Source organism: Henckelia pumila, chromosome 1 (genome assembly GCF_033568475.1).
Source record: "Henckelia pumila isolate YLH828 chromosome 1, ASM3356847v2, whole genome shotgun sequence".
NCBI classification, from domain to species: Eukaryota; Viridiplantae; Streptophyta; class Magnoliopsida; order Lamiales; family Gesneriaceae; genus Henckelia; species Henckelia pumila.
Window position 1 is genome coordinate 97,318,173 of NC_133120.1, and position 60,948 is coordinate 97,379,120.

Here is a 60,948-nt window from a genome sequence, read left to right on the forward strand (position 1 = left end):
GATTATTATTTTACATTATTTTTTTATACGAATTGTTGATTTCGATTAGGAATTAGATGCTTTTGATAGATTCATGCTTGTGGGTGAAGATTCGAGGATGACAAGTTGATGTTTCCCCACTTTTTGACATTTAGTTGCTATTTGAAATTTGGAAACAAACACGAGTATATCATATATTTTTTCTTGCGTCTCAAAAAAAATATATTAGCGATCAAAAAATATATATTGAAGTGTGAATAAATACATAATACATATATATGTTTTTTTATATAGCAATAAGCTTTTAAAAGTTTTCGAGGCCATAAAAATTTGTCAATATTAACGAAATCAAATTTTAACTTAATAAAAATCTTACATCTTTTTGGTTCATTTTACATTTTATTTTAAAATTTAATTTAAAACCCACAAAGTATTTTTATTTTGTTAATTTTGTACATCTTAAAAAAAAATATAAGTGAAGATAATTTTTTTTAAAAAAAATTAGTTTTTGATTTATGTAAATTATCCACATGTAAAGTTAATAAAAAAATTTCAATCGAAAATTTTAAAATAAATAAAAATTTAATTTAAAAACAAAATTAGATACCCAATTTTTTGAGATCAAAGGAAATAAGTATTGAGACAACAAGAAATTTAAAAACAAATAAAAATTTAACTTAAAACAAAACTATAGAAACCCAATTTTTTGAGACCAATGGAAATAAGTATTGAGACAGCCGGAAATTTAAAAATAATAAATAAAAATTAATTTAAAAACAAAATTAGAAATGAATGCTGTAGAAACTAGAGCTGTGATATCGAACCAAAATACCGACTTTTTGAGATATCGTATCGAAATTTTTTCGATATATAAACATTTTTTTGGTATATCGAATTTTTTTTCGATATTTGTACGGTATCAATATGAATTTTTTCCATATCAAAATTTTGAAATTTGGATATCGGTATTTGCATGAATTTTTTTCTTACCAATATTTTAGATACGGTATACCGAAAACCCACCCCTAATAGAAACTCGAACCCTTATTTATCTTCGAAAGAAAAAAGGGTCTAACCAACCTCGGCTGCATATGCATGTAATAGTTTGGTAAAATCTTATATATTAATATAATACTTAAAATTTTTTTTTTATATATATATATAAAATAGTAAAACTTATAAAAATTTTCGGAAGAGCCCGAGTCACACTGTAGGATCGCCCCTACTTGCCCCTACTATCGAGCCAAAGTGCCCAGTACTGCCCACCAATCATTCACCATTTACTGCATTGGAAAGGGTCACCGGCCATTTTTTGTTTTTTCATTTGGATTTAGTTAGTTTTAAACTTGTCTATAGTTAATTTTTTTTTTTTGAGCCATCTATAGTTAATTTCTTGTTGCCATAAAAGTTGTAAAACTTTTTTCTCCTTTAACTATTTTAGTTTTTGAAATTTTAAGATATTTTTCCTCTCAACATTTTAAATGAGAATTTGTATGATTTAAATTATATATTTATACACTTATAAGTTTTTTTTTTGCTTTCTACTTTTTAAATGAGAATTTATATGGCTTAAATAGTTTATTAAATGAAAAAAAATAAAATTAATCACAAATACAAATAAAAGGGAAAAGAAAAATTAAAAACCACTCGATTGAAAAAAAATATATAATTATTTTATATAATATTTATCCAAATATATTATTAATTATTTTTTACTTTAAAAGTTTTCTTCTAAAATAGTTTTCCAAACACATTTTTAACAATAAAAAAGTTTTTTTTATAAAATTGTTGTCAATCACATATTTATTCTTAAAACAAATTCTAAAATCTTTTATATTTTTTTAAAAAAACACTTTTATTAAAACCTTTTTGATGTACCCATCCAAATTGGGGGCATTTAAAAAAATGACCTTAGTTGGTCTTTCATTTTGGTCAAATGACCTTAAAGATTTTTTTTAAGTCAATGACCTCCATTTTGATTAAAAAAAACCATTTATCTTAATTTACACTTAACTAATCATTCTACTTTTTGAAAAATAAAATAATTATATATTCTAAATAACGTGATTGGTCAAATTCATACTTTGACTCTCTCTTATATATTTTCTCCCAGTTTCTCTTCTTCACTTCGATTTCTTCTTCTCTTCTCATTTTCATTCACTCAGCTAGGTATGTAGATTTTGTGATGGTCTTATTTTCTTCTTGTGTGATTTTTTTCTCCATTCACAAGGTAGGTATTCATATTTTGCCCTACTTGTCTTTTTGTAAGCTTGTATGCAGATTTTGTGATGGTCTTTTTGTTTATAATGTTGGTCTCTCATGGTTGTCGTGGATGGTCTTCGTAGTTTATAATGGTCTCTCATAGTTATATGATGGTCTCCTAGCCTTGTTGTGGATGGTCTATGTAGTTTTATAATGGTCTCTCGTAGTTATATGATGGTCTCTCGTAGTTATATGATGGTCTCCTAGCCTTGTCATATATGGTCTCTATAGTTTTATAATGGTCTCTCATAGTTATATGATGGTCTCTTAGCCTATAAATATTTTTGCTCTTGTAGTTATATATTATCTCCAAGCCTTGCCATGGATGGTCTCTGCAATTTTATATGATGGTATTTGTAGTTTTATAATGGTCTCTCATAGTTATATGATGGTCTCCTAGTCTATAATATTGTTGCTCACATAGTTATATGATGGTCTCCTAACCTTGTCGTGATGGTCTCTCATAGTTATATGATGGTCTCTTAACCTTGTCGTGATGATCTCTTATAGTTATATAATGGTCTCCTAGCTTATAATTGTTTTGCCAAAAAAAAATTGAAATGTTAAGGATTTTTTTGTTAATGCAGGATGCCCACGATAAATATTCCTTCTGTTGGGGAGTTTGGTAGACGTAAATGAAATGAGGTTGTCGTTATGATAGATCGGTCTGTGTGATGATATATTGCTTTGATGGTCTCTTGATGGTCTCATGATGGTCTTACTGGCTTCACGATGGTCTCTCATGGTCTTTATCCAATGGTCGCCCAACATATGGTTGCATGGTCTCTAATGGTCTATGATGGTCTTCTTAGTCGTCTAATGGTCGTTCGACATTGCAATGGTCATCTTAGTTTTGCATGGTTGTTGGTAGTCATTAATGATCACCTTAGTTTTTCATGGTCTTTGATAGTCTCTAATGATCACCAAAGTTGTGTGGTGGTTGTCCAAAATTGTTATGGATTCATATATTATTTGACTTATTTCAACTCAACATATATAATATTTATTAAGTCATGTTATATCTATATCTCTACATATATAATATATGTCATGAATGTCATATTATATCTCTATAAGTTATGATATATATTTATTATATCTACAATATATAATAATTTGTTGTACATGGTATACCTACGTAAATTATGATATATATATATTTATGACGCATCTCAATATATATATCATACATAAAAAGATTTAGTCTAACAAAACATATCACATGTTTATGACATATAGCTACAATATTTTACATTACAACACAATATATCGTGGTATATCTATATCTCTATGTATCATACATATTTCATGTATGTAAATGATATATTTATATGTTACGATGTTGTGCATCACAATATATCATAATATACATAAATATACATATGTAAGTTATGATATATGGATTTATGATATGTATGTTACAATTTGTTGTACATCACATTATGTCATAATATACCTATGTAAATTATGATATATATATATATATATATATATATATATATATATATATTTATGAAGCATCTCAATATATATTATATCATACATAAAAAAAAATAGTCTAACAAAATATATTACATGTTTATGACATATAGCTACAATATGTTACATTACAACACAATATATCGTGGTATATCTATATCTCTATATATCATATCATATTTCATGTATGTAAATGATATATTTATATATCATGATGTTGTGCATCACAATATGTCATAATATACATAAATATACATATGTAAGTTACGATATATGGATTTATGATATGTATGTTACGATCTGTTGTACATCACAATATGTCATATTATAACTATGTAAATTACGATATATATTTATGATGCATCTCAATATATATTATATCATACATAAAAAGATTTAGTCTAACAAAATATATCACATGTTTATGACATATAACTACAATATGTTACATTACAACACAATATATCGTGGTATATCTATATCTCTATATATCATACCATATTTCATGTATGTAAATGATATATTTATATGTTATGATGTTGTGCATCACGATATGTCATAATATACATAAATATACATATGTAAGTTACAATATATGAATTTATGATATGTATGTTACGATTTGTTGTACATCACAATATGTCATAGTATACATATGTATATTATGATATATATATTTATGACGAATCTCAATATATATTATATCACACATAAAAACATTTAGTCTAACAAAATATATCACATGTTGATGACATATAGCTATAATATGTTACATTACAGCATAATATATTGTGGTATATCTATATCTCTATATATCGTACCATATTTCATGTATGTAAATGATATATCTATATGTTATGATGTCGTGCATCACAATATTTCATAATCATACATAAATATACATATGTAAGTTATGATATGTATGTTACGATTTGTTGTACATCACAATATGCCATAGTATACCTATGTAAATATATATATATATATATATATATATATATATTTATGATTATATATATTTATGACGCATCTCAATATATATATCATACATAAAATGATTTAGTCTAATAAAATATATCACATGTTTATGACAAATAGCTACAATATGTTACATTGCATCACAATATATATCATGGTATACAGAAGACCATTGAGAAACTGTGCTACGAGACCATGCCACTTTACCGTGCTAAAAGATCATGATACTTTATCAAAGACATTACGAGACATTGCCACTTGACAGAATACCATTGCAGAACGATGATTACAGATGACGGAGAACATGAAACCTTAACAAAGACCATTGTAGAATGATCATTACAGATGACCGGGACCATTTAACCTTAGCAAAGACCATTAGACGACCTTCAATAAGACCATTAGTGATCGGAGACCATGCAAAGACCATTATACGACCTTCAATAAGACCATTAGTGACCAGAGACCATGCAAATACCATTAGACGACCTTCAATAAGACCATTAGTGACCGGAGACCATGAAACCTTAGCAAAGACCATTAGTGACCTTCAATGAGACCATTAGACATTCAACACCTAAACATGCATATTTTTCCAATGCAAGCCATCATATGATCCACAACAATATTAAAAATTAACACTTCAATTCAACAAGATCAACAAAGTTCTAACATAACAAAATATATAATATGTCTATTTTCCACTCAATGTCCAAAGCCAGTTCCAAATAGATAAAGTACAATACTTTCTAATATCAGCAACTATATATATCATCATTGAGTGTTAATACATTTGTGTCACATAAATCCAAAGCAGCTTTCGTGATGACACATACTCCACATTCTCCACTATAATATGAAAAAATATACTAATTAATACTAAGATATATAATAAAAATAAATAAATTTATTTTAGTAAGGTGTAATATAGCTATAGGGGCTGTAATGTATGACTAACCTTAATTGTTGCTGGGAAAAGATCTAGGTCGACCTACATTCCACTTTTTGTTATTTGTAGTTATTCTCAAATTCATCATCAACTGAACAATCATTGCTCCAATTGGCCTCATGAACATAAGTATTTCACGTCTATTGTAACAACTCTGGTCCGAATCATAAACAAGTATTTCTTTTTCCTTCACATCCACCATCAAAAGTATCAAATGATTTGATAATCAGTACATTCTTGGATTGGTGAAAAAGTCTCGCTGCAATCCAGTCCTGTTATCAGATAATATTCATAAAATGAAAACCGATTTGGTCTTTTACAAACTATTAACCATAGTTCATCCTCGTTTTTCGTGGAACCCATCCTCACCATAAGATACCATAAAATTTGACTCCATGCTTTGTAATATTTTGAACAAATGATTAAATTTACAAATTGTGTGTTGTTTAATTACCATGAATTTCATCTCTTCTGGATTTAGACTATTCATTATTATCTCCAATATTTCTTTGTAACGTGCTTGAACTGTTAGTTTGCACTTGAAAGCCTTTTTTTTTGGGAGATAATTGAGTATCTAAGTGTACCTGTGTTCGTAAGACAAAATAATATTAAAATGATATCAAATTTAAGATTAAATGGTAGAAAAAAATAATTACCGCCTCAACCTATTCGTAATCAAAAGATGGTCTCCACTCGTTATAAAAATGGTCTCCAAAAACCATCCAATGGTCTCTTTAGCAAAAAAAACAATGCACATAAAAAAAATGGTCTCCAAGATACCTTTTTTTCCCTCCTTTTTCTCCTTCGTTTCAAATAAAAAATGAAATGGTCTTCGTAGACCATCTAATAGTCTCCAAAAACCATCCAATGGTCTCCTTAGCAAAAAAAAGTGCACATAAAAAAATCAACAGATAGTCCCCACACGTTATAAAAATTGTCTTCGTAGACCATCTAATGGTCTCCAAAACCATCCAATGGTCTCCTTAGCAAAAAAAAAAAGTCCACATAAAAAAAATCAGAAGATGGTCTCCACATGTTATAAAAATGGTTTTTGTAGACCATCTAATGGTCTCCAAAATCCATACAATGGTCTCCTTAGCAAAAAATAAAATGGTCTTCGTAGACCTTCTAATGGTCTCCAAAAACAATCCAATGGTCTCCTTAGCCAAAAAAAAAAAAAAATTGCACATAAAAATAATGGTCTACATAAAATTTCTTCAAACATTTCTTCTATTTTCGATCTGTTCCCGGCCCCTCCCCTCCCTTGGAAGCCCTAAATTCACAATGTTCAAATATATTTGCATCTCTGTCAAACTACTCGTCGCTAATCTAGGGCATGTCACATATGTTTCAAATTGATCTATGAAAAATCATATATATTTTCAAATCGTACAAAACATTACAACCCAGAAACTAATACAAAGAAATTTTACAATTTTTTTTTGCAAAATAGGTAAACAAACTTACAAGAACTATTTCATTAGACATTGGATTGGAAGTAGCAATGGTCGTGTGATGGTGAAGAAGATGGGCTCTCAAAAAAGATGGTTGTGGGAGGAAGAAGATGTTCACTTGAGTGCGAAATATATTTTCTAGAGAAAGATATGATAGAATGGAGGAAGAAGATGGTCACATGAGGAATGAAGATGCACTCTAAGAAAAACTCTCATTAACAACACTCAAACGACAACAGTTTTATTCTAAAACAGTTGTCTTTTACCCTATAACAACATTTTTAGGTAAAAATGTTGTCTTTAGGCGTTTTTCCAATTAAAAAGACAACAATTTTTTAAAACAATGTTGTCTTTTTAAAAAAAACTGTTGTCTTTGAACGTATTTTTGAGAGGATACGGCAACATTTTTTGTCAACTGTTGTGTAATAATGTTGTTAAAATGCAAAAGACAACTATTTTGAAAATTGTTGTCTTTAAGCGGGTTTTGGATCTTAAAATTGTTGTCTTTTATTTTTATTTTTTAAATTAATGATACGCTTGTGAGAAAAAAGATAAAGATCAAAAAACCTTTCCTCACTCTCGTTTTCGCCTCCCTCAGACCCTCACACTTTAAAGATTTATATCTCCTCCGTCCGGCGCCGGAATTTCGAATGGTTTGAGGGGTTTTGTTCCACAACATCAGTAGCCATGAATCGTTGTTTTTATGATTATTTCTCACGTCTGGAGGCTCTTGGAGATCGTCTCCTGAACAGAATCTAAGAGGAACTAAATCCACCAGAACGCCACCGCAGTGCCGCCACGTGATGGAGATTTTCAGTCACCAGAGGCTCCTCCGCTGGCGATACAATATGTTGGCGCCCATTCCGAAGCTCTTGGATTTCTACTAGTTCTTCTCGTTCTCTCACCTATCTCCTCCCAAACTTTGTCAGTTTACTTTTTTAATGAAACCAACGCTGATTCGATATTGATTTGTCTTGCTATTTCTTTTTGCACGCATGCCTTTTTTTGAATGTAACTGATCAGTTGATATGTGAATTACAAATGGGAGATCAAATGAACCAGTCATAATGGTGGGGCTTTGTCCGATCTTAAGAAGGCATTTTCAGGTCTAGTTCTTCTAGTCATCTATCATGGATGATGCCCTCCATTCAGATACGTATTCACAAATTAAAATAAAAGACAAAAACACATAAGATTACCCGTAGAAAATGAAAATTTGAAGTAACAAATTCATGTAATTTCAGGTAACCCTGCAATATCCTTTGTTCCCAACTGAAGAAGCCATATGCCAAAAATAATAACGATTCTTAGCAAATTTCCTCATTTTAGTAGTTGGGTCTAACCATATTGGAATTTTTAAAATTCCACCTTTCAAGATAAATGAATATGATTTATGCATGACATTCCACGAGACTAAGTGCCGAAGGTCATGTTGTTAAAAATCTTGCTCAAAGACAATAGTTTTAAAATGTTGTCTTTGAGCATGACTTTTAACAACATGGTCTTCAACAACAGTTTTAAACCCCCTATGACAACAAGTAAAAAATGTTATCTTTAAGAGTTTTTCTTGTAGTGATGGTTTCTGGAGACAATCGGGGTTTACGTTTACGAGATGTGTTCTGAGGTAAGGAGTTTACAGACTAATTTTAAATTTTAATGGTTGGATTTATGAATAAAGATGTTTTAATAATTTATTTAACGAGGATATTTTTGTAATATAACAAATCAAGATTATTTTTCAAAAGTTGTATATGGAGAAGGTCATATTTCTAAATCTTCCTCCAAATTGAGCATGTATTATGATTTATGTCCAAAGTGATTATTTTTGAGAAGGGGAGCCTTAAGCGAGCCTAAACTCAAAATATGGAATCATGTATTGATTTTTCTTATCGTAAATCGTAATGTAAATTAAGTAGTTTATATACAGTTATATTCCTGCTGAAATATTGTTGGGGTATGCTATGGGGGTTGAGCCATGTTGCTCATTCCTTCAGGTCTCTGTCGCTCGTGCACATTCATCGATTTAACCTCCGCATGAGCCAATGAGCCTCTAACTCATGTGGAATGAGGTCCCTTTTGGGGTCAACCCTTTTAAAATGAAAACATGAAAGTTATAATTAACCTCCGTGTGAAGCATATTTCCTGCTGAAATATTGTGGGGATATGCTCTGGGGGTTAGGTCATGTTGCTCCCTCCTTCAGGTCTCTGCCGCTTGTGCAAATCCCTCGATATAACCTTCGTATGAGCCAATGAGCCTCTGACTCACGTGGAATGGGATCTCCTTCGGGGTCAACCCCTTTTTTTAAATGAAAGTTATAATTAATTAACATCACATTATATGCTGCAATAATGAAAAAAATTTGCAGCATAAATGCATAATTAATAGCCCTAAACATAATTTTTACTCCATACCAGTAGTACTCGTACACGCGTTGCATGCTTGTAAAGTTCATTTTTTTATAAAAAAAAATAAAAAAATAAATCGTAAAATTGATATAAAAAATATATCGTTTTCATAAAAAATAGTCATTAAAACGCAACAAATACATAAATTTTACAGGCGTGTGGAATTTTCATTAAAAAAAAAGACACTTAATGTATCAAAGTTAATGTCGTTTTGGTAAATAAGAAAAAATCTAATGACTAAAAAAAGACAAAGTCATATTAAATGATTAATTTGTCTATTAATTTTTATTTTTTTTGTTAATTAAGTTAGGATATAATAGTGAAATTATCTCAAATTTCATCAATATTTAATTTAAAATTAATTAATTAAAAGATCTTTACCATAATAAAGTAATTAAGATATTGTGAGACCATGCTCGTCAATTCTGCCGGGGCCCCAAGACTAGGTTTGGCCATATATCGGCTGAGATATTCGTTTCCAAGTTTGACTGATCAAATGATGTAGCATATGGTGAATTAGTGAATGAATAATGACGAAATACATTATTAGGTATATAGTTGACAAATTGAAAGTGAGTTCCTCGATGGCTTTCTTTATTAGGGTTAGCCAAGTGATTAATATTTCAGGTCTAAGTTGAACTTAAAAAGTTGGGCCCCAATTAAGACAATAAAGTATGATAATTTTTTTTCTTCATGTTTTTTATTAAAGAGGGGATTTCAAAGCTAATTAAACTTACGAAGTGTATAGGCTCAATTACGAAAATAATTAATGTTTTAGTGCATGGCATTGTTAGCCGATATATTTAAAAAATGTTATATATAAAGTATCTTGTAACTAATTTTTTTTGGGCCCTCTGTTATACTTGGACTTGAAAAGCTATATATGGACTCAATATCAGCTGGTGCGAGTATGCCAAAATCATCAAATCAATTAAGATTGTTTCAGTAAATTCATACTTCAATAATTATAATGATACTTTTCCCGAAAAATAAATTTTAGTTAATAATTATAATGATACTTTTCCCGAAAAATAAAATTTAGTTAATAAAATTTGCGAACTAAAACTATGAACGAAAAGTATGTTTCAATAAGATTAAGGTAGTGTTTAATTGGGATTGCTTCTAGCTAGGAAGTATTTTTGAATTTTTCCTTAACAAAAGTACTTTTGTAAAGATAAAAAAAAAACTCAAAAGTGCTTCCTAAAAACAATCCGTACTTTTGTGAAAGAAAACCTAAAAGTCAATCTCAAACACTACATAAATATCTTGTAGGTAGATCTTGTATTTTTCAGAAATACGCATTTGTTCTCACTAATAATATAAATAAACTTTATAGACTCACGGTAGAAAAATTTCAATCTTTTAGGGGTCCAAGTTACAATATTGAAGGAATTGGAAGATTAAACCAGGTTTCATTTTATGCACAATGGGAAAGGCTAACGTACGTCGCATGCATTTTTTTAGGAACTGAAGTTATAAGTTGGTTGATTAATATTCATATGGAGTAGCTAGCTAGGATCACCATGAGAGAGTAGTTTTTAGATTAACAAACATGATTTTGCTTTTTGATCCTTATTCTCGTCATAACTAAAGCGAAATATACTAAATGATAAATTGTAGAGAAGAGTGTTGCTCATCCTTTCTTCTTGATTTCCTCAATAATTTTTATCACTTTGAATATAATTGATGGGTAAGACTGTAACATATTTTAGCCCCCTCAACTTTTGTCATTATAGTTTCACCTTAATCAAGAATCTTATTTTGATATTGTTCATGATGTTGTTAAATTCCGGTTTATGAGTAAGATATTTCGCAGGCATGGAAATACTGGCGTCAAGGAACAATTCAAGATATGATGGATCTTGTATTGTGAGCTGGTTTGGGTTCCTGACATGATATGTTCTGTTGCATTCACATCATTCACATACGTCTGTTATGCGTGCAAGAATCAAGATATCTATAATCCAACATATAGACCAACAATGACTTCAATCATTCTGATGCTTAGCAGTTACATTTTGGCGTATTTTGCCGATCGATATATACCTTCAGAGCCAACATTTCTTACAACTAGTTATTCATAATTAAAAACTTCATTTTTTTAATACTAGAAAACTGAGAAAATTGCAAATTTAGTCCTGTATATTTGTCACTTTGCAATTTTGGTCCTCTATGTTTTCACATTTCAGTTTTAGTCCGCTATCTTTATTTTTTTGACAATTTTAGTCCTTTTTCCGATGTGGCGCTGACGTGGCACCAATTCAGTGCTGATGTGGAGCTGACGTGTACAGTGCCACGTAAGCATTTTTGAATAAAAAGGACCGAAATTGCCAAAAATCAGAACATGCAGGACTAAAACTGAAATGTGAAAACATAGAGGACCAAAATCGCAAAGTGACACATGACTAAATTTGCAATTTTCACCTAGAAAACTTGCACGTGGGTTGAACGTGGATCGATAACATACATAAAATAATTCAATTTCAAAACAAAACAAAAACAAAAACTCCACTAAGACAGTCTTACAATCAACTTTGTGAGATTGATTTTTTATTTAGGTCACTCATGAAAAATTATTAATTTTATGTCAAAAATATTATTTTTTATTTAATTTGAAATTTTGAGCGAGATTAACATGTGTCAAGGATAAAGATCTGTGATACTGTCATACAAGAGACCTAAATTAAAATTAATTAACTCAACAAAAGATAACAACAATAGTATTAAATTTCAACAATTCATGTTAATTATTCATAGTAAGTTATTATCCAATTTGAAAAAAAATATATGTTCTTTTTTTAATTTTTTTAAAGATTTGAACTACTAAACTCTTTCAGATATCTGTTTTTATCGTATTTTTTTTTATCATATTCTTATCGTAATGATTTTTCATATTTTATTAAAGTAATTTATAAATGTAAATCACAAGAAAATATTGGTTGGAAAAATTATTACAAACTAAAAAAATTAGAAACTCTAAAAAAATTATATGAATGATCTTTTATTGTGTTTTATTTACGTAATTTATAAATAAAAATCACAACAAAATTTTGGTTGCAAAAAAATTAAATTTAAATACATAACTTAAAATAGACGTGAGATTTTCATGACTAAGTGCATGCAACAGATCAGTTTTCTGAGTTATTCAGTCTATATTTGAGTGTTTCTAGACATATTATCGAGGGCCAGCAAGGATCAGTGTGCTACTGAGGTCATAAAAAATTTGTGCTTTGTTGCGAGGCTCTCGACTTCTACGGACTAAAAACATATAAAAGATAGTCTCGAATACTTAATAGTTATTGGGAGTATCTATTGGATTAATAAAGATTTTTAGATTAGAAAAAAATTAATTATATGATGTTCACTTATATTTAGGCCGAGACTTTATAGACTCTGTGCTAGTAAACCAATTTTTTAGAGATACGTAAGTATTGATTGAGATATCCAGATAATTATGCATTTTTATATGTTGCAGTATTATATGTCATATGTTGCATGATTATCTTGTAGTATATGTATGAACATGCGCTAATCACGTTGAGCTTGATATCCCCTGAGATTGTCAGTTAACGTTGACTAGGGTCGCTCAGCTCTTGTTTCTTGTAACCGTGTGACACACACTGAATCTATAGAATAACATGTGCGGTTATTCAGGACAGTGTATGTCCAAAAGTGCATGATCTTAATTTTTAAATAAATTAGATAATTCAAGAGTCATATATAAATAAATAATTGTTAAAAAACACATTAATTATGTAATAATGGAGAAAGGGTAGTCATGTAAATTCATAAATAAATTCATATATTTATATATGTAATAGATGCATTTTTATATGTTGCAGTATTATCTGTCATATGATACATGATTATCTTGTAATATATGTACGTATGATCGAACATGTGCTAATCATGTTGAGCCTGATATCCCTTGAGATTGTCAGTTGAGTAGGGTCGCTCAGCCCTTGTTTCTTGTAACCATGTGACACACATTGAATCTATAGAATAACATGAGCGGTTATCCGGTACAGTGTATGTCCAAGAGTGCATGATAGAATTTTTAAATAAATTAGTTAATTCAAGAGTCATATATAAATAAATAATTGGAAAAAAAATACCTTAATTATGTAATAATGGAGAAATGATAGTCATGTAAATTCATAAATAAACTCGCATATTTATATATGTAATAGAAATATATAATTGATATAAAATAACATGTGCGGTTATTTAGATTCTAGGGCATTATATGTCCAAGAGTGTATTATAGAATTTTTAAATAAATTAGTTAGTTCAAGAGTCATATATAAATAAATAATTGAAAAAAACACATTAATTATGTAATAATAGAAAAAAGATAGTCATGTAAATTAATCACGAATGAACTCATATATATATATATATATATATTTATATATTTAATATCATAATGCAAATAATAGATTGCAACCTTGCATCTTTATGTTGATAACTAGATCGATTAATACAATTTTTTTTAAAGAACGCCCTCCAACGCTGGCAAGTTGATTTGCATTTGACTTTAGTCAGCATAATCGAATTAACTCTCATTAACTAGGTTCTCTTGAAAATTCACTGCTAAAATAAAATATACAAATGGATGTGAGATAAATAAAATGTTCGAATGTTTTGGTGAAACGTGAATTATAGAAAACAATTTTGTTTTAGAAACAAAAAATAAAATAAAATAAAAAATAGCAAGGCTTTTGTTTACTTGGAGTGCCCATGATTTGAATATTTGAGAAACGAGATGTCACCATGTTAAGATTTGAACTTGAACCTAACTTAACCATAAACGCTAGTTTGTAGTAGAGTTGAGATATCGTACCAGAATACCGAATTATCGGAATATCGTACTGAAATTTTTTCGATATACATATATACATTTTTTTGATATACCAATTTTTTTTGGTATTTGTATTATACGGTATCAGTTTTTTTCATATCAAATTTCGGAATTTAGGTATTAGTATCAGTATGATTTTTTTTATACCGATATTTTTGTTATGGTATACCGAAAATCCAGCCCTAGTTTGGAGACGATTGCCCAAGTCTATTTATAACTCTCAGGAACTCTATCCAAACCGATGTTGAACATCTCAAAAATTCAAAAATAGGTTTTAGTGCAATAACTTAGTTTTTTTTTTAGAAAATGGTATTTTTGGTCAATAACTTGTTTATTTTTTGGTTTGATCCATTAATTTTTCAAAGTTTGGTACACAAACTTTTAATTTTTGGTTATTTTAGTCTAATTGCTGAGGTGACATCGAAAAATGATGACGTGACTTTGAAAAATTTTGGCTTGTCAACATGTCACGTAAGTAATTGGGCAAAAACAACCGAAAATTAAAATTTAATGTACTAAACCAAATTTTAAAAACTTAGTAGACCAAAAACCCAAAATTGAACAACTTAGTGGACAAAAACACCATATGTTTTCCCTTTTTTTGAGCAATTTAAACATACGTACAATAGCTCAAACATCATGCAACATTTAAAAATTGGAATCCATTAATAGACAAACAATTTTGCAGCACCAAACAACATAGTCAGTTTTGTTGGAACACGTGTTCCCTGATCACACGGATGTGATACCCGGAGCAGCGAAAGTTTAAAAATTTTATTTTTTGATATGGAACGATTCCATATCGTGGGTATCAAATCCAAACGATTAAAATCTTGCAAGTAAAAATATAAATTCACAATTAAATATTTTTACCTCTTCAAGCTAAGGCTTGATTATGGACTCCAACAGAATTTAATCTGCTCTTCTTGTAAATCCCAGGAACCGATGACTTGCTCTATCAATCTCCGGAATTAGGTCCACGAACAGAAAAACTAAAACCTTCTGATTGATTGTACTAGAAATCAATCAGATGTTTATCGAAGAGAATAAACAGATTTGATCTGTCAATTCAGAATGTAATTTTTCACAAAATCACAGCCTGAATTATCTCAAAAAGGAGAAGAGAATTTCGAAAATTCCCTTAGAATATTATAAGTGATTTTCGAAAATTTCAAGGATGGAATACTTCTAATTTTCGAACACTACACCTATATTTATAGATAATTTCTAGACTAGATTAAGTTATAATTATATTAGGACTCTAACTCCTTAGGGCCCATAATCCATAACTTAAGCCCAACAAGTCAAACCTGTTATTATAGAAATTAATATAAAATTCATCATGACTCCGATTGATAAAATGATTTCACCAATGTGCACAGAAACCATTTCTGCATCTTTTAAAGTCAAGATAATTTTTCTGAATCCGAATTCAGTGATTTCCAAAAATGCTCATCCATATGTCATTTTAGGAAATTCCACTCCCTTTAGTTAAGAAGTCCAACTTCTCTTTCATTAAATTTAACTCTTTAAATTTAATTATCTCAACGGGGTTTAGTAATCCATTACTTGTGTGACCCTCAATGGTTCAGGGATACAGCTAGCCATGGGCTCACAACTCTTTGTGACTCGGAACAACAATTTTTGACTTACCCATCGAATCATGGTAAGAGCGCCTAGCAACATCGCCCCATGATTCCCTAGGTATCACTGATAGTGCCTGCAAGAACCAGTAGATTTTGGTTAGCGTACAGTACGGTCCCTTCATCCATATATCCCGATCGAATCAACAACCATTGGTGCATCGAGAGTCGTTCGAGATTCGATAACTATGTAATGCATCTTGAAGATCAAATAGTGACATCGCATGTTCTACTAGGAAACCGAGTAAACTAAAACACATCATGTACTATGGCCAGAGATTCGTCACACTAATATCTCCTCAGATCGCATAGGATATCCACACTCTCAAGTATGTGGTGAATCCTTGACAACAAAGGATCGACTCCTATATGTGTCGTAACTGTACCCAATCCCGACACCTGATGACCCCAATATAGTCGGTAAATGAGTCAAAGTACAGTACTAGCATATAGAGTCTCAATGATGTTTCAAGTAGTAAGGACTAATGGTGTACAACCAAAACCGCGGACTTATCCACTCAAATAATAATAACCACTTGGAAAGTTCGAATAGTGTGGGGACCTCAGGTTGCTAATCTCATCTTAGGGCAATAAACGATTAATAAACAATTAATCATAGACTAAAATAATATTCAAACCAAGAGCTACAAATTTTTTTTTTTTTTTAAAAAAAAGCCCCTCGCTCGATCGGTTAAACTTACCCGATCGAGCGAGCCAAAAATATCCTGCTCTCGGGTCTGAACATATTTGGCCTCGCTCGATCGGTGAACTTCACCCGATCGAGCGAGCCCAAAAGCTCGTTTCTCTGTTTTGATCAAACACAGGCCGCGCTCGATCCGTAGAATTTTCCCGATCGGGCGGGCTCCAAAATTATGGAAATTCTGCTGCAACATATAGCTGTCAATTGAGGAATAAAAAGACATATAGGCTTATACAAGCTACCAAATAAGATACATGCATTGACAAATAAATCCTAACTCATAAATACATCAATTCATGAATATAAACTAGGATTTACCAAATAACAACATGTACAAGATTCCTTGTTTTCTAACATGTTTGCATACAATATATTTCATCTGCTTAAAACCCGAGTCCTCACATGCTAAAACTCTTCTTGATGCTATCCAAGCCAACTCTAGCTTGATCATGCCCCCAACCTGATGCAATGCACACATACAAACAAAGCAACAGCCGGATAGCTCCAGTGAGAATAAATCTCAGTATGAATAACATGCATATACATCATTTAAACATATAAACTAATTCACATCTTGAATATTATATACGAACAGAACATGCTAGCATTTATAAACGCATAATCTAAACCATAGAAGTCTCTAGGTTAATGCATAAATGCAATGCATGTGCCAAAGAATAGACTAGCAAAGCTGATATCAATAAAGCTTGGTTCTTTGGGATCCCGAGGAATAAAATAACTATCAAACCACCGACCCTCCCAATCGAGGCGGCATCCAGTATTTTAGTCCTCTGACTTTAGTGCAATTATAGAGAGTCTTCTGGCTCTGAAAGCGAAGGCTGCAATCCATGCCACTCAACTATAATTCACCAAACGTCATATGCACTCTAGGCTTTTAACCCTCTGTGCTTTTAAGGCTGGAGTTCAAGATGAATGCAACATAAGCTGTATGCATTAAAAGCTGCAAAACACCTTGAACACTTACTCAAATAAACCAACTAAGCAAAGCAAAGCATCTAATCACATAAGTATATCGATAAATCTGTAAGCATCTCATAACACATGTAAAACATATTCAATACAGAAAATACTACAAATCAACTTAAACAGGTAAACATTTACATAAATGTTCTGGGACTTCAAGAAAATAGCTATCTTGAATAATCTATCCCATTTATGTAAACGTAAACCATAACATATATAAAAATAGGCAAGTATGTGATTTTAGGCAACTCGATAAGCAAAACAATCTCGAGTTATTCTGCCCATCTTATTAATGTCTATTCATACCTGCATTTCTGATTCACATGGCTGACACTCTGTCAATTCTTGATCAACTACAAACTGTCCAAATCTGTCATCAAATTCTTCTTATTTCAATCAGTGCTACTTGAAGGTATTCTTGATTCAACTTCAAACACTTCAAGTCATTAGAACTCGAACTCGTCGATTCAATTTCGATAATCTTCAATTCAAATCTGAAATATATTATAACATATCTAAACATCAATTTCCCATCTGAATCGATGTTTCTTTAAAACTGATACAGTTCAAATCTAACTAACACAATCGGAATTCAAACTGACGTCACAACTATTCGAGTTCGATAAATCTTTCGATTCAAATATCATTATACCTTCATTCTAAATATAACCACATATTCAATTCATCCACTAAACACTTGAATATGAGCTCTAGACATATAGAATGAATAACAATTCAAAATCTTGAACCGGCGGCGTAACGATACGATTTCGATCGTTCCAAAAGCTTAAACATCAATATTGTCATCTATACAATATATTATCATCACCAATTCCAACAAAAAAGTCACGTGAATATAAACCCCAATATTCAGATTTTGAATAAATCTTTCAAAAATCGGAAACATGTTCAAACGACGATCTTTTCTTGATCCGTCTTAGATATGCTATTCGTATATGCGAGAACATGTAAACTTACGTCAAAACGTAGCACTCGGAGCTGTGATCGCAAATATATGCTTAATCGAAAATTCTACCGGGCGGATTGAATTTAATCGGGGCTTGAAAGAGCAAAAATTGGCTTGGAACCCTTTTCTGCCCCCTTATCTCGTTCTTGCTGGAAATCTGATCACTTTGTCACGTTTTTATGGCCAAGTTGCAAGGAATTTGCAATTTGGTCCCTACACTTTGGCCTAATTGCAATTTAGTCCCCGGACAAGCAATTTAATTCAATTTCAATCCTAAATAATTTAAGAATATTAGAATTTAATTCTAAACTCTAAATATTTTCAAATTAAATATTTTCGGATTAAAATTAAATCATTTTGGACCTTATCGCATTTTAGTCCTTGAACTGGTCAATATTTGCAAATGGGTCCTTGCTCGGATTTCATCCTCAAATTAAATTCTTGATATTTATCATCTTGGAATTCACATCTTAAATTCCATAAATATCAATTCAAATATGTTTCATCTTTTAATTTAAGAATTCCGGATATTAAAATCTTAAAATCCGAAAATCCTCAAATTAAATATTTCTTACCCGAAATTGAAATCTCTAATTTTCATAAATTCTTAAATTCATCTTTTCTCTTTTATTCGGAATTTAAATCTTAAATCCCGTAATTAAGAACTTAATATTTTCGGGCCTTACAAATAGGGTTGTTCGATCATTATTCATATGAATATCCATTTTCATGCTTTGAACATCTCCATGTCCATTACCAATGAAACGTGGTACTTGGCATCACAAATGTTAGTCTCAATCTCGAGCGATTCTTATCCTTATTAGCGGACGGCTCAATTGACTAGGAACTGTTTAGAATATACAGTGACTATAAGATGTGTTTCATAATAGTGATCTCTCTTTATTCACTATCTCATCTTACTTACACTATAGTATATTCAAGGTCTTTATCAAAACAACAATAGTATATCACAATATAACAATATGAAGAAAGACAAAGAAAATGCCATTAATGAATGTAAATTATATTAAACAAAGATTATTTATACATAGAGTCATAAAAGCCCTTAGCCACAAGTTGGCTAACCGGGTACCCACTCTTTCAATCTCCCACTTGCCCTAAAGCCAACTAGTCATACTACGTAATCACATTGCTTCGCGATGTTTGTCAAACAATGGTCCTGGCAAGGGCTTAGTAAGTGGATCAACGATATTGTCTGTAGAGGTCACTCTCTCGACAGTGAAGTCTCCTCTTTCCACAATCTCCCGGATGATGTGGTATTTCCTCAGTATGTGTTTGGATCTTTGATGAGACCTTGGTTCCTTTGCCTGAGCAATGACACCAGTGTTGTCGCAGTACACCGGAATGGGACCAACAGCTTCAGGAATTACGCCCAACTCTTGAACAAAATTCCTTATCCAAATGGCCTCTTTAGCAGCAGCTGATGCTGCAATGTATTCTGCCTCAGTGGTGGAATCCGATGTGGTGTCCTGCTTAGAACTCTTCCAAGAGACAGCACCGCCATTGAGCATGAATACAAATCCAGTGGTTGACTTCGAGTCATCCACGTCGCTTTGGAAGCTAGAGTCGGTATAGCCTTCCAATTTCAATTCTCTTCCTCCATAAACCATGGATATATTCTTAGTCCTTCTCAAGTACTTAAGAATATCCTTCACGGCTTTCCAATGCATTTGACCGGGGTTGGCCTGATATCTGCTCGTGACACTCAGAGCAAAGGCTACATCCGGTCTGGTAGATATCATCCCATACATAATACTACTATGGCTGACGCATATGGTATGTGTGTAATTTTCTCTATCTCTTCATCAGTCTTGGGACACATAGACTTGGATAAAAAAACTCCATGACACATAGGTAGATGTCCTCTCTTGGACTCATCCATAGAAAAACTTTTCAATATGGTGTCGATGTAGGTTGCTTGAGTGAGTCCTATCATTCTCTTATATCTATCTCTATAGATCTGTATCCCTAGAATATAGGAGGCCTCACCCAAATCCTTCATCAAGAATCTACCTGATAACCATATCTTTGTTCAACATCCCTACGTCATTCCCAATGAGTAGGATGTCATCAACATAAAGCACTAAGAATGTCACCGCATCCTTAACTACTTTCTTGTACACGCACGGTTCCTCCAGGTTTTTGATGAAACCAAAGTTCTTTATTGTTTCATCAAATTTCTGGTTCCAACTTCTTGATGCTTGTTTGAGACCATAAATTGATCTCTGAAGCTTGCATACCTTATGCTCGCTTCCCATGGATGTGAATCCCTCGGGCTGCATCATATAGATTTTTTTCTTAATGTTTCCATTAAAAAATGCAGTCTTCACATCCATTTGCCATATCTCATAGTCATACCATGCTGCTATGACAATAAGGATTCTTATGGACTTGAACATTGCGACTGGTGAAAAGGTTTCATCATAGTCAACTCCTTGTCTTTGAGTATAACCTTTTGCTACCAATCGTGCCTTGTAGGTTAGTACCTTGTCATCAGGCCCAAGTTTTCTCTTGTAGATCCATTTACACCTTATTGGAACAATTCAATCGGGAGGATCTACTAAAGACCAAACTTGGTTTGTATGCATTGAGTCTATTTCCGACTACATAGCATCAAGCCATAAATTCGAATCCGCATCAGAAATTGCTTCCTTGAAGTTTCTTGGATCACATCCAATGTCGGGTTCACTTTGATACCCTTCAAGAAGAAGACCATATCGAATAGGAGGTCTAGAAGTCCTCTCGGATCTCCTAGATGTAGGCGTGTCCACTGAAGGTTCTTGAGGTGTGGGATCGTTATTTTGTATCTCAGGTTTTTCTCGAATTTCTTCGAGTTCCATCATCTTGCCTTTCTTATCAAGTAAGAACTCCTTCTCCATGAAGGTGGCATTCCTCGAAACAAACACTTTTGTTTCATTAGGATGATAAAAATAATATCCGATTGAATTCTTCGGATATCCTACAAAATAACATAAGGTGGAACGACTATCCAACTTATCTCCCACTATCTGCTTCACGTAAGCAGGACATCCCCAAATCCTTAAGTACGAATACTTAGAAGCTTTGCCATTCCATAACTCGTATGGAGTTTTATCCACTGCTTTAGTGTGGACATTATTCAACAACAATACCGCCGTTTCAAGCGCATAGCCCCAAAACGAAGGTGGGATCTCAGTGAAGCTCATCATGGATCGAACCATGTCAAACAAAATTCGATTGCGACGCTCCGAGACACCATTCAGCTGAGGTGTCATAGGAGGAGTCCACTGAGAGAGAATCCCATTCTCTTTTTGTAACGCCCGAAATTATTTAATTTTGATCCGAGAATATTTAATTTGGGAATATTTGGAGTTTTGATTTAAATTCTAATATTCTTAAATTATTTAGGATTGAAATTGAATGAAAAGAGAAATTGAGGACTGAATTGTAATTATTGAAGTCTTGAGGGGCCAAAATGCAAATAGTTGAAAATGAGCTGGAAACTTGTTATATTTTTTATTATTCACGTGTAATATCAGTATTTTCCATCAAATCTTCAGCAAAAGAATCGAGAGAAAGAACAGGGGAAAACTTCACAATTTTCTTCATCTTCCAATTCACATATCTTGAGTTCCGGATATCCGATTTCGATTCAGAAAGATGTTCTGGAATCCTTGCAACGAGACCTTCGATTTGATGTAAGTTTTCTCTTAGTTCATCATGATTTGAGAATTCGAATTGACAGAGATCAGAACTTTGTATGGAATTGTTGTTGATGAGCTTCTATACTTTGTTATGTTGAAGTTGGGTTGAAGAATGGATTGTTGGATTAGTTCTTATGATTTTCCAGCTATGATTTGACTTATATGTTTGCTGATATGTTGAGTTTGGATTGATATACAGCTGATATGATTATAGAATTGTTATAGTTGCGTTCGGGATTGCCGAGTTTATACCGATATGCCGTCGAACTTTTGATTTGAGGTGTTTTACTATCTTATGCTTGAGCTGCTATTGAGATGGGCTTAAGCTGATGTTCTTTGGCAATGATGTTGTGGTTTCAGCTTATAAACAAGAGCCATCGAGCTTGAGAACATCCACTTCGAACCGGTAGAGAATTGAAGCAAGGTTTGAAGCTATTCTACAATAGAGTTGTATGGTTTTGAGCAGATTTTGAGTCAAGGCTTATATTGGTTTATTGTACAGCTTTGGACAGTTAGAAGACACCATAAACATCACATTTGAAAGGTAAAAGTGGACTACTACTTGAATGGAATTATAACTCGAGATGGTTTGTATCGAGTTCCCTAAATCACATACTTATTTGCTTATTTGCTTTTATATGTTTCCTATGAATGTTTGAATAAGTCTTGATGTTAATGAATGTGGTTTGATTGATATATATTGCATTCATCTTGAAAGACTTGTTCTTTGATTTCGAAATGAACGAAAATGTTCGATTAGATGATTTGAGGGATTGTATATGTATGGCCTGGGTGGTTGTTTTAGCCTAGCGTCTGATTTACATATATAATGGCTTCAAAGTCTAGAGAAGCAAGATAAGTAGTCTCACCTCGATTGGGAGAGTCGGTGGTTAGTTATGATATCTTCTTCTCGGGATCCCAACCGACGAGATAAGAGATGAACCTTGTTTTAAAACATGCATGGAAGTTATGATCTTTTATATCATGAGTTTGATATATGTTTTATATGTATGTTTAGTTGCTTTTACTGGGAAATCTATTTTTCACCGGAGTTATCCGGCTATTTGTTGTGTTGTATGTGTCATGGCAATAGGCGGGAGTGGAACCGGGCAAAAGCGAACTTGAAGAACAAGGGATGGAAAGAATAGCGTGATGATCCGAGTTTAGATGGTTTGTGTGAGCTGTCAATGATAGTGTTGAGTTTCATAAACATGAACATGTTAGAGCTATTTGTACCAAGACTTGTTGGTGATTAAGTTGTTGTCTTGTTGATGTATATAGGATTTGAGATGATGTGTAAATCCTTGAGACAACATGTTGTTGTAGCTTAATGCCTTTTCTATAACAATGAATCTTGTATGTTATATGAGTTTATATTGAGATGATTTTAAGGCCTTGTGATGACCTATTCCTATCAACTTTATTATGTTTAAGAATGCATGCTAGCTTATAGTGTGGAATAGGCTTTGTATAAGTTGATAGTAGATGAAAAAGGCATGGAAGAACACATTTTGACAGCAAAAGTTTCTGTTCCTTTTTCTGGAAATGTGCTCGCTCGATCGGTGAAATATCACGGATCGAGCGAGGCCATCGTTGCAGGGACAGAAAGCTTGGAGATTGTGGCTCGCTCGATCGGTGAAATATTGCAGATCGAGCGAGGCCACATATTGATTGCACCCGAGAGTTGGGCCAAGGTGCTCGCTCGATCGGCAGCTTTTCACCGATCGAGCGAGGTGCTCAAATTTTAAAATTTTTTATTTTTATTTTGTTTAGACTTTGATTCTTGTCTATTAATTATGATGATTTGATTGAATGAGAGATTAGAACTCGGGTCGTCACAACAGGTGGTATCAGAGCAAGAAAATTCTGGACTAAGATAGATAGCGAGTGGGGTAGATCGAGTCTTCTTCCTTGCTTACTTATTTATTATGCTATGATTTATTACATGCTTGACTTACATGTTATAAATGCTAGCATGTTTTATTTTCAAGTATTTTATTACAGGATGTTGTATTTATTTTATTTGAAAGTAGGATTTATGATGATTAAAGACGCATGCTTATTGCACTATCTGACATGATAAAAGCATGTGATCTGTTGTTTACGACATGCTACCTGATTATTTGAGTTGATTGGAAGCATGTGCTATCTGAATACCTCGATTATTTATTTACGAGTGAATCAGAACCGAGTCTTGATCAGAGGTAAGATGATCAGAGGAGGACTGAAATAGATTTGATGATTCTGGTATCCTAACCCTTTTGATAAATCAGATATGTCTCGACGACCAGGCTGACCTCCTCTCAGACCACAGGTTCCTACTCCTAGGCCAGAGCAGACAGTGCATCCTCTGCCTGAACAAACAGTGGTACCTCCGACAGTGCCAAAGGAGCAGAAGCTGGTTTGATACAACAGCGAGGATCTTTGTATTCTGTTCAACCTCCGAGACAGCCACAATCTTCAGCTCCAATTTCACAACAACCTCCTCGGTTTGAAAGCGGTGGCAGTAGCAGTGGCAAGAAGAAATTTTGGAAAGCTCGAGGAGAGCAGTTTAAGAGGTCTGGGAGCAGTTCTTCGAGTTTGAGTGGGTCAAAACCGAAGTCTGGCATGGTTTGTAACAGTTGTGGTGGAAGTCATCCGACTGATCAGTGCCGAGGCGTATTTGGGAGTTGCCATATATGCCATCAGCCGGGACATTTTGCGAGAGTGTGCCCTCAAAGGGGTTCTGGACAGTCACGAGGTACAGAGTCATCACGATCAGTGGATCAACCTGCGAGGCAAGCCTCATCTGTCCATTCCTTCCAACCACCACACCCACAGCAACAACCAAGGCCAGGAGGGAGTCAGACAGGTAGCCAGCCTTCGAGACAACAGGCTCATGTCTTTGCACTGACAGAGGAACAGGCACAGGGAGCACCGGATGATGTTATTGCAGGTAACTGTTCTCTTTATGGTTATCCTGCCTATGTATTGATAGATATAGGTGCATCCCATACATTTATCTCTGAACGGTTTGTGTCATTACATGCTTTGCCTGCTGAATCTTTACCTATTGTTGTATCTGTCTCTTCTCCTTTGGGGAGAGGTCTTATATCAATTCAGACAGTTAAGAATTGTTTATTACAGTATGACGACAGTGAAATAGAGATAGATTTTATTGTGCTTGGTTTGTCTGATTTTGACTGCATTATCGGAATTGATATGCTAACCAAGTACAGAGCTACCGTAGACTGTTTTCAGAAAGTGGTGAGGTTCAGACCTTAGATGGCTGGAGAATGGAAGTTTTATGGTAAGGGTTCTCGTGCTAAGATTCCTCTGATTTCTGTATTATCTATGACCCGACTTTTGCAGAAAGGAGCGGAGGGATTTATTGTTTATACAGTTGATGTTTTAAAAGCTAGCCCGAATCTGGCTGATTTGCCAGTGGTTAGTGAATTTGCGGATGTTTTCCCTGATGAGATTCCAGGACTACCTCCGTACCGTGAGATTGATTTCAACATAGAACTGATGCCAGGTACTGCACCGATTTCTAAAGCACCTTATCGAATGGCACCAGTTGAATTGAAGGAGTTGAAAGATCAGTTGGAAGATTTACTGACCAAGGGATACATTCGACCTAGTGTTTCTCCTTGGGGAGCTCCAGTACTGTTTGTCAGAAAGAAAGACGGTTCAATGAGATTGTGTATCGACTACCGGCAACTGAACAAGGCAACGATAAAGAACAAATACCCTTTGCCTCGTATTGATGATTTATTTGACCAGTTGCAGGGTTCTTCGGTGTATTCCAAGATCGATCTGAGATCTGGGTACCATCAGCTGAGAGTTAGAGATTCTGATATTCCGAAAACTGCTTTCAGAACCAGGTATGGCCAATATGAGTTTATAGTTATGCCGTTTGGTCTGAAAAATGCTCCAGCTGTGTTTATGGCTTTGATGAACCGTGTGTTTCAGAAATATCTGGATGACTTCGTTATCATTTTTATTGATGATATTCTGATATATTCGAGGAATTTGATTGATCATTCTGAGCATTTGAGAACCGTGTTGAAGACTTTAAGAGCTGAGAAACTATATCCTAAACTGTCGAAATGTGAGTTTTGGCTGAAACAGGTTGTTTTTCTTGGACATATCATATCCGGACATGGTATAGCTGTTGATCCAAGTAAAGTCGAGGCAGTGATCAATTGGTCGAGACCAACATCTGTTCCTGAGATACGTAGTTTCATGGGGTTGGCTGGGTATTATCGTCGGTTCATTAAAGATTTTTCCAGTATTGCAAAGCCGATTACTCAGTTGACTCAGAAAAATGCTCCATTTATCTGGTTTGAAGCTTGTGAATCCAGTTTTCTTGAGTTGAAAAAACGACTGACCAGTGCACCAGTCTTGACGATTCCTTCAGGTACTGGTGGTTTCACTATTTATTGTTATGCATCTCATCGAGGTTTGGGATGTGTATTGATGCAGCGAGGGCATGTGATTGCTTATGCCTCACGACAGTTGAAGCCTCACGAGACCAGATATCCGATTCATGATCTTGAATTGGCCGCCATTGTATTTGCTTTGAAGATTTGGCGACATTATCTGTACGGGGAACAGTTTGAAATCTATTCTGATCGCAAGAGTCTGAAATATTTGTTTTCACAGTCAGAACTGAATATGAGACAGCGGAGATGGCTTGATTTGCTGAAAGATTTTGATTGTGAGATTAGATACTATCCGGGGAAATCGAATGCAGCAGCTGATGCATTGAGTCAAAAGGTATGTTCTTTATCTCTATCGACGATTGGTGTATCTCATTTGATTGAAGACTGTTGTTGTTCTGGATTAGTATTTGATACGAATTATCAGCCTCTGCGACTTTATCAAATTCGAGTTGAACCAGAGTTACTTTTGAGAATTAAAGATGCTCAGAAACTTGATCAGAATGTGTATAATTCGATTGAGAAAGTCCAATCAGGGCATGTATCTGAATATCAAGTTCAAGATGATTTTCTTTATGTTCACAATCGCTTGTAGTGCCTGATATTTCTGATGTGCGACAACAACTACTGAAAGAGGCGCATTGTAGCCGTTATAGCATTCATCCTGGTGGTAAGAAGATGTACAATGGTCTGAAAGCTCATTATTGGTGGAAGCAAATAAAGACAGATATCACTGATTTTGTAGCTCAATGTCTGAATTGCCAACAGGTGAAAGCTGAGAGGAAGAAACCGCCTGGTTTGTTACAGAGTTTGTCCGTGCCTAAATGGAAATGGGATCATATTTCCATGGACTTCGTGACGAGATTACCTCGATCTTCTAGATGTTGCGATGCTATCTGGGTGATTATCGATAGATTGACGAAATCAGCGTGTTTTATTCCTTATCGCATGACGTATAGACATGACCAGATGGCAGAGATTTATGTCCGAGAAGTTGTCAGATTGCATGGAGTGCCGAAATCTATTGTATCAGATCGTGATCCTCGATTTACATCACATTTCTGGCACAGCTTACAGAATGCTTTGGGTACTCAGCTACATTTGAGCACAACATATCATCCACAGACCGACGGACAGTCTGAACGTACCATTCAGACCTTGGAGGACATGTTGAGAGCTGTAGTGCTTGATTTTGGCACTAGTTGGCAAGAATCACTATCACTTTGTGAATTCTCGTACAACAACAGCTATCAATCGAGTATTGAAATGGCTCCGTTTGAAGCTTTATATGGAAGAAAGTGTCGATCTCCTCTGTACTGGGATGATATTTCTGATGTAACTGACACTGGACCTGATATGATTCGAGATATGACTGAACAAGTGAAGCTTATTCAGAAAAGAATGAAGATAGCTCAGGATAGACAAGCGAAGTATGCCAATGTTCGACGCCGACCTTTATCTTTTGAACAGGGGAATATGGTGTTTTTGAAGATTTCTCCATTCAGAGGCACTGTACGATTTGGCAAGCGAGAAAAGTTGTCTCCACGATATATCGGTCCATATGAAATTCTGGAGAAAATAGGCAATCTCGCCTATCGATTAGCTCTTCCTCCGGCTTTATCTGGAATACATGATGTCTTTCATGTATCGATGCTTCGAAAATATTTTGCTGATGGATCTCATGTGCTTCAATCTGATGAGGCTGAACTCGACGAGACTTTGAGTTATTTCGAAAAGCCAATTCAGATTCTTGATCGAAAAGAGAAGCAACTTCGAACGAAGACTATTCCACTTGTGAAAGTCCAGTGGAGTCGTCATGGTATTGAAGAAGCAACTTGGGAGACGGAATCAGATATGAGGCAATGATTTCCAGAGATGTTTCAATGATGTGAGTCTCCTTTAGTTTTCTGTTATCTGATATACATTATGTGTTGTTCATACTAGAGATTTCGAGGACGAAATCGTGTCTTAGTGGGGGAGAATTGTAACGCCCGAAATTATTTAATTTTGATCCGAGAATATTTAATTTGGGAATATTTGGAGTTTTGATTTAAATTCTAATATTCTTAAATTATTTAGGATTGAAATTGAATGAAAAGAGAAATTGAGGACTGAATTGCAATTATTGAAGTCTTGAGGGGCCAAAATGCAAATATTTGAAAATGAGCTGGACACTTGTTATATTTCTGATTATTCACGTGTAATATCAGTATTTTCCATCAAATCTTCAGCAAAATAATCGAGAGAAAGAACAGGGGAAAACTTCACAATTTTCTTCATCTTCCAATTCACATATCTTGAGTTCCGGATATCCGATTTTGATTCCGAAAGATGTTCTGGAATCCTTGCAATGAGACCTTCGATTTGATGTAAGTTTTCTCTTAGTTCATCATGATTTGAGAATTTGAAATTGACAGAGATCAGAACTTTGTATGGAATTGTTGTTGATGAGCTTCTATACTTTGTTATGTTGAAGTTGGGTTGAAGAATGGATTGTTGGATTAGTTCTTATGATTTTCCAGCTATGATTTGACTTATATGTTTGCTGATATGTTGAGTTTGGATTGATATACATCTGATATGATTATATAATTGTTATAGTTGCGTTCGGGATTGCCGAGTTTATACCGATATGCCGTCGAACTTTTGATTTGAGGTGTTTTACTATCTTATGCTTGAGCTGCTATTGAGATGAGCTTAAGCTGATGTTCTTTGGCAATGATGTTGTGGTTTCAGCTGATAAACAAGAGCCATCGATCTTGAGAACATCCACTTCGAACCGATAGAGAATTGAAGCAAGGTTTGAAGCTATTCTACAATAGAGTTGTATGGTTTTGAGCAGATTTTGAGTCAAGGATTATATTGGTTTATTGTACAGCTTTGGACAGTTAGAAGACACCATAAACATCACATTTGAAAGGTAAAAGTGGACTACTACTTGAATGGGATTATAACTCGAGATGGTTTGTATCGAGTTTCCTAAATCACATACTTATTTGCTTATTTGCTTTTATATGTTTCCTATGAATGTTTGAATAAGTCTTGATGTTAATGAATGTGGTTTGATTGATATATATTGCATTCATCTTGAAAGACTTGTTCTTTGATTTTGAAATGAACGGAAATATTCGATTAGACGATTTGAGGAATTGTATATGTATGGCCTGGGTGGTTGTTTTAGCCTAGCGTCTGATTTACATATATAATGGCTTCAAAGTCTAGAGAAGCAAGATAAGTAGCCCCACCTCGATTGGGAGAGTCGGTGTTTAGTTATGATATCTTCTTCTCGGGATCCCAACCGACGAGATAAGAGATGAACCTTGTTTTAAAACATGCATGGAAGTTATGATCTTTTATATAATGAGTTTGATATATGTTTTATATGTATGTTTAGTTGCTTTTACTGGGAAATCTATTTCTCACCGGAGTTATCCGGCTATTTGTTGTGTTGTATGTGTCATGGCAATAGGCGGGAGTGGAACCGGGCAAAAGCGAACTTGAAGAACAAGGGATGGAAAGAATAGCGTGATGATCCGAGTTTAGATGGTTTGTGTGAGCTGTCAATGATAGTGTTGAGTTTCATAAACATGAACATGTTAGAGCTATTTGTACCAAGACTTGTTGGTGATTAAGTTGTTGTCTTGTTGATGTATATAGGATTTGAGATGATGTGTAAATCCTTGAGACAACATGTTTTTGTAGCTTAATGCCTTTTCTATAACAATGAATCTTGTATGTTATATGAGTTTATATTGAGATGATTTTAAGGCCTTGTGATGACCTATTCCTATCAACTTTATTATGTTTAAGAATGCATGCTAGCTTATAGTGTGGAATAGGCTTTGTATAAGTTGATAGTAGATGAAAAAGGCATGGAAGAACACATTTTGACAGCAAAAGTTTCTGTTCCTTTTTCTGGAAATGTGCTCGCTCGATCGGTGAAATATCACGGATCGAGCGAGGCCATCGTTGCAGGGACAGAAAGCTTGGAGATTGTGGCTCGCTCGATCGGTGAATATTGCAGATCGAGCGAGGCCACATATTGATTGCACCCGAGAGTTGGGCCAAGGTGCTCGCTCGATCGGCAGCTTTTCACCGATCGAGCGAGGTGCTCAAATTTTAAAATTTTTTTTTTATTTTGTTTAGACTTTGATTCTTGTCTATTAATTATGATGATTTGATTAAAAGAGAGATTAGAACTCGAGTCGTCATACTTTTAGATAGCTCAAAAACTCGGTACTTAAGTATCCCCCCCCCCCAATAATATGAGTCGGACCGTGCCCGCGGGTAGCATCTCATACATTGATCGTTGATGGAAGGTAGGAACATTTAAACAATATTTAAATTATCTTTATTTATCTTGATATCAATTTTAAATCATATTTAAAATGAGGGATTTTTAATTTTGAAAACTGTCTCATCATTTAATATTTGTATGCTTGCGGGATTCATACAATTTAGTCTAAACATGCATACAACAATAATATCATATATTATTTAAAGGATGATCGACCCCAATAACTAATCGACCCGTGGTTGCCAATCACGAGTCTAAGTCCAATCCTAGGTGATATGCAGGTATGCAATGTAATCCTATTACATTGAGTTTCCAATTTACATTTTTTTGGTTTTTATTGTCTGCTGGGCCCACCATTGTCTTCAAATCTTTATCTCCCACTACGTCTAATAAATTTACAATAAATTTCGATGACAAGTAGGGGATACATATTTAAGGGTGGGAACGGGCCATAAACCAGGCCCACTTTTTATTACAAATGAAAATTCAAATTGGGCCATAAACCAAGCTCATTAATAAAACCCAACAACAATAAAACCAAATGTAAACAACCTAACATACACCTATAATATTGGTCATGACAATCGATCATCCTTTTATCCAATAATTAATTCAATAATTAAATAATTGGATAACATGCAATGACATCATAATTAAAAAGATAAAATCAAATTTTATCTTATCCTTTTATAAGATCATATCTTATCATCAATTGTACCAAAATAATTAATTTTATAAAATCTAATTTAACGGATAAAATTTATAAATTTTTCAAAAATTCAAATTTATCCAAAAATAAATTTTAAAAATTTCGGACTCAAACAATTTGATCCGATGCCTCGTGGACAAATCAAAAACAATTTTCGATCGGACCAAAAAATAAAATTTCAAAAATTTCAAAAAAATCCAAAAAATCAAAATTTAAAATTTCCGGACTGCCCGGGACATTCCCGGGCAGCCCCGCCTCCACGTGGGACAGGGTTGCCCACGTGGAGGTGGGCAGCTCGTCGCTGCCCGTGGGCAGCGCTAAATCGCTGTCCTGGGCAGCGACGCTCGTTGCCCGATTGCCCTTGTTTCCCTTCAAATTTAATTTTAAAAATTTTTCGTTTTGTTTCAAAAACCGAGGCTAAAATTTTTTTACAATCGATTAATTTTAATCGTTTGATCAAAGTTTACAACCTGTCTCTGACGCCACTGTTGGAACACGCGTTCTCTGATCACACAGATGTGATACCCGGAGCAGCGGAATTTTAAAAATTTTATTTTTCGATATGGAACGATTCCATATCGTGGGTATCAAATCCAAACGATTAAAATCTTGCAAGTAAAAATATAAATTCACAATTAAATATTTTTACCTCTTCAAGCTAAGGCTTGATTATGGACTCTAACAGAATTTAATCTGCTCTTCTTGTAAATCCCGGGAACCGATGACTTGCTCGATCAATCTCCGGAATTAGGTCCACGAACAGAAAAACTAAAACCTTCTGATTGATTGCATTAGAAATCAATCAGATGTTTATCGAAGAGAATAAATAGATTTCATCTGTCAATTCAGAATGTAATTTTTCACAAAAATCACAGCCTGAATTATCTCAAAAAGGAGAAGAGAATTTCGAAAATTCCCTTAGAATATTATAAGTGATTTTTGAAAATTTCAAGGATGGAATACTTTTAATTTTCGAACACTACACCTATATTTATAGATAATTTTTAGACTAGATTAAGTTATAATTATATTAGGACTCTAACTCCTTAGGGCTCATAATCCATAACTTAAGCCCAACAAGCCAAGCCTGTTATTATAGAAATTAATATAAAATTCATCATGACTCCGATTGATAAACTGATTTCACCAATGTGCACAGAAACCATTTCTGCATCTTTTAAAGTCAAGATAATTTTTCTGAATCCGAATTCAGTGATTTCCAAAAATGCACATCCATATGTCATTTTAGGAAATTCCACTCCCTTTAGTTAAGAAGTCCAACTTCTCTTTCATTAAATTTAACTCTTTAAATTTAACTATCTCAACGGGGTTTAGTAATCCATTACTTGTGTGACCCTCAATGGTTCAGGGATACAGCTAGCCGTGGGCTCACAACTCCTTGTGACTCGGAACAACAATTTTCGACTTATCCATCGAATCATGGTAAGAGCGTCTAGCAACATCGCCCCATGATTTCCTAGGTATCACTGATAGTGCCTGCAAGAACCAGTATATTTTGGTTAGCGTACAGTACGGTCCCTTCATCCATATATCCCGATCGAATCAACAACCATTGGTGCATCGAGAGTCGTTCGAGATTCGATAACTATGCAATGCATCTTGAAGATCAAATAGTGACATCACATGTGCTACTAGGAAACCGAGTAACCTAAAACACATCATGTACTCTGGCCAGAAATTCGTCACACTAATATCTCATCAGATCGCATAGGATATCTACACTCGCAAGTATGTGGTGAATCCTTGATAACAAAGGATCGACTCCTATATGTGTCGTAACTGTACCCAATCCCGACACCTGATGACCCCAATAGAGTCGATAAACGAGTCAAAGTACAGTACTAGCATATAGAGTCTCAATGATGTTTCAAATAGTAAGGACTAATGGTGTACAACCAAAACCGCGGACTTATCCACTCAAATAATAATAACCACTTGGAAAGTCCGAATAGGGTAGTTCGATCATTAATCATATGAATATCCATTTGCATGCTTTGAACATCTCCATGTCCATTACCAATGAAACGTGATACTTGGCATCACAAATGCTAGTCTCAATACAGTGACTATAAGATGTGTTTCATAATAGTGATCTCTCTTTATTCACTATCTCATCTTACTTACACTATAGTATATTCAAGGTCTTTATCAAAACAATAATAGTATATCACAATATAATAATAAAAAGAAAGACAAAGAAAATGTCATTAATGAATGTAAATTATATTAAACAAAGATTGTTTATACATAGAGTCATAAAAATCCTTAGCCACAAGTTGGCTAACCGGGCACCCACTCTTTCAAATTTGACCAAATCTATATAGGAATTGAAACTAAAATATACAAAATACAAGATTAGCTGTACGAACTGAAGAATGTTTCCGATAGACATATAATAAATGTTAATTACTTGGAATAATGCTGACATTGCAACTATTATTCTAGTTTTCTCAAGTTTTGTTGACCACATTATATATATAGTTAAGAGTTCAATTTTAATCTTGTAAACAAATTAAATTATGAATTTACAAAAGAAATATATGAATTTTTGACACATCGCTTTCATTCTATTAATATTTTGACTTTGCACATATTTTCTTAAAAAATAAATTCAGGAGCCGACGTCGCCACCCTTATTTAACAATTCTAACGTACGAGACTAAGAAGTAGGAAATACTTACTATCAATGAAAGTTGCAGGTAAATGAGAATTTTACTCGTGAGAAGTTTCTTGCTCTTTTCTTTATGGTCTTCTCTTACATTTATTTTTTAAAAAGCCCTAGTTGACATGAAGAAAATGATTGTTGATAAAAAAATATTATATATTTTTAAAAATATTACAACATTAACTTCAGTCTCATTCACTGCATCGCGATCTTTAGAAATTTATAATGCGCAATTTGTACTCTATATATATATATATACATCAATTTGTACCTCTTGTACGAACGTAAACTTGTCGATTCACGTTGACCAATAACCAAACCTTTTTTTTTGTAATGATACCTTAATTAATTTGTTGTGATTTTACTTTTATTATGTTCAAGTCACGTTGATTAAGATAACGAGTACCTACGGGCTACGAGTTTTAAGCAGAAGAATGCGTTTAATTTTTTTTTTAAAATAACACTGAACTTCTTATGGGATTAAAATTAAATATTATTTCTTCCCTACATTTATATATATTGATTTTTCATATATATTAATGTTTCCAATATAATTCAAATTTCATGAGTTTCTTTCAAGTGCCCACCTATCATATAGGCCTAAATCCAAAAAAAAAAAAAAAATCAAGGTACATGATTTTTTCCAAAACAAGTCAACATACATGATCAAAACAAAAAAAAAAAGCCAACATACAGGACCAAAATGCTAATTTTCTATATATATATATATATATGAGTTTCTTTCAAGTGCCCACCTATCATGCCCACTACCATGTCCACCAATGATGTGGCACTATTCTATTGGATGTGATAAAGATGTGGTCCAAAAGAATAGTGCCACATCATTGGTGGGCATGATAGTGGGCATGATAGGTGGACACTTGAAAGAAACTTATATATATATATATAGACTAAATATAAACACTAAATAATCAGTTTTCATTATCTGATGTCAGTATACATGACGTACGTTAGGATATTTTTAAAGAATATTAATAAAAAACAAAGTCTAGCCCACGTCACGTTCGGCTTTAGATTTTGGAACAAATTATATATATATATATATATATATATATATATATATAAGAATGGGTTAAATCATATGAGTGTAATTTAGACGTTTATCCAGAAACATGTACATTTGTATTATTTAAACATTCAAGTTGTTACTTCGAAGGAATATTTCTTGTACGGTATTGATTGAGTATGAACTTTTTGAGTTTACAAATTTGTTCCAAAATCTAAAGCCGAACGTGACGTATTAAAGTATCAGTTGAAAATTTTTATAAATTGAAATCAGCATATAAAAAGCATGATAAAAATCAATATACAAACATTGCTTTTTCATGATAGTTGCATTATGTATATCAATTTCACGTTTTATACATGACATAAGTTTGTTGAATTTGATATAATTTACTTAATGGATCGATGATAGTAAAAATTGTTCTTCGATCTCCATGTAAAATATTGATATATATATATATATATATATATATATATATATATATATATAGTATTTTTATGGTGCCCAACACTATATGTCCATTTCATGCCCACCATGTACAAGTCAACTCATCTATTATACCGGTCAACTCATCTATTGCACATGGTGGGCATGAAGTGGGCATATAGTGTTGGGCATCATAAAAAAACTCATATATATATATATATATATATATAGAGTTATGATATGCTGCCAACGAGTTTCTTTCAAGTGTCCACCTACCATGCCCACCAATGATGTGTCACTATTCTATTGGATGTGATAAAGATGTGATAAATTGTAGGTCCAATAGAATAGTGTCACATCATTGGTGGGCATGGTAGGTAGGCACTTGAAAGAAACTCTGCTGCCCACCTCCCGTGCCCACCTCCATGCCCACCTATGAGGTGACAATCATCCAATGGATGAGATGAATCATATACAAATGATTCATTCAATGGATGAGTGTCACCTCATAAGTGGGCATGGTGGTGGGAACGAAAAGTGGACAACATAACAAAATTATATATATATATATATATATATATATATATATTTACAATTAGATATTATAAGCGGTTAGTACTAGTGTGGGTTTTTTCGGCGGGTGTAATCCTCAACTATTCGAAATTTTTTGATGAAACAATATTATTATTATTATTATTATTATTATTATATTATTATTATTATTACAAAACCCCTTCAGTATTAAAGTCGGAGATTATATATGAACAAGTTGGAAAAAAAATGTAGGCGAAGAATTATATTAGTGAAAGGTAGGGACAATTATACTTTTGGAGTCGTGACTTGCACATTAATTTTTTTTTGGTTCATTATCTAATATCTATCAATTCTTGATTTTAGTCCATCAATTTGCATTTTCTTCCCAATTTTAGTTATTTTTATCATAATACTGACGTGCCACCAGAAAATAATGACGTATGACGTGTGTGATGTCATGTCTGTCACTCTCGGGCCTAGCCATACAAAAATAGTGACGTATGACGTGTGTGATGTCATGTTTGTCACGACTCGCGGGCTCAGGCCCACTCTTGCGCGACTGTTGCTATGCGAAGTACTTTGCCCCGTATAGCACTTATTCCTCGAGATCTGTCAGCTGGCGACCGTCTCTGATACCATTATGTCATCTGTCGGCTGACTACCATCTCTTATACTATTCTGTCACGCCTTGGGCCCAGGCCTGGGCTTGCGCGACTGTACACAATGGACCCTTATATACAACAACTATTTCGTATTCATCCTCGATTTACGAAAATGATTAACCTAAGTTGGTATAGAAATTTATTATAACCCATTATAAATTTATTTTGAATTTTTTATTTTTCCGTGGGATAGGAATATCACAATGTTAACAAGCTTCGACCAAAAAAAACCATAATAAGAAGAAAATCCCATCTAATGGCCTAGAATTATGAATTGATCGATAACACCACCAAATGTAAAAAAAATGTTTTGCAAATTATATGATCCTAAATATAATTCTCCCAAAAATATTACATCTTCCTCAATTTATCAAAGTCTATCATCAGCGATCACATCTTGGAATTTTTTAGATGTGCAGTGGAGAACGAGTCCTTCCAATAAGACGACATAACATTTGTATTATATGTCGTCGCAATCGGCTCCCAACAATTTTTAATTTACTATTGCTCATTTTTTTTACACACCGTGAGGCATGGGGCATGCATTGATAACCCGTGGACAACTCGAGATATTATCCAATTCCATTTTCAATTCCCCTCTAAATTAATGTTAATCTTAAATATAATGGAAAACAACTTCTCTAGGAGCATTTACTACTTTAACAAGCACTTTAACAAAAGCTATAGGAGGTGAATAGCAGTCCAACTCACATAATTTAAACCGCACAACAACTCAAATGTCATTTCGATTGTTCTACCTTTCAAAAAAAATTATTGCAACCAGCAAATTTTGTTCTTGACATAATTTGTTCAATTTTGTCTTTTAATGCTGTCGTCAAACTTTTGTGGTGGTGCACACTTTAATTTTCAAACATTTGGTATAATGGCTGACCAACGTGACGTGACACTAGACAAATTCAAAATTTTCAATGCCATGTCGGTGATTCTCGGTTTCATGTCAATATTTTCTAACGAAATTGGACTAATTATTATAGCTAAAAATAAATCAAAATTTGCACTAAAACTAAATTTTAAATATTTAGGGTGCGTTTAGTTCGTGTGATGGGATAAACGATGGATTGATTATTTGGTGGACAATGAATGGATAATTTTAGTATTGAATTAAATGTATGTTGTTCGGTATGAATGATTAATTAAATTAATACATATGGGCATTCGTTTGGTTTGAATGATAAAAATAAATCAAATACCACTTACCCGAAATATCCTTCACTTCTGACGTTCTTAAATCTATAGGGTTTCACTCACTTACCCTTGATAGTTCCTCATTCTTTACTGATTTGCTCGTTCACTCCCAGATCTACTGCGAAGCTCGGATCTGGTGCGCCTTTCCCGATCGTTAATTGGTAATTACTATATCCTCTTTTGGGTGTATAGTAGCATTCTCATTATCAACGCAGCTGCTTGTTTGAGGATATTTGTTTAAAGGTATTTCATAAGTTTAGGAATCAATTAGAATGCAAGCTACACAGATGTTAGAGGTAAATAATTATATCATAGTATTTATTCTTTTGATTTGTAACTGTTATAGCTAGACATTGTTTTGGAGTTTGATTATGTCCAGTATTTCTCTGACCTAATCCCCGATAACTGAAGTTGGGGGTAATTAGTCGATATCCATGTATTTCCTCACCGTTAACATGTCTGATAATTTGGTAACTTCCTGGTTAGAAAAGTTGGATACTTAAAATATATCGAACTTCATGCCACCATTTTCACTTCTCCATGAACGAAACTATATTTATCTGTAACTATATCTTCATGAAGGTTGGTTTGAATATTTGTGCAGACAGTAAATCAACATTTCATCCTTGATGGTTTATTATATAATAGTGTTTTGACATCTATTTTATATAATATATTGAACTTAAGCAGGTACTAAATCTCATTGCCTTCATAATTAGAAGAGTGAATTACCTGCAGCGGTGATCTTACATGGTGACACTTTAAATTTATACTTAAGTTCATGTTGTGGCTCTAATTGTATTTCGTACGCTAAAAATTTTTGCGTTGTCGCTTCAGGGCAAGACATATGTTGTCTTCAAAGGTCGGAACCCTGGAATTTATACTACATGGGAGGAAACAGATTTGCAAGTTACCGGTTTTAGTTACGCTTCTCACAAGTCTTATCGTTCTAGGGATGAGGCATTGAAGGCTTATGTTAAGTACATGGAGAAGAGTCGGTCAACCCAAGCCTCTTCTGCACCCAATACAAACTCAGCTACTTCAACGGCAAGTTCAAGTACGTACCACTAGTCCCACTGGAGATCTGAGCTTGAGCCAACTTATAGATGCCCAGATACAGTTGGCAAATGAGCAACGCCAACTTTCATTGAGGGTTGCAGAGATTTCCGAGGCAATTCAGAAAAAGTTGCGGTCGTTTATTTTTAAAGACCATGCGTAGTAGTTATCTTAAGGCTACTTTTAAGCTATTTTGTTGGGGCTGAATACTGTCCTTGGGAGAACTTGTACTTAGGTGGAACCATATTAAGTCCGACAGATGTCTGCATGTTTTAATTAGTGTTGTGATGTTAATTCAGCAACCTTGTATTGTGTTTGTTTTTGCAATATATATTCTGTATGTTTTGTTACTTGTTGCTTCTTGAAGACAGTGATTGCTTGACAAGTTCAAATTTATTCATTCATTAATTTGAGTTGATCAGCAACAATGTGGCATTTATCCCAGCTACAGAAAGAATAATTGCATCCAAACTGACATGAAGCAAAATCTTATGCTTACGGATCATTCAATAACCTTCACACATTTAATAAAAAGATTTTAAAATAGTGCAAAATCTTAATGAATGACTGATCGGCAACCCCTATACATGATTGATGGCACCTCCTATTTACTTTCTCCTCTTTTGCTTACGGCTCATTCAATAACCTTCATTTAAGTATGGTGGTTGAGAGGGCATTTAATAAGTTATTCACCATCTGATATAATTATAGATATATATATATATCTTCAGGGAGAATAACACGGATACCAGAAGCTTGCCTGTTCCTCTTCCAAACATGTCTGCAGTTTATAGTTCATCCTCCTCCAATTCTGTACCAGCGAACAACAAGAAGGAAGAACCGAAGGAAATCTTCAACGAGAAGGTTGAACCTATTGAAATCATTCTGGTTTCAAGTGATTCATCAGATGATGAAGATGCAGAAGACGATAAAGATTTCTATGTAGATGAGTATATGAAAGTGGAGCTGGTGTCTTTGGAAGACGAAGACTCACTTGAGGATGAGGATAAAACTGATAGTGAATCAACAGACGAGGCCACCAACACAGCATCCAAACCATCACATATTGAATACCTCACTGTTTTTGATGATGACAAGTCTGGGAGCACCAAAGATACTGGTGGGAGCAAGAACAATGAAGTGGTGATCATTGAAGATTCGGGGAACTCTGACTCGCAGAATCCAAAGAGCTGGTGATCTTATTCCTCACTAGTCTTGCTTATGTGTGTCCAAATCATCAACTTCCTGTTTTGTTTTATAACATTGTAGGGTACATTTTAAGTTATATGCTTCATATGTATAAGCTATTTTGGTGACCGGACCTCGTATTTTGAAGACCATTTTTTATGATTTGGTCAGATCTATTATGGTCGAAAGATGTGTTAAATGCGCCATAAGTATAAGATAGGGTCTAACTGTTTTGGAGGTCCAATATGAAGCGTATATTTGTGTACGTAATGTTGCTACCTAATAGATGTGATTATATGTGTATGAAGTCATTAAAAAAATATATAACTAAACGAGTAACATGATGCAAATGAGATCATGTCTTCTTATCAGTACATTCGCATCAAAATTTGAAGGCTATTACTGGATAGTACATTACTTATATTTTAGGATTTTTAGATATAATTTTGCATTTATGAATCCTGTACCAGAGAGTACTGGTCAAGAATATATGTATGAGGCAATAAAAAAAAGAGTCAAGTACCAACTCTACCATCATCAGATATATTAAATTCTCAAAGGTATGTAATAAGACAAATATGAGGTCAAAATAATCTAGGCATGTACAAGAGCATACCAATGTTATATATACTGTCCACGACAAAGTGACAACAATATGGTACATGCTGATCAACTATATACATAATATGACCCTAATGCAATCTTATACATAAACCTGGTGCAATTAGGTGCAGGGTGTCTTCAAAATTAGCCCTTACATAAACATACTGCATCCACCGTCCGGGGTCTTCAAAATGCACAAAAAAACCCTTAATCTTCAGATCAACATCAAAAACCAGATAATGCAATCTTATACATAAGGTGCAGGGGGTCTTCAAAATGCACACTGTCCATGCACCCCTAAAATGCAATCTTATACATAGAACTATTGTAATCAGGTGTCTAAGTGTACGTACATTGTGGTCTGCCTACGAAAACACAAAGACAACATGTTAGTGAATTGGCATGAGTTAGAAGAAATGACTTTTATTTCAAATAACTACCTTAATAAGTGCTTCCCATATGTCGGTCGAAGCTTCAATTGTCTTTTCAGTATCATTCCATCCGACTCCACTTTTACTTAACATTCCCTCCAGAGCACCATAAAGCTTCTTCCACACGTGAACTTTTGAGTGAATATGTGGATTACCACGCAGATTTGCTTCGGGGAATACTGCTTTCAAATGATTTTCAAGAAAGCCTAGGTACCCTGGTCGAAATCCGTTATCGCTCTTCCAACCTTCCGTGGAAGCCTCTTTCAGTGCTTGTATCAGAACTTGTTCTTCACGTTCACTCCAAGTGCGTCTAGTCTTATCAGTTTTCCTACCCTTTCCTGCAGAGCTCTCTATAGTTGCTCCCCTTTCCATGAATTTGAACTTGTGGATGTTCTTGTCCTATTAGCAACTGAAATACAATCCAACGGTGAATTCATAGCAAAAATATGTTTGTATTAACAAACACAGTTTATCTACAAAATATTGGTGAAACATAAAAAACAAATATGGAATTAGTGAATACAAACACTCCATACAAAGTAATTACATGGAAAAATGTTCAAGCTTAAAAGGAATTAGTAGCAATAGGTTCACACAACTTGACACTAACACGAGCAAAGTACAACTAATTATTATTCCACATTGACAACGCTAGGTTCTCCCTCCACATATCCCAAACATCCGATAATTCAAAGCTGTTGATGAAATCATCTTGTAACTCAGGGCCTGGACTGACAACCTCGTCGTTCAATTCCTCAATGGGATCATCGGGCATTTCAGTCCTGACAAAGTTATGCAACAACATACAAGCCAATATGATTCTGTTTTGTGTTTTCAACGGATAGAAAGAGGGGCTTCGTAGTATGGCCCAGCGTTTTTTAAGCAAACCGAAGGCTCTTTCAATCACGTTTCGAGCTTGAGAGTGTCTCCAGTTGAATAACTCCTTATAATTTTGGGGTCCAATTGCACGATTTCCCCAAGCATCCCTATGATAACGTACTCGCCTGTAAGGAGTCAGAAATCCCTCGACGTTGGCGTATCCATTGTCACATAGATAATAACAACCTAAAAACGAGAAAAAAAATTACTATCTCCAAAAAAAAATGCATATAGAGAACACATTTTCAGATCCAACCAATAATTCCAAATATTAGTATATGAAAGTATCGTATTCATAAAAAGATCAAAATGTGAAGAACCTCTGGGAACTTTAAATATATCGTCACTAGTCAAGGCATCGTGAAGCACTCTGGAATCTGCTGCAGAACCCTCCTAACCAGTAAGTGCATATATGAACTTCATGTCACGGTCGCAAACTGTAACACCCGGAATTATTTAATTTTAATTCGAGAATAATTAATTTGAGAATAATTGGAGTTTTGATTTAAATTCTAATATTCTTAAATTGATTAGGATTGAAATTGAATGAATTGAGAAATTGAGGACCAAATTGCAATTTTGGAAGACTTGAGGGGCCTAAGTGAAATTATTGGAAAATTGTTGGGACACTTGTTATTATTCTAAGTTTTCACGTGTGATTCAATTCATTCCATCAGAAAAGTAGAAGGAGGAACCGAGAGCAAGAACAAAGAAACCCCAAGTTCATTCCTAAACTTCAAATTGCAATATCTTGAGTTTCGGGTATCCGATTTCGATTCCGAAAGATGTTCTGGAATCCTTGCAAGAAGACCTTCGAATTTATGTAAGTTTTCTCTTAGTTCATTATGATTTGGGAATTCTAAAATTACAGAGATCAGAATTGTGTATGAATTGTTGTTATTGAACTTCTATGTTGTGTTTCGTTGAAGTTGGGTTGAAGATGGTTGTTGTATCCATTTCGTATGAATTCTCAGCAAGTATTGCAACGTTTCTATTCTATATTCTGCTGGTTTTGATTGAAATTCAGCTGGTATCATTGTAGAAGGGTTATACATGAGTTTTGGGTTTGCCGACTTTAACCGTTACGCCGTCGAACTTATGATTTGAGGCTGTTTTGCTATTGATCTTGGACTAAGATATTGTTGGGTTGTAGCTAATGATTACTTGGTTTATATGCTATGATTTCAGTTCATAAACAGGGCACTTCAACTCAATAATCTCGACTTCGAAACCAATAAAAAAAACAAGGTTGGTAGCTTTTTGCCTTGAAGTTTGGTTGAAGTTTGAGCAGATTTTGAGATTGGTTGGTGATTGTATTGTACAAATTTTGACAAGCTAGAAGACATCTTAAACATATCATTTGTAAGGTAAAAGTGGACTACTAATTGAATGAGATTATAACTCGAGATGGTTTGTATCGAGTTCCCTAAATCACATACTTATTTGCTTACTTGCTTTTATATGCTCTTCTATGAATTGTTGAATGAGTCTTTGATGTTAATGAATGCTTTTATGATGATATATGTTGCATTCATCTTGCAAGACTTATTCTTTGATTTTGAAATGAACGAAAACGTTCAAATAGACGATTTGAGGGATTATATATGTACGGCCTGGGTGGTTGACTTAGCCTAGCATCTGATTTACATATATAATGGCTTCAAAGTCTAGAGAAGCAAGATAAGTAGCCCTACCTCGATCGGGAGAGTCGGTGGTTAGTTATGATATCTTCTTCTCGGGATCCCAAACGATGAACTAGAGAACCTTGTTTTAAAACATGCATTGTAGTTATTTTTATATCATGAATTTGATATATGCTTTGCTATGCATGTTTAGTTGCTTTTACTGGGAAATATATTTTTCACCGGAGTTATCCGGCTATTGTTGTGTTGTATGTGTCATGGCAATAGGTGGGAGTGGAACAGGGCAAAGACGGGCTTGATGAATCAAGACGTGAGAGATTAGAGTGTTGATCCGGTATAGATGTCAAGTTGCTGTCATTTTATGTTAAGAACAAGAATTGGAGTTGTTAGTTTTTAGACTTGAACTTGTATTTAGAGTGTATGATAATTTAGCTTGTATAACACTTGATCTTGATGTGTTTACTCTAGTAATGATATGTTTAAGTTCTTGATTTAGTCTTGCTAATGACTCCTCTACCTTGTTTGATGATAATTCTTGGTCTTAGAAAGGTTGGAACAAATCTAGATAGCTTGGACAGCAGCTGTGGGTGTGCAGCATTTTTTTCTGGCCGTTTGGCCTGCGCACGGGCGAGCCCTTGCTCGCGCGCGCGCAGACCAAGCCCAAGGGGGCTCTGTCCCATTGAGCTGCGCACGCGCGAGGGGCGAACCCCGCGCGTAGGTCATTTTAAAAAAAAAAAAAAAATTTTTTAGCTTGATTTCTTTAGCTTTAATTCATTGCATTGAGTTAATATTTTGATTGAGAGAAAATCAGGTCGTCACAACAGGTGGTATCAAAGCGAGAAAATTCTTGACTGAGTTAGTTAGCGAGTGGGGTAGATCGAGTCATCTTTCCTTGCTTGCTTATTTTATCATGCTATGATTTAATTACATGATTGAATTACATGTTGTAAATGCTAGCATGGTTTACTTTCCAGTATTTTATTACATGATGTTGTATTTATTTTATTTGAAAGTATGATTTATGATGGTTAAAGACGCATGCTTACTGGAATATCTGGAATGATTAGAGGTATGTGTTCTGATGAATAATGATATGCTATTTGATTATCTGAATGGATTGGAAGCATGTCTTGTTCAGTACTTCGATTATTTTTTTTAAAGATTGAATCAGAAATGAGTCTTGATCAGAGGTAAGATGATCAGAGGAGGACTGAGATAGATTTGATGATTGTGGTATTCTAACCCTTTTGATAATCAGATATGTCTCGAAGACCAGGACGACCTCCTCTTAGACCACGGGTTCCTACTCCTATACCAGAGCAGACAGTTCATACTCCTCTGCCGGAACAGACAGTGGTAACACCGATAGTACCTCAAGCTGCAGTCCCGAGCAATGAACATGGAAGTACTTCACGAGATATGACAGATATGACTGCCAATCCGATGGAAACATTATTGAAAAGATTTCAATCATACCATCCGCCTACTCTAAACGGTACTGAAAATGCAGTTGTATGTGAAGGATGGCTCGATGACATGGAGATGTTGTTTGATTCGCTTGATTATGGTGATGAGCGGAGAGTTAGATTAATTGGACATTAGTTGCATGAGTTTGCGAAGAGCTGGTGGTCCACGACCAAGAAATCTTTGGAGCGTAGAGGAACTGTACTGACGTGGAATGTCTTCAAAACTGAGTTTTACCAACGCTTCTTTCTAGTGTCTTACCGCAAAGATAAAGGTGCAGAATTTGCGAACCTGAAGCAGGAAAACTTAAATATTGAAGATTATGTTGCAAAATTTACTACATTGCTACGTTTTGCTCCACATGTTGCTGATAGTAATGAGGCTATGGCTAATCAGTTCATTAATGGACTGACTCCGGAGGTCTTTAATTTGGTGAACACAAGGCGACCGAATAATTTTGCTAATGCTTTGAACAGTGCCAAAGGAGCGAAAGCTAGTTTGATACAACAGCGATGAGCTTCGTATATCGCTCAGCCTCCGAGACAGTCACAAACCTCAGCTCCCATTTCGCAACAACCTCCTCGATTTGAAAGTGGTGGTAGTAGCAGTGGCAAGAAAGGATATTTGCAAGCTCGAGGGAAACAGTTTAAAAAGTCAGGGAGCAGTTCTTCGAGTTCCAGTGGCATGAAACAGGAGACAGGAGTGTTTTGTAACAGTTGTGGTGGAGGTCATCCAACCGATCAGTGCCGAGGTGTATCTGGGAGGTGACATATATGCCATCAGACTGGCCATTTTGCGAGGGTGTGTCCTCAGAGAGGTTTTGGACAGTCACGAGGTGCAGAGTCATTATGATCAGTGGCTCAACCTGCGAGGCAAGCCTCTTCTGTTCATTCCTTTCAACCACCACATCCACAGCAACAGCCAAGGCCAGGAGGAAGTCAGACAGGCAGTCAGCCACAGAGACAACATGCTCATGTCTTTGCACTGATGGAGGAACAGGCACAGGGAACACCAGATGATGTGATTGCAGGTAACTGTTCTATTTGTGGTTATCCTGCATATGTGTTGATAGATACAGGTGCATCCCATACGTTTATCTATACACGATTTGCATCCTTACATGCTTTGCCTGTTGAATTATTACCTGCTATAGTATCTGTTTCTTCTCCTTTGGGAAAAGGTCTTATATCTATTCAGACAGTTAAGAATTTTTTGTTACAGTATGACGGTAATGAGATAGAGATAGATTGTTTTGTGCTTGGTTTGTCTGATTTTGATTGCATTATCGGGATTGATATGCTAAACAAGTACATAGCTACCGTAGATTGTTTCCAAAAGATAGTGAGGTTCAGACCTGAGATGGTTGGAGAATGGAAATTCTATGGTAAGGGTTCTCGTGCTAAGATTCCTCTGATATCTGTATTATCAATGACTCGAATTTTGCAGAAAGGAGCAGAGGGATTTATTGTTTATACAGTTGATGTTCTGAAAACTAGCCCGAACCTGGCTGACTTGCCAGTGGTTAGTGAATTTGCGGATGTTTTCCCTGATGAGATTCCAGGACTACCTCCGTATCGTGAGATTGATTTCAACATAGAACTGATGACAGGTACTGCACCGATTTCTAAAGCACCTTATCGAATGGCACCAGTGGAATTGAAAGAGTTGAAAGATCAGTTGGAAGATTTACTGGCCAAGGGATACATTCGACCCAGTGTTTCTCCTTGGGGTGCTCCAGTATTATTTGTTTGAAAGAAAGAAGGTTCAATGAGATTGTGCATCGACTACCGGCAACTGAACAAGGCAACGGTAAAGAACAAATACCCTTTGCCTCGTATTGATGATTTATTTGACTAGTTGCAGGGTTCTTCTGTGTATTCCAAGATCGATCTGAGATCTGGATACCATCAGCTGAGAGTTCGAGATTTTGATATTCCGAAAACTGCATTCAGAACCAGGTATGGCCACTATGAGTTTATAGTTATGCCGTTTGGTCTGACGAATGCTCCAGCAGTGTTTATGGCTTTGATGAACCGTGTGTTTCAGAAATATCTTGATGACTTCGTTATAATATTTATTGATGATATTCTGATATATTCGAAAAATTTGATTGAACATTCTGAGCATTTGAGAACTGTGTTGAAGACTCTGAGATCTGAGAAACTGTATGCTAAATTGTCAAAATATGAGTTTTGGCTGAAACAGGTTGTTTTTCTTGGACATATTGTATCCGGAGATGGTATAGCTGTTGATCCAAGTAAAGTCGAGGCAGTGATCAGTTGGTCGAGACCAACATCTGTTCCTGAGATACGTAGTTTCATGGGTTTGGCTGGGTATTATCGCCGGTTCATTAAAGATTTTTCTAGTATTGCGAAACCGATTACTCAGTTAACTCAGAAGAATGCTCCATTTATCTGGTCTGAAGCTTGTGAATCCAGTTTTCTTGAGTTGAAAAAACGATTGACCAGTGCACCAGTCTTGACGATTCCTTCAGGTACTGGTGGTTTCACTGTTTATTGTGATGCATCTCATTGAGGCTTAGGATGTATATTGATGCAGCGAGGGCATGTGATTGCTTATGCCTCGAGACAGCTGAAGCCTCACGAGACCAGATACCCGATTCATGATCTTGAATTGGCCGCCATTGTATTTGCTTTGAAGATTTGGCGACATTATCTGTACGGGGAACAGTTTGAGATTTATTCTGATCACAAGAGTCTGAAATATTTGTTTTCACAGTCAGAACTGAATATGAGACAGCGGAGATGGCTTGATTTGCTTAAAGATTTTGATTGTGAGATTAAATACTATCCGGGGAAATCGAATGCAGCAGCTGATGCATTGAGTCGAAAGGTATGTTCTTTATCTCTATCGACGATTGGTGTATCCCATTTGATTGAAGACTGTTGTCTTTCTGGTTTAGTATTTGATATGAATTATCAGCCTCTGCGACTTTATCAAATTCAAGTTGAACCAGAGTTACTTTTGAGAATTAAAGAAGCTCAGAAACTTGATCAGAATGTGCAGAATTCGATTGAGAAAGTCTGATCAGGGCATGTGTCTGAATACCAGGTTCGAGATGATCTTTTGTATGTAAACAATTGCCTTGTAGTGCCTGATATTTCTGATGTGCAACAACAACTACTGAAAGAGGCTCATTGTAGTCGTTATAGTATTCATCCGGGAGGTAGGAAGATGTATAACGATTTGAAGACTCGATATTGGTGGAAACCAATGAAGTCCGATATCACTGATTTTGTGTCTCGATGTCTGAATTGCCAACAGGTGAAGGCTGAGAGGAAGAAACCGCCAGGTTTGTTACAGAGTTTATCAGTGCCGAAATGGAAATGAGATCATATTTCCATGGACTTCGTGACGAAGTTACCTCGATCTTCTAGAGGTTGCGATGCTATCTGGGTGATTATCGACAGATTGACGAAATCAGCGTGTTTTATTCCTTATCGTATGACATATAGACACGATCAGATGACAGAGCTTTATGTCTGATAAGTTGTCAGATTGCATGGAGTGCCGAAGTCTATTGTATCAGATCGTGATCCTCGATTTACATCTCACTTCTGGCACAGTTTACAGAGTGCTTTGGGTACTCAGTTACATTTGAGCACAACCTATCATCCACAGACGGACGGACAATATGAGCGTACCATTCAGACATTGAAGGATATGTTGAGAGCTGTAGTGCTTGATTTTGGCACGAGTTGGCAAGATTCATTACCTCTTTGTGAATTCTCGTACAACAACAGCTATCAATCGAGTATTGAGATGGCTCCGTTTGAAGCTCTGTATGGTAGAAAGTGTCGATCACCACTTTTCTGGGATGATATTTCAGAGGTATCTGACATTGGACCTGACATGATTCGAGATATGACTGAACAAGTAAAGATTATTCAGAAGAGAATGAAGACAACACAAGATAGACAAACGAATTATGCCAATATCCGACGTCGACCTTTGTCTTTTGAACAAGGGGATAGAGTGTTTCTAAAGATTTCTCCATTCAGAGGCACTGTACGATTTGGCAAGCGAGGGAAGTTGTCTCCACGTTATATTGGTCCGTATGAGATTCTGGAGAGAATAGGAAATCTTGCCTATCGATTAGCTTTGCCTCCATCTTTGTCTGGAATACATGATGTCTTTCATGTATCGATGCTTCGAAAATACCTTGCTGATGAATCTCATGTGCTTCAACCAGATGAGGCTGAACTCGACGAGACTTTGAGTTATTTTGAAAAGCCAATTCAGATCCTTGATCGTAAGGAGAAGCAACTTCGAATGAAGACTATTCCGCTTGTGAAAGTCCAGTGGAGTCGTCATGGTATTGAAGAAGCTACTTGGGAGACAGAATCAGATATGAGGCAACGATTTCCAGAGATGTTTCAATGATGTGAGTGCTCCTTCAGTTTTTTGTTATATGATATATCTTGTGTGCTATTATACTTGAGATTTCGAGGACGAAATCGTGTCTTAGTGGGGGAGAATTGTAACACCCGAAATTATTTAATTTTAATCAGAAAATAATTAATTTGAGAATAATTGGAGTTTTGATTTAAATTCTAATATTCTTAAATTGATTAGGATTGAAATTGAATGAATTGAGAAATTGAGGACCAAATTGCAATTTTGGAAGACTTGAGGGGCTTAAGTGTAATTATTGGAAAATTGTTGGGACACTTGTTATTATTATAAGTTTTCACGTGTGATTCAATTCATTCCATCAGAAAAGTATAAGGAGGAACCGAGAGCAAGAACAAAGAAACCCCAAGTTCATTCCTAAACTTCAAATTGCAATATCTTGAGTTTCGGGTATCCGATTTTGATTACGAAAGATGTTCTGAAATCCTTGCAAGAAGACCTTCGAATTGATGTAAGTTTTCTCTTAGTTCATTATGATTTGGGAATTCGAAAATTACAGAGATCAGAATTGTGTATGAATTGTTGTTATTGAACTTCTATGTTGTGTTTTGTTGAAGTTGGGTTGAAGATGGTTGTTGTATCCATTTTGTATGAATTCTCAGCAAGTATTGCAACGTTTCTATTCTATATTCTGCTGGTTTTGATTGAAATTCAGCTGGTATCATTGTAGAAGGGTTATACTTGAGTTTCGGGATTGCCGACTTTAACTGTTACGCCATCGAACTTATGATTTGAGGCTGTTTTGCTATTGTATCTTGGACTAAGATGTTGTTGGGTTGTAGCTAATGATTACTTGGTTTATATGTTGTGATTTCAGTTCATAAACAGGGCACTTCAACTCAATAATCTCGACTTCAAAATCGATAAAAGAAAGAACAAGGTTGGTAGCTTTTTGCCTTGAAGTTTGGTTGAAGTTTGAGCAGATTTTGAGATTGGTTGGTGATTGTATTGTACATATTTTGACAAGCTAGAAGACATCTTAAACATCTCATTTGTAAGGTAAAAGTGAACTACTAATTGAATGGGATTATAACTCGAGATGGTTTGTATCGAGTTCCCTAAATCACATACTTATTTGCTTACTTGCTTTTATATGCTCTTCTATGAATTGTTGAATGAGTTTTTGAAATTAATGAATGCTTTTATGATGATATATGTTGCATTCATCTTGCAAGACTTATTTTTTGATTTTGAAATGAACGAAAACGTTCGAATAGACGATTTGAGGGATTATATATGTACGGCCTGGGTGGTTGACTTAGCCTAGCGTCTGATTTACATATATAATGGCTTCAAAATCTAGAGAAGCAAGATAAGTAGCCCCACCTCGATCGGGAGAGTCGGTGGTTAGTTATGATATCTTCTTCTCGGGATCCCAAACGATGAACTAGAGAACCTTGTTTTAAAACATGCATTGTAGTTATTTTTATATCATGAATTTGATATATGCTTTGCTATGCATGTTTAGTTGCTTTTACTGGGAAATATATTTCTCACCGGAGTTATCCGGCTATTGTTGTGTTGTATGTGTCATGGCAATAGGTGGGAGTGGAATAGGGCAAAGACGGGCTTGATGAATCAAGACGTGAGAGATTAGAGTGATGATCCGGTATAGATGTCAAGTTGCTGTCATTTTATGTTAAGAACAAGAATTGGAGTAGTTAGTTTTTAGACTTGAACTTGTATTTAGAGTGTATGATAATTTAGCTTGTATAACACTTGATCTTGATGTGTTTACTCTAGTAATGATATGTTGAAGTTCTTGATTTAGTCTTGCTAATGACTCCTCTACCTTGTTTGATGATAATTCTTGGTCTTAGAAAGGTTGGAACAAATCTAGATAGCTTGGACAGCAGCTGTGGGTGTGCAGCATTTTTTTCTGGTCGTTTGGCCTGCGCACGGGCGAGCCCTTGCTCGCGCGCGCACAGGCCAAGCCCAAGGGGGCTCTGTCCCATTGAGTTGTGCACGCGCGAGGGGCGAACCCCGCGCGCGCAGGTCATTTAAAAAAAAAAAAATTTTAGCTTGATTTCTTTAGCTTTAATTCATGAGCATTGAGTTAATATTTTGATTGAGAGATTAAGAACCGGGTCGTCACACAAACCCCAAGAACATTGACTGAAATTGTACCTTTTCTTGTTCTATATCGTGCTTTTTCTAGGGTTGGTACATTTACACTGATATAAGTTCCGTCTAATGCACCAAGACATCCCTATACCATCACAATCTGTATGAATTTTTAAAATAGAGAAATCAGGATAGAAACGAGAATGTGTAAAAAATTTCTAAGTTACCTTGAACCATTTCCAATTGTCGTTAGTTCATGTGTCATCAACAGGAGAGGGTTTAACCAGTAGTAAGGGATGTAGCATGAGAATTGATTGCAGCACTTCATGGAATAGGTTGCTGATTGTATGTCCACTACGTACATAGTCATGACCAACCACTCGGTTTTTCATGTGATGAGCAAGTACAAACAAGAACATAGCGACTTTCTCTTCAATACGCACATACCTGCCCTCCACTAACCCTCCAACATGACTTACCAAGTAACACAATCGTGCAAATGCATTCCTATTCATCCTTAAGTTCACCACACACTGAACATCTCCTATGTTAATAATCCTGTGCAGATGGTTCATTTGCACACTCATTTTTTGGGTCATGCTGTATGAGGCTGCTGTCCTACGCCTGACGCGGAGTAGATTTGACCGTCTTTTTTGGCGATACCGTCTCAAAAGTAACAACATCAACATTGACTGACACATTATTTGTTGCAGCATAAAAAAAAGTACAACATGTGTAATGGCCATCTCCAAGTTATTTCGCACTAAATTACATATAAGAAAGTGGTTAAATACATGGTTTCCAAAACCTAGTTTCTGTTTGTGAATCCCTTTTTTTTTAAAAAAAAGGAAGTTTTGTATACATTGAAATAAACAATGCACAATCGACAATATAAAATAGCAAAACGAATAAGGAACATCCTCACGTGTTTATCTTCTTACATGTCTCATCCGGAGATTTCAAAACTTACGCTTAATAACTTTACATTTCACCATCTTTAAATGGACACTTTAAGGTGAAGTTGTTTTCCATTATTCCTAAACAACAAGTATCCTACGCTCAATCATTTCCAGACTTAATTTTTTTTATCGAAACTTGATTTAATTACCCAAAATCTTAACCAAACACGGAACCCCTTCTTACAGTGAATTGGATTTATCAGCAATTAACAAATTTTTCGTTAATATAGGCACATACGGCACAATACAAAAAAAAAATCAAAAAAGAAGTTGGTTATGTTATACATAACCAATTAGGTGTGTAGCCCTGAAGTATTTTGGAATTTCAACCACTCAACAAAACACCTCAAAGTAAATGTCGATAGCCAAGATTATCAACATATTTACCTAAGTTGAAAGTTTATTGCGCGTTCTGAAGATCTCTGTGTGTCCATCAAGAACAGAAGACGGTGGAACCAGAAAGTTCTTCAAGACCGTGGCAAGTAGATATATTTCCTGCTTAGGGAGTTGCGAGAAAAAAACCCAAATTCACAGCAATCTTGGTCTTCATCTTCTTCGTCACGTAACAATGAAGGTACTGTTGGGGGTATTTTCGTAACTAGGAAGGAGGATAGAAAGATGGATTCATAATACACAGGTGAGCTGTGAGTTTATTTAACCATCCTTAATAAACCTCAATCCCATGTAGGCTATATTAGGCAAGTTTATTTAAGATTCAACCAAACAGTCTATAACAAAGGTTAAGAAGACACTATCCCTCCTAATATTACCTACCAAACGCACCCTTAGTGGATCAAAACTCAAATTGAGACAAGATGCCGGAAAACACAAGTTAATGTATTTTGGATGGAAAACATACACTAATGTATTTTGGATTTGACTTTTCAGTTAATCTTTTGCTCCACAACCTAGTAACAACTGGGACCATTCTCCAAAACTATGAGAAAATAATTTTTTTATTCATCAGCTTTTCAAAATTTGATTTTAGTTTATTACACTAACTTTTAATTTGCGGCTATTTTGGTTCAAATGCTAACATCAGAAGAGTTTATGCTAGCACATGGGCAGTGCCCATGTGCAACATCCAACGTTTTTTTTTTTTGCATTTCAGATGTTCACATGAACATCTAAAATGCAAAAAAAAAAAAATGGTCGTTGGTTCTCCACATGAGCAGTGCCCATGTGCTAGCATAGACCTTTCCGCTAACATGACAGCTTGACAAGACAATACTTTCTAAATCCATGCCATATCTTTTTTTGATGCTACGTCAGCATTTTTTGGTGCAACACAAAATTGGATCAAAATAACAGAAAATTATAAGTTAATATGTACCATAACTAAACTTCGATCTCAAGATCAAAATAAAAAATGGACAAGTTAGTGAACTAAAATATTCATTTTCCATAATAATAAACTTATAAGATTAGGTAAGGAAAATGTTTTTTTAGTCTATTAACTTGTTCATTTTTGTTTTTGATCCATTAATTTTTGAAAGTTTGGTTTTGATACACTAAATTTTAATTACCACTGATTTTGGTCTAATTGTTGACGTGGTAGTTTGACACGTTAGTATTTTTCGATGTTACATATCATTTTCTGATGTCATGTTAGTATTTTTCGATGTCACATACTCACATCAGTCGTTGGACCAAAATTGCCAAAAATTAAATGTTATTGTACAAAAATCAAAATTTTCAAAGTTATTGGAACAAAATAAAAAAAATGAACAAGTGAAGGGACTAAAAAATACTTTCCCAATTAGGTCTAACGGATAGTTATAATAAATTTTTTAGTGTATTTTTTTTATACTTTTGTGCAATATAATTGTATAATATTGAGTTCTATTGAGACAAGCTAGCGTGTCTATTTAAATACAGATAGTTATGGACCTCATCAACATCCTCTTAATTAAGAATGATCATGATGGAGTTGAAGATAACTAGCAAGTAAAATTTAGAGAGCTATGAATATTTCACAGAGATGGTGGCGGCTCGCCTCCATATTCGTAACCCTCACAAACCTTTTGGCGTTGGCCGCAGCGCAATCTTCTTGCATAGACAACGGCAATTACACGAGTTTTAGCACGTACAAGGATAATTTGGAAACAATCTTATCCTCTCTTCCTACAAAGGTGGATATCCATGGATTCTACAACGCCTCCGTGGGGCAGAGCCCGGATACAGTGTATGCCGCGGTGCTGTGCAGAGGGGACATACAACCAGAAGAATGCCGTAGCTGTATCCAAAATGCGACTGCTGAATTAGTAAACGACTGTCCATATTACAAGCAAGCCGTGCAGTGGAATGAGCTATGCATGGTGCGGTACTCTAATGAATCTATGTTGGGGATTTTGAAGACTTTTCCATCGTGGTACTGGTGGAGTATAAAAAAGGCCTCGAGTCCTGACCAGTATATGTCGGATGCTAGCAAGCTACTGGACAATCTTCGGGGCCAAGCTGCTGATGGTGGTTCTCTGAGGAAAGTGGCTGCTGGGAATAGAAGCTCTGCCGATTTTCAGATTATTTTTTCCTTGGTTCAGTGTACCCCTGATTTATCTCCCGAGAATTGCAGTAGTTGTTTAATTCGGGCTGCTGCCACGATTCCAATATATTGCAACAATACCGTACGGTGTAGAGTACTATGGCCTAGCTGCAATCTTCGTTATATGGGTCTACCCTTTTACAACGAAACCAGGCTTCGTGAATTACAGGCGCTTGCCACGTCGCCACCACCACTGCCACCATCCCCACCACCACCATCACCCGTACCAGGTCTGCGACAGCCGCAACCATCACCACCACCACCACCACCACCACAGGAATCGGCACCGCCAGGTAAGAAATCATAATATGTACTCTTACACACACGCACACTAAATCAGTCTTCTTGAATCATAGTTAATTTCTTTGTCTAATTCTTTGATATTTTGTCCTCTCAGTTCTACCAAGCACGTCGATATAAATTTACATATTTATTAATTTAATTTTTTTTTATCAAAGATATGATTAGATAATTTTATCACATTAGTTATTTGAATTTTCTTTTCTTATCAGATAATTTTAATCTTTTATTTTCCTCTAATAATTAACAATTTTTATTATCATTTCTATATATATTTACCTTATTATTCCAAACTAGGGATGCAAACGAGTCAAACTTGTGGTGGCCAACTCGAGAGCGACTTGGTCAAAACTCGACTCGAGCTCGATTGAATCGATCTCGAGTCAAGTTCGAGTAGCTCGAATCTTTAATTAATGAAGCTCGAGCTCGAGTATTATATGTATATGTTCGAGTAGCTCGCGAGCTACTCGATTATATTCATATAATATAAAATATACATAAATATAAAATAAATATATGTAAATATAATATATATATATATAATATCGATATATATATATATATATATATATATATATATATTTATCTATATTTTTTTATATTATTTTTTTGATTTTTTTGAGTTCGAGCTCGAATAGGTTGAAATATATACGAGTCGTTCGGAGTTTGAAATTAATTACTCGATCGAGCTCGAACTAAAATAAAAGAAATATGAATCGAGTCGAACTCGAGTAGTAAAGTACTCGATTGGACTCGACTCGTGTGAACCCTATTCCAAACAGTTGCTTTAAACAATAATAAAGATGAATTCATTTAGTAATGGTCAAACAAATTATAAAACCAATTATATCAATATGCGAAATAACCAACAATGTACAGTGATAAATTTCGCAATTTCCCAATATATAAAATAATAAATTTCTAGTCTTTTTTGTTTCTGAATTATTAATTAATTGAAAAAAAATCACCAACAACGATTTGACGTCTTATAAAAATTTCTAGAAAATAAAACTACAATTGCAAATATGTAAATTATTGTTGTAAAATTGAAATTTGACATCAAAATATCAAAATCAAAATTAAGCAAGTTTACAGATAAATTTCGCAATTTTCCAATATATCTATACTATATTATAATACTTGAGACCCTTATAAAAACTGTTTTTGTTATGGTGTGAGGACACCAAAATTTTTTTCCATTTTTGCCCCTTGATTGCAGCTAAATTTTCACAAAAGTTTCTCATTTTCTATTTAATTGAAAATCTAACTGTTCACCTACATGCATTTTCGGAGCACAAAATTTTAATATCATACATTATATTACATGTTGCATGTGCTTCGTAACTAGTATAAAATAATACATTTCTAGTCTTTTTTGTTTCTGAATTATTAATTAATTGATTATTTTTTGTTAGAATCTGCCAAACTTTTGAAAATTTTATTTTATATACTGTTTATTATGTACAAATATTTTAAATTCGATATGTGTTTAAAAAAAAATCACAGATTATATATCATCACGCATTCTATAAGTAAAGTAAATCATTATATAATTTCCAAATAAATTTTCGTAAAATTTTCTTAGTCAAATATAATTTCCATAGAATGATTTAAATATCATACAATATAATTAATAATAATTAAATTTAACTTCATAATAATAACTGAAGTTATTAGTAAATTTATTCAAACACTCTCAATTATGCTTTTAATTCGGGAAAATTAAATTTTCTAAGTCTTGTAAATTTGTATGTTTTAAATTTTTTGTCATGTCATCAGACAATTCACAATTTTAGACAACTAAATTTAGAGCTATCAAAATGGGTTGAGTCCGTCGGGCCAGCCCGCCCGCCATGAAAACTTAATGGCAGGGTTGGGTTACGGTTTTACAAACCCGTTTGGAGGCGGGCCTAAACGGGCCAACCCAAACTGGCCGCGGGTTGAAGCGGGGCGGGCCAGCCCACCATATTTAAAAAAATAAAATTTTTATTTATTTTTAATTATGGACATTAAAACACTTATTATTAAAAATTTGATTTTTTAAAATTTTAAAACTAGTATTTGTAATATTATTTATATCTTACATTATTATTTTTTTATGATTAAATATCTATTTCTATTATTCATATTATTTAAAAATGTATTTTTTTTTATCCAAAATATAACAGTTACCATCAAAATTTTATATAATTTGTTTAATTATGACATTATATATTTTTTATTGTGTAACATTGTTAACATATTTTTTTCAATATCAAATAATAATTTTGTTTTTGGAAATTTTTGAATTTTATTATTATTTTTAAATATTTTGGTGGGTTGGCCCGCCTGACCCACGGCCTAGAGTGGGTTGGGCTAGGTTGAAAAATTTCCAGCTCGTCCCGCCTAATGTGATACCAATGCAGTGCTGATGTGGATAGTGTAACATAATTATTTTCGAATAAAAATAACCGAAATTGCCAAAAATCAAAACATGCAGGACTAAAACTGAAATATAAAAATGTAGAGGACTGAAATCGCAAAGTGATAAAAATACATGACCGAAATTGCATTTTTTCCTAATAAATATTTGAAAGTGTATCTAGTGAATATATGTATGTATGTATGTATGTATGTATGTATGTATGTATGTATGTATGTATGTATGTATATGTATGTATGTATGTATGTATATATATGCATGAAATTAATTCTAATCCGGTATGATTTTGCAGGGGGAGGAGGTGGTAATAATACTCGAACTGTGATAATCGCTTCTGTCTCAGTTGGTGCGGTTCTAATATTTGTTGTATTTGCTACTATCTTTCTGATAAAGAGATCTAAGAAGAAGCCAAAACAAGAACTTGATCAGTGTAATTTATTATCGCATCTTATAAATTGCAATTTCCAGGATTCACTTAGCAATTTCGCTAAATTAAATCTCATTCCTTTTTTAATTAATTTGAAGCTTCACGCGACATTAACGTAGATGAATCTCTACAATATGATTTTTCCGAAATCAAAGCTGCTACTGATAATTTCTCACTTGCTAGCAAGTTGGGACAAGGTGGATTTGGGGTCATTTATAAGGTAATATTCGAGTATATATATAGGTTCCATTTAAAACCTTTTGCACCGCATGTGTTACAATATTGATAATATTTGTGATATATAAGAATCATTTATTAATTGTAATATTTATTAGGGAAAACTTTCAAATGGACAAGACATTGCTGTAAAAAGATTATCCTTGGATTCTGAGCAAGGTGACGTGGAATTCAAGAATGAAGTCTTATTAGTAGCCAAACTGCAACACAAGAATCTTGTGAGACTCTTGGGTTTTTCCATTGAAGGGAAGGAAAGACTTCTCGTCTATGAATTCGTCAAGAATAGAAGCCTCGACAAATTTCTATTCGGTAATATATATTTCCATGTCCTTTTCAGTTCATGCCAATTATTTCACTATTTGCATTTTACTTATTCTTCATGTATATACTTGAGTATATTGCAGACCCTGTCAAACAAAATGATTTGGATTGGGAGACCCGTTACAAGATCATATGGGGGATTTCCAAGGGACTTCTATATTTGCACGAAGAATCTCGAATCAAAATAATTCATCGTGATCTCAAAGCTAGCAATATACTTTTAGATGGAGATATGAACCCCAAAATTGCTGACTTTGGCATGGCGAGGTTATTTGATGTCGATGAAACTCAAGCCAAGACCAACAAAATTGTGGGAACTTAGTAAGTGTTCTTTCAGTAGCAGTGAGAAGAGTCAGCCCCAAGTGGCATTGATTGGATTTTGGAATGAGCAACTTGTCTTGACAATATTCTGGAGCTTAGACTGCTAAGTGCTCAACAAAATTTAAGTTGCACAAGATTTAAATATTACACAAATTTCAAAATTTTGATTTAGAAATGATCTTCTCCCCAAATCCACAATTATTTTATTTAATATATGTAGGCTGCATGATTAGACTTTGTAACTTTTACTTGCTTCAACTACTAACAACTTGATTATTGTAGTGGATATATGCCACCAGAATATGCAATGCACGGACAATTCTCTGCTAAGTCTGATGTATTTAGCTTCGGTGTGCTGATCCTAGAAATTGTCAGCGGTCGGCAAAATAGATCATTTAAAAATGGGGATGATATGGAAGACCTTTTAAGTATGGTAAGCAAGATGAATTCATTATATGATTGTAAGCTGAAACCCGAAAAGCCGAAATCTTGTCTAGTTCACTGATCATATCAGTGGGCGGATTTTTGCATAATGTCCTGTGGTGAATGCTGGTTTTCCATAAAGAGATTATTATTATTATTATTATTATTATTATTATTATTATTATATAGGCATGGAAACAGTGGCGCCAAGGAACAGAAGAGAATATCATTGATCCAGTATTGAGGGTTGGTTCAAGTAACCTACGTGATATGTTCAGATGCGTTCACATTGGTTTGCTATGCGTGCAAGAAAATCCTAATGATAGACCAACAATGGCTTCAGTCGTTCTTATGCTCAGCAGCTCCAAAATATCTCTGTCGGCACCTTTCGAGCCAACATATTCTACGACCCATGCCTATAACTCGAGAATTAATCCAGAAATTCGTGGGTATGGTTCAAGAGGATTTGATTCAAGTGGATCATCAGCCTTTAATAGGTCAACTGATCTATATTCTGTGGATTCATTAAAAACCAACATGTCAATGGCTGGTTTTCGTCCAAGGTGATTTCGAAGAATATGGTTGTGATGTCTCTCCTGCTTTACTATCATAAGTTGTGAGGTGTAAAATATTTGAATGTTATAGCAATTGCGCTAGCTAGCTTTCTTACGTGCTTAATTAAAACTTTGTATGATCAAGTTTACGTTTTGCTCAATAAAGTTGAACGATCTTATTTTGTGATATATGTCCATGCATGTCTAGTGTAAATGCCTGATTCTCTGCTTTATTTTCCAATTATTTCTGGAACTGATCGAAGCTTGAATGTTTGGATTATTGGGCGGATTTTGGGCCGATTTATATTTAGATGGTTTCTTATTTGGGGATCAAGATATTGTTTGT

At 34.5% G+C, this 60,948-nt stretch overlaps 2 protein-coding genes and 1 pseudogene across 2 annotated transcripts in view; 2 read left to right on the forward strand and 1 right to left on the reverse strand.

Annotated features, from left to right (window-relative positions):
* LOC140870139 (cysteine-rich receptor-like protein kinase 15) overlaps positions 1-7,243 on the forward strand; it is a 12,326-nt gene extending 5,083 nt beyond the window's left edge. The window contains exon 10 of the mRNA XM_073272994.1: positions 7,101-7,243. Within this exon, the coding sequence (XP_073129095.1) occupies positions 7,101-7,243 (143 nt within the window). The remainder of the gene's footprint in view (positions 1-7,100) is intronic.
* A 34,994-nt stretch (positions 7,244-42,237) lies between these two features.
* LOC140870155 (uncharacterized) lies at positions 42,238-52,797 on the reverse strand (annotated as a pseudogene).
* A 2,189-nt stretch (positions 52,798-54,986) lies between these two features.
* LOC140879535 (cysteine-rich receptor-like protein kinase 15) lies at positions 54,987-60,710 on the forward strand. Its single transcript, XM_073283291.1, has 7 exons — positions 54,987-55,890; positions 58,612-58,749; positions 58,845-58,966; positions 59,082-59,292; positions 59,388-59,625; positions 59,908-60,058; positions 60,238-60,710. Exons 1-7 carry the CDS (start codon positions 55,020-55,022, stop codon positions 60,613-60,615), a joined length of 2,109 nt encoding a protein of 702 aa, XP_073139392.1. The 5' UTR covers positions 54,987-55,019; the 3' UTR covers positions 60,616-60,710.
* The last annotated feature ends 238 nt before the right edge of the window (positions 60,711-60,948 follow it).

What these genes read in the sequence shown, in the direction of transcription:
- LOC140879535 (XM_073283291.1), top strand. Translation starts at nt 55,020, where the DNA reads ATGAATATTTCACAGAGATGGTGGCGGCTCGCCTCCATATTCGTAACC. An exon ending in AAAACAAGAACTTGATCAGT is followed by an intron (nt 58,750 to 58,844) that starts GTAATTTATTAT and finishes ATTAATTTGAAG; the next exon opens with CTTCACGCGACATTAACGTA. An exon ending in TGGAAGACCTTTTAAGTATG is followed by an intron (nt 60,059 to 60,237) that starts GTAAGCAAGATG and finishes ATTATTATATAG; the next exon opens with GCATGGAAACAGTGGCGCCA.